The 72,089-nt window shown below is 40.5% G+C and overlaps 2 protein-coding genes across 4 annotated transcripts; one reads left to right on the top strand and one right to left on the bottom strand.

Moving 5' to 3' along the window:
* Positions 1–13,470: 13,470 nt before the first annotated feature.
* LOC127617976 (coiled-coil domain-containing protein 85A-like) lies at positions 13,471–63,588 on the bottom strand. Of its 3 annotated transcripts, none has more exons than XM_052090174.1 (4): positions 63,072–63,588; positions 61,512–62,478; positions 16,652–16,709; positions 13,471–15,372 (listed from the first exon to the last, which is right to left on the bottom strand). In XM_052090174.1, the coding sequence occupies exons 1-4, from the start codon at positions 63,309–63,311 to the stop codon at positions 15,357–15,359; spliced, it is 1,281 nt and encodes a 426-aa protein (XP_051946134.1). In that variant the 5' UTR covers positions 63,312–63,588; the 3' UTR covers positions 13,471–15,356. The 3 variants fall into 3 exon arrangements, 2 of the variants coding, with proteins under 2 accessions (XP_051946134.1, XP_051946135.1); XM_052090175.1 differs by having other exon boundaries at positions 61,521–62,478; XR_007967389.1 differs by lacking the exon at positions 13,471–15,372 and having other exon boundaries at positions 60,994–62,478.
* Positions 63,589–69,700: 6,112 nt separating this feature from the next.
* LOC127617980 (heme-binding protein 2-like) lies at positions 69,701–71,509 on the top strand. Its single transcript, XM_052090180.1, has 4 exons — positions 69,701–69,858; positions 69,957–70,083; positions 70,520–70,688; positions 70,798–71,509. Exons 1-4 carry the CDS (start codon positions 69,730–69,732, stop codon positions 70,970–70,972), a joined length of 600 nt encoding a protein of 199 aa, XP_051946140.1. The 5' UTR covers positions 69,701–69,729; the 3' UTR covers positions 70,973–71,509.
* Positions 71,510–72,089: the final 580 nt, after the last annotated feature.

The raw sequence follows: 72,089 nt of genomic DNA, 5'->3' as shown, positions 1-72,089 counted from the left end.
GGTTACTGTCATGACACAAATATGGTCATGTAACAGATAAACCTCTATTTAAAAGATTGGTGTATCTCACGAAATTATACACAGGTCATGCTTTATTCAAAAGGTGATTATCATTAGATTTTATATTATAATATATTCTTTTATTTAGAAAAAAAAAAAAAAAAGTTTGCCATTTCTTTCTTTTGATTTTGGTGTTAAATATGGCAGTGATATGTTCTTGATAGGTTTCATTAGATTCATTCACATGTAATCTTAAATAGAAGTGACATTTTTCATTCTTAGGAATTGCTTCCTATCATTTCTTGTCTGCATATGGCTTTAAATGTGTTTGTTTCCTCCTCTCACTCCCTACCCATCTTCTCTTCTCTCCTTTAATTGCACACTGACCATAACATTTTTCACCCCTTCTTTTGGTGTAACAGTAATTATTTAATCAATGTTTCAGGCTGGCTCTTCTCTCCACATGACTTTGGCTGCTGCATTAATGCATGAGCCTGCGATGACGCAAGTATTCACCTTCCCAATCTCCTCAAGTCGACAAACTCCTTTGCTCTCAGTATGGTCCAATCAGAAACAGAGTTTTTCTGTGCAGGAGATTATGTCATAAAGTTATTGACAGCAAGGATGAATGAGTTCTGTTGACTCCCCACCAGATTTCACATTCTTTTTGTCCTGTTGGCCTGGAGCCCATCCCTGTCCAGTGCTTCTCACTGCCCCAGCTGGGTGCCCTCTGCATTCGGGCACAGGATGGGAGAGGCAAGGCCCCAGCTGCTCCAGACTTCATCAATGCCATTCCAGTGGGCCTTCTGAATATAGTGCAAAGTGTTCACGCCTGCACACACATGCACACTCCCCTGTGGTGTAGCCTTATTCAGAATGTGCTCAGCTGTTTGCTAGGAGATGGTGTGTGTGTGCGTGTGTGCGCATGCATGCGTGTGTCTGTGGTTCAGTGTTGAAATGAAGGCTTGGTGTAAAGAGTCTCATCATTTTTATATTTAAACTTAAAGAATAGTTCACCCAAAAATGAAAACTCTTTAATTGTTCACTCACCCTCATGTCCTTCCAAACCTGTATATTGTTATTTATTTTTTTAATTGAGCACAATATAATTTTAAATAATCCTGACATGGATCTTTTACATACTGTCACAGTTCATAGTGATCATGGGCTGTCAAACTACTGAAAGGACAGGAGAGCATGATACAATAAAGTAGTCTATATGATTCCAAGTCTTTTGAAGTCATATACACTGTAAAAAAGTAAAAGTTGTGAAAACTCCAAATATCATGGCAACAGGCTGCAAGAGATTCTTGAATTTTCTCAAAGTCTATTTTCTCTTGGTAACGGTCTTCAGTAACATTGTTTTGTTAAGTCAATGTGAATTTGTTTGTTCACTGAATGCAAAAATTCTTCTTGAGAGAACTACTATTTTCTTGTTTACATTTACATTTATGCATTTGGCAGACGCTTTTATCCAAAGCGACTTACAGTGCACTTATTACAGGGACAATCCCCCTGGAGCAACCTGGAGTTAAGTGCCTTGCTCAAGGACACAATGGTGGTGGCTGTGGGGCTCAAACCAGCATCCTTCTGATTACCAGTTTGCCAGTTATGTGCATAGACCACTACACCACCACCACTCTGTTCAGCCAAATTGCTATGCAATAACATACATTTTGATACCAATTAATGTACTTTTACATATAGTTAATGGCAATCTTTGCCTCTGAAGGGAGTTATGTCTTGCAAGGTCATAGACATGTTGACATAGACACAAAATAGACCTCAACCCTTAACACACAAACATCAATAACGGTGACAATCAAACCTCATTAACATTGTTCAATATGATATTGTTCATTGAAACAAATCTGTTAGGCTATTTGGATCAACATTTGGGGAATATTGTTGGTCTAACGTGATTTTATGTTGGATCAAAGTAATTCACATTTCATAGTATCTGTGATAAAAAAATAAAAAAACATTAGCAGGATAAAATGCATTAGATTTTTTACAGTGTGATAGACTTGTGTGATTATAAGACCACAATTTCAGTCAGATAATAATGGTTGTCAACAAAATTATTCACTGATAATAATGAATGTCATTAACATCAAAACAACTGTATTGTTTCTCAAGTGTCTTGTATCCAAATGCCATGATGTTAAACCAATACCATTGCTGTTAGCCTATATTTCATCTGAGAGCTGCAGAAAAATTTTAAAATGTCAATGACATAAATTTCGGTATGTATCTCGTGATATCCTTTTTGGAGCCGTACAGCCTGTGGTCTCTATGAATTGTGACTGTATGAACAATATTTATATGTAAAGATTCTTTAATCTTTGAATACATTTTAAATGGGATCAGTGGTTATTGTTTAGGGTTCAATGTCCATTTACTATTGTGTGATATTCCTTTGTTTTGCTGTTGCAGCTAAAAGATTATTGTTTTGTTGTGTTGAGTCTGCCACAGCATAAACAGGCTTTTAATCCTAAACCTTCAGTGCTTTCAAGGCTCAGGTTTTTCTCATCTCTGTGACCTGCTGATAAATGGTGTGAAGATGTTCACTTCTTTAATGCTAACAGTTGATTCAAGTATTGTATGTGAACATGGTCGTTTTACATTCTGTGGAGTGATACAAGTTGTTACATCTCTCAGTGCTGTTATTATCATTTCATGGTAATTACAGGGACTTGTGCTTGCTGATTACTTTTGTCAAGCAGTTAATCTGAAAATGAGAAGGTAATGGGAGTTTAGCATAATATGCTGCATATCTGTGTTTGTTTGTTTAGAGCAGGGGTTGGCAACCTATGGCATGTGTGCCAGCATTAACATGTGGAGGGGTAATCACTGGCATGCCAGCAATGGCATGAGTAGTACACTATTTGATGCATTCCAATCTACCTCTTTCATCTTGTTTTCATGAGCTGAATGGGAGGCTAAGCAAAGAGTTAAAATGTGACGAGACAGCAGAATACCCAACAGACTTATGCAGCGCGTGCAAGCCATTTTCGCATCATGAGCAGGCAGCGCTTCTCTTTCGGTTACTCACACGAATTAACGCGACCTCTTTGCTTTGGTCAGGCTGCGCAGATGACATCCGCATCCTACATTCCGTGTTTCATTTGCTTCTTTTTGTTTTCAGAATGACACTTGATGTAATAAGGAAAACACCTCTAATAATCCTTGAGATTTCCAACCAAGTATACAGGCACCATCCTTAAACCATGGTCACACTCAAAATTACATAAAACGATTAAAAGAGAAAAAATAAACCCACATCATGGGGTTAAAAAATCTGAGTCTATTCAAAATATAAATAATAAAGTTTTAGGATTTTGCAGGTATGATTCACCGAAAAGGGCTAAATAGTTGCATGCGCAGCGCGAGTCTCGTCACATTTTAATAGTGTTTAGTCTCCCGTACAGCTGATGAAAACACGCTGCGAGATCATGAGGAAGGATTACATCAAGATGTAGACTGGAATACAGGAGCGAAAAACTTCTTATAAATAAAATAGCCTGCTCCTCTCTCGCTGTTGCTTGCGTGCTAGTGATTACCCCTCTACGTGATTTAGTCAGTGTTGTATGACATAATATAAGGAATATGTTAATTTTGTGATCAGTAATCAAATAAGAAAATTTGTGAAATTAACATTAACTCATTTTGTACAAAAGGTCAGGTTTTCTTTTATTAAACCAAAGGGGTCACATTTAATAATTGGTGAAATATTCGGAGAATAATATGTCTCAGTTCAGTCGGAGCGCTAATGGTATGCACAGTTCTTATGGCCATACAGCTGCAGGCCCCACTGGAGTGCCATTTTTATTTTCCTGATCAAAAGTGCCAATGCGGTTTAAAAGTGCAATTATTAAATGTGTCCCATATTTCTGTTGGCTGTTTAAAAGCTTAAAACTAGAAATGCCCAATTTGTGAATGAATGGTTCTTTTTGAATCAGTTCTTTACAGTTAATTGGCCAAACAGGCTTGCAAAATGGTCTGAATCAATTTGTGATTCAGTAGCTACAATTCATTCAGAGCACTCTCTCACTGAATCATTTGGAGTAGTATCTCACCCAGTAAAACAGTATTGGGATATGTGTTAATATAGCACTATATATAGGGTAAATTTACCTACAGTCAATTGAAACAAAAGGCTGTCTTTTTGAGAGGTAACTTCAGCTAGTGCTGTGTTATGTGAACGTGTTTTTGTGTCCGCTTGTGCTGTTTTTCAATCAATTTCAATCAAAATTCACTAGATGGATGTCTTTTGACAACTGCATCACGTTGCACTGTGTTTTTAGGATCTGAATGGGAGCACTGCTTTTTAGAAGAGAACTTCTTCAACTGATAAAAATGCATCTCGGGACACCTGTGTTCTGCTCTATTCGTTGTGTGTGCACGTCTGCTCTGATTTCTCATTGTTTAAACACTTGCTGGATGAATGTCTTTGGCATTTGCGGTGCATTTTGCTTTTTCTTCAGCATCTTGCGCAGGATCGGCACTGTTTAAACACCATATCAGGTTAAAAAGAACTTCACATTTTCCAAAACTCATGTTGAGACACCATCGCTCTCTTTCATTCTTTGCGATACGTCTAGATTGTTTTTAGCACAGTTGTCACAAAGATTCAATAATCTGAGCAAGCTCTGGCTGCATAGAGGGGACTGTCGCATTGTTTCATATTATTCCAGATTCTTCTGCATCAGGTGATGTTTCAGCAAATAAACGTTAAGGCAATGCTTTTTCCCCATGCTACTCCAGTGCACTAAGCGGCTGTGCCTTGTTAAATCTATGTATGTTTACTGTTTCAGTATTGTTACGAATGTTGCCTATATGCTTACATAAAATACAGCTATTCTAGGAGAAGATACTAAAAGAAATTAGATAGTAAGCGATTTCGGGTTCGGACTTAAAATCTGATGGTATCGTTTGGGCCGGGTAGGGTCCACACATCCTCAGATTCGGGTTTCATTTTAAGGCCCGTGCAGACCTCTAGGCAGATTTCTGTGCGTACCCTCATATTAAATCCTGCAGACACCCATGCTTCATGTAAAAAAGGTTGCTGACCCTTGGTCTAGAGGAACCAAAAAACAAACAAACAAAACAAAAAACTTATTGCAGTTTGGATATGGATAGTGTAAATATTAAAGAAGGGGGTGATTGGGGATAGAGGAATGATAAGTGAAATTCGTGAACATGGAAAGACCAACACAGAAAACAAGTTGCACATTGTGAATGGTTGCCAGAGCATTGCTATGTAGTTGCTAAGCTGTATGAGTCATTTTTAGCAAACTTCTATTCGATTGCTAGGGGGTTTTGGTTGGTTGCAAGGGCATTGCTAGGTGGTTGCTATGTTTTTCTGGTTGGTTCTTAGATGGTGTTTTACTTATTTATTTATTTTTTAGAATGGTATTTATATATCACCATTCAAGAACAGACGTTACAAAGTGCTTCACAATAAAATACTAAAAAACAAACAGGCATTAAATGCAGACAACCAGACAAAAACATGAAAAAAGACAAACAATATTTAAGCAAAAGCAAGTCTAAACAAGTGGGTCTTTAGCTGCTTTTCAAAAGTGTTCACAGATCTTAAGTCTAAGAGGAGAGAGTTCCAACGTTTAGGAGCAACAAATTCAAAAGCACAGTCTCTTTTTATCTTGAGCCCAGTGTGAGGAAAAACTAGCAAACCCTGATAAGAGGACCTCAGATTCCTAATGTTATGGTATAGCTGCAGTTGCTCTTTAATATAGGCAGGTGCCTGACCATGCAAGGTTCTAAACATAATCACAAGAATCTTAAACTGGATTCTAAATTGAATAGGAAGCCAGAGTAAAGAAATCAGGTTTGGTGTTACATGAAATCTTCTAGATGACTTGGTCAGAAGGTTAGAAGCAGCATTTTGGACCACTTGTAAGCGGTTCAATAATGTATTGCTAAGACAGCTGAAGAGGGAATTAATATAGTCAAGGAGGAGATACATGCATGTATAATCATCTCCATCTCAGATATTGACACTACTTGCTTGAGTTTAGTAATATTCCTGTTGGTAAAAACAGGAGCAAACCAATTAATATGCTGATCAAGACTGAAACATGGCCCATAGAGACAATTACATTACAGAGTATAGGTTTAACAGAAGAAGATAAAATCTAAGACTTTCCATCACTTTCAGGACAATGCCAGCATGGGCAAAAATTAGGACTTCTGTTTTGTCAGTATCTATTTAGCTGTAGTCTTTTTATAGGGGTGATAAATTACTTATCAATTGCCCTAGAGGAAGTACATTTAATGCAAATAGAATTAGGCCCAGATCAGAACCTTGTGGAACACCACAAGACAGAGATTCAGCTGATGAGGAATAAATATGAACAGTAACCAAGAAAGACCTGTTTGTTAAATACGAGGAGAACCACTCCAAGGCTGTTCCAGAAATACACATCCTCTGCCTGAGTCTCTCAACTAATATATCATGATCCACAGCATCAAAAGTGGCACAGAGATCTAGTAGTACCAATGCAGAACATTATCCTGCATCACCCTGCATTAATAGGTAATTCGAGACTATTAGAAGAGCAGTTTCTGTTGAATACAACTGACGAAAACCAGACTGAAACATATCCAAAACATTGTGTTCATCCAAGACAGCTGTAAGCTATTTAGCAACCACTTTTTCTAAGACCTTAGCTATAAAAGGTAACTGAGAAATAGGCCTATAATTATGTCACAAATGCTGTCAGTTAAGCTTGACTTTTTATTGAAAATTCCTTACTGTGTTTGTTGCAACCAGACTTTGGTCCCTAGATATAGTTTGGATCAAGCCTTCAATAAATGTGTTTAATTATTTATTTTTTTACAATTTTACTGTCCTCCACATAAATGGTAAATGGTCTGCACTTATATAGCACTTTTTTAACCTTATCGGTTTTCAAAACGATTGACCCTGTGCCTCAAATCACTGCAGTGTTTTAGTGTATACCAGCTCATCCGAGTCTGAATCCAGGCTGAGACCAGAGTAGGTTAAGCCTGAGAAAAGACTCATGCCTAATGCAATCTTAATGAATGCGTTACATGTATAGTGTAAGCAAGTAAATTAAATCTAGACTCATATATCAGATATAGTGCATATGTTATTTGCTTACACTTTAGTCGGTGAAACAATATTACCAGCCGCAAATAAAAATGAAATAAATCCACATCCTAGGTTAACATGAATAAAATGATATTACAATTATGACATGTCAGTTAACAATGTTTCAGCAAAGGAAATAAAATGTAAGGTGCAAGGTGCTTATGTGGTTTTGTATTTCAATATTATCTAGCTTCTATATATTATATTATTATTATTATTATATTGTATTCCATTCATTGTTAGACAAGGAAACAATTCTGCAACATAAAATACAGTCTTACTGTAGGATAACTAAAATGGACATAAAAACCTAACAATAATATATTAAATATTGCATAGAGTGTATGCAGTATACTGTATCTATATACACTCACCTAAAGGATTATTAGGAACACCATACTAATACTGTGTTTGACCCGCTTTCGCCTTCAAAACTGCCTTAATTCTACGTGGCATTGATTCAACAAGGTGCTGAAAGCATTCTTTAGAAATGTTGGCCCATATTGATAGGATATCATCTTGCAGTTGATGGAGATTTGTGGGATGCACATCCAGGGCACGAAGCTCCCGTTCCACCACATCCCAAAGATGCTCTATTGGGTTGAGATCTGGTGACTGTGGGGGCCATTTTAGTACAGTGAACTCATTGTCATGTTCAAGAAACCAATTTGAAATTATTCGAGCTTTGTGACATGGTGCATTATCCTGCTGGAAGTAGCCATCAGAGGATGGGTACATGGTGGCCATAAAGGGATGGACATGGTCAGAAACAATGCTCAGGTAGGCCGTGGCATTTAAACGATGTCCAATTGGCACTAAGGGGCCTAAAGTGTGCCAAGAAAACATCCCCCACACCATTACACCACCACCACCAGCCTGCACAGTGGTAACAAGGCATGATGGATCCATGTTCTCATTCTGTTTATGCCAAATTCTGACTCTACCATCTGAATGTCTCAACAGAAATCGAGACTCATCAGACCAGGCAACATTTTTCCAATCTTCAACTGTCCAATTTTGGTGAGCTCTTGCAAATTGTAGCCTCTTTTTCCTATTTGTAGTGGAGATGAGTGGTACCCGGTGGGGTCTTCTGCTGTTGTAGCCCATCCGCCTCAAGGTTGTGCATGTTGTGGCTTCACAAATGCTTTGCTGCATACCGCGGTTGTAACGAGTGGTTATTTCAGTCAAAGTTGCTATTCTATCAGCTTGAATCAGTCGGCCCATTCTCCTCTGACCTCTAGCATCAACAAGGCATTTTCAGCCCACAGGACTGCCGCATACTGGATGTTTTTCCTTTTCACACCATTCTTTGTACACCCTAGAAATGGTTGTGCGTGAAAATCCCAGTAACTGAGCAGATTGTGAAATACTCAGACCGGCCCGTCTGGCACCAACAACCATGCCACGCTCAAAATTGCTTAAATCACCTTTCTTTCCCATTCTGACATTCAGTTTGGAGTTCAGGAGATTGTCTTGACCAGGATCACACCCCTAAATGCATTGAAGCAACTGCCATGTGATTGGTTGATTAGATAATTGCATTAATGAGAAATTGAACAGGTGTTCCTAATAATCCTTTAGGTGAGTGTATTTACCTTTTCATTTGTTTACAATTTCTTCAATTACACTTCTACATTCCATAAATTTGAAGTCAAGTAAGCTCTATTACTCACTTACTAAGTGTATGTGATCGGTGTGAAAGGCTCTGTATTCACATTGCAAATAGAAGTTTGCAAAACTTCCAAAAAGTAGCCTTTTGTTTCCAATGATTGTAGATAAATATCCAGTTAATCCAGCAGAGTGTTCTTCAATATCTCAATACTGTTTAACTGAGAGAGAAACTGCTGCAAATGATTCAGATGTATAGCGTCCTGAATGATTATGGCATCACCAGTTCTGATTGTGCACAGCTGACAGAAATGCGGGAAACACATCAAGATCACTGATATTGTCAGTCAGAGAAATGTTTTCAGATTAGTCGGGGCACTCATGGTATACTTTTTGAAGGGACTTGACTGGTTTCAGGGAAAAGTCCCAATTCCACACTTGTTCGAGTCCGATTCAAGACTGAATCCATGACAAGAACAAGATGGTCTCAAGACCAAAGTTTAAGGTTTACTTAGGTTTAGGGTTCAGTGATGCTTATCTTACTAAGCACCACTATTGATGTGCTTATTGCTTTTAATTATGAAGGATGCCATTAAAGAAGATTTAATTTGAGATGTAGCAGAAAGATGTGAATTATCATAACTAGTGGCTCTGTGAGTCTGAGGGACAGGGAGATGTGTTGAGACAAGAAATCAATGGCACCCCCAAATCCCCATATCTCTCAAATAATATCTTATTCCAAACTCGCTCTCATATAAAAAAAGATGATTACTTTTATACTCAAGATGCGGTGCAGTATCTTTCTCTTCATTTGAAGGAGAGCCAACTTTGTGACTAATAATTGAATCATTCTGAAGTACAGTTTGACTTTGCCTGAGCCAACATGAAACTAAGAAAATCCTGTGAGCTTATTTACAGTTTGTGTGTCTGTCAGGGCTTGGGACCAATACAAAATACTGTAAGTCTTTTAAACATCCTGAAGAAAACAACACCAACAACACTCTATTCCTGTTTTACTAATAGTCTAAATAAGCTTATGGATCAAATACATTTCAGATCTACAAACATGTCTGTGAAAGGTGAGATGTAAAGCATTACATTGTAGCTTCTGTTTATTGCACCAAATCAGATCATGTTGTGATTTCTGAATTAATCTAATTTAAAATCACTCAATAAGTTGCAATCTCCTGAATTAGACCATAAAAAATATGTGTCTCCAGAAGCCCACAGAAAGCTCAGAAAATTTCCACTGAATACTAATGCTAGTCATTGACATTTATGCAATCCCAGCCCCCAAGAGTGAAAAAGTGTGTAGGGTCCATGTAGGCCAATACATAACTGTCATTTATAGGAGAATAAGCATTATAGGGACCTATATTGGCCACATGGAATATGCAAAGAGATAATGTCATGAACATTTGCAGTTTAATTGCAAGTAAGGGACATTCAAGACCCTTAAGAGAACATGGACTGTTGGCTTTGATATTGGAATAGTGACAGATCACACGTGTCACCATGGAGACCAGTCTCGGAGGACCCGTGAGAGTCTCCTCTTGTATGAGTCCCTCTCCTTTTCACACTCACAAGGGGGACAAACAAATTAAATGTTGACCAGTCTCTGAACCTAAAATATATACACATATACATTCATCAAAATAATTTTAAACCTAACCTTGATTAAAAATCATGTTATGCATCATCAATAGCTCATAACCATATCAGTCAGTAAAGTAATTTGCCAGTCAGTACATAATCAGTCAGTCAATTTAGCCCAGTACACAGTTCAAGAGTTATGCTCACTGTCTCTGCACAATAAAAGAAAAGAAAGGAATATGTTGAATGCACTGAGAAGCCTGAGATTCAGCATGAAGACATGATACATGAGGGCCACATGGTATTACACAGCATCTTCTGGGATTCAGACATCAATATCCTCTCAATCGCAGGCCATCCACACCTCCGGCAAGACACGCAAATCTCTTACCACTGCCATAATTGCTTTGATCTCTAAACCAATATGAGTCACTGAACTATGGGGAAAACAAGTACATGTCAAGTAGTTTCTGGTTCCCTTCAATTACTTTCACTAACAAAACAAAGCCTGTTTATGAAGCCTTTTCAATCCATTTATGACCTGCTGTTATGGTGTCTGCTCACTATAGTAAAACATATTGGAGATGACAAGACACGCCCACAGCACTATGAAAAGACCTGAAGTGAGAAAGTGAAATCACTTTTCCCTCTGTGAGCAGAGATTCTTCTTGTTTGTCATGTCACAATGATATTCTTAAAGGGATCATATAATGAGAAATAACATTTTCCGTAATTAGATTTTAAGATAAAAAAACCTCTAGAACTCAAAACTTCCTCCCCAGTCCATAAAGAACATTTATTGAAACTCAGCTGCAAAAATTACTTGTTCTAAACTTCCACAACTTTTTAACGTCAGACAGCTGATTACATCAAGACATGATGTATGCACTGTCACAGTTCTGTAATACAAAGAACAACAGATAGATGTTATTACTCCTAAACACTAGAAGAACTAATGATATGAGTAAAATATGGGAAAATCTGTCAAGCCTGGTACTGGTACAGTTCTGACTGTGTGTAGCACCTGCCGCTCTGCATATGCTGAAGAATCCCACAATGACAAACATGCGCCTAAAAATTAAACACGATCACACTGGAAATTGACCTGGTTTTTCCGAATTTTCACTTGCCCTGAAATCGACCCCGTTCTGCCAAATTACTGACAAGCACCATCACCCATCAAACATTTTTTCATCAATTTAAATATGTTTAAATTCCACTGCTGTTCAGCATCTGTCGGCGGCGCCCAGCAATGACTCCGGAGGCAGCTCAAATTTCTGCCATGCCACGGAGTACAACTTGCATATTTTCCATTAAATCTGACCCAAATCATTATCATAGGACATAGAATATTTACTCTAGAGTTGATCATTCTTGAAGAAAGGAAAAACCTTGGTCAATTTTGTGTGTACTTTCTACCACCTGAAACATATCGTCTTGTCCTGTGTTTGATACCTGTGCCATGTCCTAGCCTACAACGCCATGGTGCTTCTTGTCTGGTGTGTGACTGCCTTAAGGGTCAGAGAGAGGATGTAAAATGCTCATGAAAAACATTTTGATTAACATTATAAGTGGACCTTATGATATGACCCCTCTAAATATCACCTTTTTACAATTAAGTATAAACACAAATAAAATATACATATATAACCCTTATTAAATAACAGCCTAACTTCAACCTTCCTTATTGTATTTTCTTTATTTTGTGCCTCATTCTGCAACAACTACCTCTGACAGTGCTTGCTGAAGCCAGAAGTGCTGCATTTTTCCAGCTCAGCATTTCATAACTATTTATTTGTCTTTAAACAGCACTGCATTTTTAAGTCTTCGTTTTCCACCAGCTCATTCTGGGTTTGAGAGGGCCAGACCCACATCCACTGTGAAACATTATTGTATTGATTGGTGTAATTATGAAGAGGCTGTTTTTAATGAAAATGTGTGTACGTTTATGTGAGAGATGAAGTGAGAGATAGGAGTTGTAGAGTGAGAGAGAGGCAGAAGAGTATATATTGGGCCTCTGGTTCCACTTGGTCTGATGTTTGTGTTGATGGATTGGGTGGTTTTTGGTCAGGTAGGCATTTGGGCCACTCTCAGCAGGATCCCAACGTGTGCTGCAATGCAGTGAAAAGCATAGAGCAGACATTGGGACTCAAGAATGTGTGTGTGTGTATGGGTGGGTTTGGGTGGTTTACGAGGATATATTTTTACTGGTGTTTGTGTGTGTGGGGGGGGCATGTTTATGTGGTTTATGAGGAAATGTTTTAGGTTACAAACCGGTAATTACAAAGGTATTATGCTATAAATGTGGTTTATGAGAACATTTCTAGTGTCCCCATAATTTAAATAGCATAAAAAACATATTAAACGATGTTTTATTTAAAATGTAAAAATGCTGAAAGTTTTCTGTGAGGGTTAGGTTTCGGGGTCGGGTTAGGGGAAAGAATCTATAGTTTGTACGGTATAAAACTCATCATGTCTATGGAAAGTCCTCATAATGATAGGTAGACCAACATGTGTGTGTGTGTGTGTGTGTGTGTGTGTGTGTGTGTGTGTGTGTGTGTGTGTGTGTGTGTGTGTGTGTGTGTGTGTGTGTGTGTGTGTGTGCGCGCATGCGTCATGCTCCCTTGACGATAATACATCTTAATCAGAGCACACAGTGCTGCTCTTTGCCCCTTGCGTTCTGGCTGATATACCTGCCTACTTACTAAAAGCAGATCAGGGCACACATAACTTGCAGTACACACAAACACACACACACTCTCACATAGTCACAAACACATTACAGACACATTCTGTTTTTGGAGAGAAATGGGTGGTGAGGACAGTGCTTCAAACGTAATTTACTAAAGCATGTTTGAACATTTACATTTTGAATGAGTGCATTAAATTCATATAACACTATTCCATAATTTGGCACAATGTTTTGGGAAAAACTTAGAGAAGTTAATATAGTGTAAAGTTACTTGTTAGCTGCTTAATGCACTGAGACAGGATTCTGGAGTCACAATGAATGAAGTGGATATCGATAAAATATAGATATAACACAAACAAGTGTTTTGCATAAAGAAGACTTTATTGTCTTTAACATACATCTCTTAGTATAATATTTATAGATTCAATAATACCAGTACATCAAAAATAACAATAATAGTTATCATATATAAAAAACTAAGCCTTAAACTACTCTTTACTTTTTAAAAACATAAAAGTTTTATATATTAGTATTTGTTCTGTCTCATAATCTGTCAACAAAAATAAAAAAGATCACAGGTTAATGAGTTTATCAAGTAGCTTTTGCTGTATTTAATACTGACAGTATACAGAAGGATTGATGGTTTACAAGGTGTGTGATGTTAGCGGAGTTAGAAAAGTCTTTAATGTTCAGTGAGGGCTCAAATGTTAATATCAGATCCCATTAATTTAGATTAGTTCATTTAGATCCCATTAATTTAGCAACAACACAGGGAACAAATGTGGGTATATTTTGTACTGTCAGCCAGACGATTTTTAATCAAATACCTGCTAAAAAGAGAGGCATGATGGTCTATGTAGTCCAGTGGAACAGAAGGAAGTTAGTATGCAGAAAAGTTATTTTGCACCTCAATTATGGTCCAAAAACAGAGAATGTGCATTGAGGGCCTAAAAGCCTAAAGCATGCTGTTTCAATGGAAACCAGGCAGGTCTGGTCCCTAACAGAGCAATAAGGCTTCCCTTCCTTTTGGATCCACAGACAGACTGAACAAAATCCCATTTTACTGGTGAACCATAAAATGGGTTTGGCAATTTCACAAAGCATGGAAATGGTCAGGATTTGCAATGTTTATATATAGCTTTGTGGCTGCTTGATTTCAAAAATACAAGATACAAGAAAAGTGTCTGGCTACACAAGTCTTGCACGCAGCAGTAGCTTTCTGTGTGATTCTTTCACATCACACAACACAAGTGTCTATAAAAACATCAGTTGTGGGATAATGAGAGACAGGAGATAGTGTTTTGGAGCACCTCTTGTTTCAATGCAGATTTTTCAGCAACTATAGACATCTTACATTGTCGTATTGTTGACAACACAGACAATTATATGTCCTCACATAGCCCTTAAAGGGATAGTTCACCCAAGATAAAATTTCTGTCAACATTTACTCACCATCATGTTGTTCCAAACCTGTATGGCTTTTTTATGTGGAACACAAAAGGAAATATCTACAGAAGGATTTTTAGCATACTGAAAGTGAATGGGGACCAGGGACAGCTGTGGTTACTACTCACTTTCATTTTGTGGAAAAGAGCAGCTTAGATATTCTACTAGATAACTCCACACAAGAAAGAATGTTATACAGGGTTGGAACAACATAAGAGTGAGTAAATGATGACATTAACATTTTGGGGTAAACCATTCCTTTAATGAAAGCCAGGCAGTGATCGAAATGTCATTCTCATAGACATTGACACTAAAATTCAGAATGTCTAATTAAACTTGCAAGCCATTGACACTTATTGCTCCTACCTTAACACAGCTTAAAAAATGTTGCCCTTAGTCTCAGATGCATAATACCAGTCTGATAATAGCTGTCTGCCTATGTGTGCAAAGGTTTTGTCAGATTGATTGCATCTGTTTTTTGGCAACTGTAAACAAAATGGGTAATCTCTCAGTAAAGCCTCTCAGTCCCATTTTAAACTTTTTTGTTTCGTCTGCTTTCGTTCAAAGGAGGTAGGTCTATTTTGTTGGCAAAAGAGAGATCATTAACTCTCCTATCTGAGTAATCCTTGTGACAATAATGTTATTTCCATCGGTTTGACTCCAAAGGAATCTCTTTCCAGGCATTTGTTGTGCAGGGCTGTTAGTTGTATTAGTAGATCAGGAACCACCATGGTTGGGGCAATGGTAGATGCTGGCTGCTACTTAATTTTTTTTCTTTCATCCTCTCCTTCCATCTCTCTGTCAGTGCAGGTGACTTGAAAGCAAAGGGATCCTCTCTCATGGCCTGGGTCTCAACGCCGGATCCAGTGAAGGCAATGGTCAGGAGGCATCAAAACTATGGGGTGAAATGAACAGTTGATCAGAATAGAAAATACCTATATGTCAAAAGTGTAGAGGTTCAGCCAAATATGAATTTGAATATATATTTTATTATTATTTATTTTTTTAACTTAAAAATGATTTACTAACCCTCATATAATTTCAAACATGCATAACTTAAATCAGGGGTTCTCAACGAGAGGGGGTCCCATTAGGGTCCCAGTAAACTTCCAATGTGGCTTCAAGATGCACATTATAATTTGTTATCAGTTTTCAGTCTTTATAGCTTGTTATCTTATTTTAAATAATTTTAAATCATCTTGAAGCCACATTGGAAGTTTGCCGGAGCCCCCTAATGGGCCTCATACAATAAAAGTAGAAGGGGACCAAAAAGGGCATTAATGCACCATAAAAAGCATCAAACTCCTCACAGAAAGGTCTGGAATCATACAATTAATTGTGTTTATTATTCCCTTGGATAATATTGTCTTCAAATATTTTCTTGGACAGTGGTGGGGGGGAGGGCCTTAAATAAGGAGTTACGTTTTTCTCATACAAAGCTATCATACGACTTCAGGAGACTTGGAATACAGTGCCGAAATCGTATCAGCTACTTTCATTTATGCTTTTATGGTGCATTTATTGAAATTATGGTGCAACTTGAAAGCTCCTGGTCCAATCTACTTTTATTGTATGGAAAAGAGTTGCTCTGATTTTCTGCTAAGCATCTCTTTTAGTGTTACAAGAAAGATAGAAAGTCATAAAGATTTGGAACAACATGGTGCATATATTATGAAAACATTTTCCCTTTAAACATATTCACATTTGTACTGAACCTGTATATTCAAGCTCTCAAAGAAGGGTGTACATGCATAGATGTGTCCATGTGTTTATGTATGAGAGCAAAAATTGGTGTGCAGTCAGCAAATTCAAGATTTAAAACTGTTCTCTTTACGGCAGGTTGAATTGTTTGTCCATTAAATTTGCTTCACCATTAAATATTAACTTCTCTCCTTGATACTACTAGATGGAACACTGAGGGAGCAGTCAGCATTCATTTAACCCTACATACCTTCTACAGCACAGCCAATAATATTACCACATACTTACATTAAAGCAAAATCCCTCTTTCATATAGGTCTATACAGTACACTGTCTCAAGCATACACATTTCTCCCTTTCTAAACTCTACTGAGAGCTAATTATATTTGCATCCCTGTTAAACACATGTAACATGTGCAAACCATCTGCTTTACACTGAGTATTTCAGTAAAACAGTCCAAATGTGCTTTTACCTGTCCCAAAGCTTGACACTTCTACAGGAGTTTGTGCAACAACCAGCCGATATCAGAGCTGCAAAAGACAAAGAACAAATTAGCCATACATTTCAGATGGTTCATTAAGCATTGATGTTTAAATGATAATGTTGCTAACAAAATCACAGCTCCTATAATAACAAAAAACAACCATGAGTTTCACAGACCAATGTGGGCTGACTCACTGACTTAGAAATAATGGTAATTATTCACTTGTTTATAGACCAGCTAATTAACACAAGGGACTGTTTTATACTGCCTATGCAGTGCAAATGCTGTGAGGCAGCCTATAATTTTCAATAATGGCATGTCTTTTAAATCCTTCTGTGTGCTAAAACAGGCATCACTTGGACATTTTTGTAAAAAAGGGAAAACACAATCTAGTTCTTCAATATAGCAAAAAGGTGAGCAGAAGTGCAGCAGCTCTGCACAATAAACCTGGCTGTATACCCGGCTATAGGGCTTGACCCAGTATACAGGTGAAATAATATGACACCTGACCAAGCTGTGTGTGCAGGGAGGCGAGCAGAGACTCTGACCTAGGGATGGGCGGATCGATCTTAATAGTATCAATACTTCAGATGATGTTGTATTGAAAATATTGTTTTCAATCTAATAACAAGATTCTGCAGCACCGTTGAGTGAATTGTGTTTATTATTATTTATTATTATTATTATTATTATTATTTATGTCTTTTTTTTTTACAGGGGTTCTCTCTAAACGTGCACAGAGATGCACTGGTTAGCACTGGCAAGACGGACAGTTCGACTGAGCTGATCCACCAATCAGAATGTTAATTTCAGACGCGATTGGATATTTGCCAACCAATCATATTTTCCGTTTCAGAAAGGGGCGGGACATTTCCAGCGTCTGACACACAAGCATCCCTGGAAAAACTATAATTTGCACTGCATATATATTTCCCTGCTAAACGTAAATATATGTATATACATTTAAATGTAACTTATGCAATTAAACTTTGTGAAAATACTGCATGTATTTTCACAATACTGATTGCACTCCCTGATAGTTTTTGATGCTCTTTTTTGGTGCCTTTTTCTCGTGATATCAAATCATTTATATTTCTAAGTAGCAAAACAATTTCAGTCTACACAGAAAAGCATATAATATTACATAAATAAATAAAAACATAAATTTTTATGTAGGCTATATATGGTAATACAAGATAAAGTGTTAACGTGAACATTACTACACTCATATTAATGCTTAACAGTTTATTGCGTAATATGAATTCGTTTATTTGTTAGAATAATAATCAAGTATTAACAATTTTCATAGTAGCGTAATAAAAGTAACAATAATGACACCTATTAATTTAAATACATATTTAACATGAAGTTACTATACCATTGAACTCATTGATTTACTACAGTAATATTGTAGTAGTAACCATGGTTAATTTTGTGGTAACTATGTTTTATCAAAATACCATGGTTAACCTATACTGTATTACTGTAGTGAAATGGTTAATTTTTGTAAGGGTAAACAAAACAGAAGTCTAAACATTTTCTGTTTTGGCAACAAAAAATAATAATAATAATAATAATAATAATGACAAGAAATATTATTTTAAATTACCCATTTTATCCAGTTAATATTGGACTTGAAAATATTGGTATCGGATCGAACAGAAAATAAGTGGTCTCATCCATCCCTACTCTAACAGTCTGTCTAACCATTTAGGCTATTTATCAGTGTTCTGCATGGTGGTAGCGACACCAGCATCATTTTAAATTTACATTTATGCATCTGGCACATGATTGTATCCAAAATGATTTACAGTACATTCAAGGTATACATATTTTATCAGTACATGTGTTCCCTGGACAAATCCAAAAAAGTTGATGTTGCTAGGACCATGCTCTACCAGTTGAGCTACAGGAACAGATTATGGGTTCAATTCCTACGGAACACATATAGTAATAAAACGTATAGACTGAACACAAGGTGCTTTGGATAAAAGTATCTGTCAAATATATAAATGTAAAATACAAAAGTAAACCATTTAAGGTAGGGATGCACAATATATGTGGGCCACTAACTAGGAGAATCTAATATTATTATCATGCCAATGGTGGAATTATTGCCAAAAGTTTAGTTGATTATTTGTTACAGTTTATTTACTTGTTTCATTCATTCCTTTTCAGGCTGTCCCAGCTGTCATTGAACATGTGCACAAACAGCATGTGTGACCAGGAAAGATAGTGTTTACATTTACATTAAGTAATTTAGTTGACACTTTAATCCAATGTGGAACATAACAAGCAAATGTGGTTGAAGAGAAGTTAGCATGTCACAATTATTTGTCAGGATTATTTCAACGTGACAAAAGCATTACATGTATGTTACTTATGGGCTTTGCTTATTACTTCATGAAATGTAAACAGAATTTAGAAAATGGCAATTTGTTACTTAAAATAATCCTCACAGTGCAACATGAGACTTTAACTTAAGTGCCAAAAATAAAACTGCTAAAGTAATGTGCTTGTCTTATTTGAGTTGAGATTAAATAAAAATGAAAACTGAAAAAAAAAAACTAAAAACTAAAAACTAAAACTAAGCTAAAATACATTTTCTTAATTCCAAAATAAACTAAAATAAAATAAAAACTTATCTCAAATTCATTTCAGTTACAGTTTAGTTTTAGTTTATATCAAATTGAAATAAAAACAAAATGAAGAATCCAAAACTACAAAAACACTTGTGTTAGCAAGGGTTAGCATGATCACGTGTCTGGCAAATTGTTATATTGTTCAAACAGTGCTATCTATAAGCTCACATGCACACTCCATTGGAAAAAAGAGGAAGAAAAAATGGTAACACTTTATATTAATGGTCCATCAAAAATAGGTAAATATGGAGGAATTAATGCAGGACAAATGAGTCGTACGATGTTAACACTTTAGTTACAACTATTAACTAATATGGAAACATGATTAACCAATCAGTAAGTAATAGTGAACTGATGACTGAGGTAGTTCATTGTTGGTAATCAATAATTACTGAATATGATCTGCCTCATTGAGAACTATTAACTAACTATGGCTAATTTATTAATTACTAATCAAAACATTAACATTTGTCTGAAATGTGAATGATTATGTTTTTATTATGAACAAGATCATGCATGGGTACTTTGTGGGAATTAATTTATGAATGTAAAGGGTCGCTAAATCAAGGCTACAGTGTTTTACTTGGGGGGTCTATGGTTACACCCATGATCATAGTCAATAGTAGTAACTAAAGGGTTAATGTAGTACTACTCATTTATCCTGCATTAAATCCTGCATAGTTACCTATTAATGATGGACCATTATAATGTTGCATTATAAAGTGTTACCGGAAACTATGAGAAAGAGAGACAGTGACAGAGAGTGAGAGAGAAAAAAGCTTGCACTGATCCTTGTTACGTACAATGGATTCAGCAGGAGGTGTGACCCTGATTGTCTGTTGATGAAAAGGACCTTCTGTCTGAGTCATGTGTCACTTCTGCACTCACTCTATTGTGGTAGCACTCACACACAGACACACATACAAAGCAGATACATACCTTAAAAAAACATTAAATGTTTACCTTATTCAATCTAATTTTTACTTCATATTCACATACAACATTCAGACATGGAAATAGATTAAGAGCTACTTCAGAGCCAAACCAAGAAGCAATTTGTTTCTCTATTGATTTGTTTTGCTTAAGGGTTATTATAGTAATTCTTCACTGAAGCCCATGAGACTTGCGTCCAGGGAGTGAATGCACACACAACATGCACTGTTTTATCTAGCATCTCTCGCTCAGGCACAAAGAACCTATTCTGTAGGTAACTAAACACAACACCTAGTCTAAACATATAATCCCAACATCTACAAGCCAAACACATGGGAAAATCAAAGAATGGGTGTTTGGTAGTAGCCTTTATTTTTCATTTGCTCTTGAATGTCAAATACTTCCCAAGACAATTATGGCTACAGTGGTGTTTATTTTGTTTAAACAGACCAGATGTTGTAGAGCACTCAAAGTTGCTGAATATGTCCTTGCATGAATCCTTGAGATTTTTGTATTTATTTTGTTTTGTTTTTGTTTTTTGTTTTGTTTTTTTACTAAAGAAAGGTTTTCCAGTCATTTATTGCCATCATAGAAAATTGAATAAAAGGATGACATGACAGCTACAGGAAACACAATTGAATGCAGATGGGTTGTTATGTATTGTTTTTAATATTTTATTTTAATAAATATGTTTTTCCAGGCCAGTTATACACGCCTACTTGTATTTCATATTGCTTTGCTTGGTAGACTAAACCATAAATGCTAATTCATTTAGCAGAGCCTGGACAGTGAGAATCAATATTGTATAATAAAATTAAGGAGCCATGATCATCTAAAAAATTTGACTTTATATTCAATAAAATGTTATGCCTTTGTATAAAAATATAGAAGAAAATGGTTATATTCAGTACAGTTTTAGAAGACTAAAATAAGCATGTGTTTGAGAACAGACTGTGAAAGTGAATTATTTTACTTCTGAACAATTTTATGTGTACCTAAACTGTGTACTGCTGGAGTCTCTCTCTGCTCAGAACTCTCATTTGATCCCATCTGTGTAAAGTAATAACATTATAATAGTGCATTTGTGAGGAAGGGAGCAGAACAGCGGCTATAGGAGATGGATGAATGGAGATGCTTAAATGTCTGACCTGCTTGTGTATGTGTTGCATTTGTCAATATCTCTAATAAAACAGCACTAATTTCAAACTGCCTCTGCTCTTTGCCAGGGACAGAGCTAGGGGGTGACCATGGCCACCATGGACCGAATCCTGGCCACCCCATTGGCCACCCCACTCGCATCTGCCGTTTTGGAAATTTTTTGTCTTGGTCACAATTTAGTTGGTCTTTCTACACCAACAAGCACCACATCTTTCTCCAGTCTCTTTGCTGTAATCAGTGAGTACAGGGCTCCTCTGCTGCCCTTCACAAGGTCAGCTCCTGAGTTTCTGATTAAACAAACACATCACCCATCTCTCAAACTCTCTCATAATCTGTGCCAGTCTCCACTATGTTGCCTTTAAAATGTGAACAGAATGAATACTTTTGAGAGGCAGTAAAGCAGAGCTTAAACAAATCAATACCTAACGAAACACCATTGCTCCAATTTTGGACTGACTCTAGACTGACGTTTACACGTTTTCATATATTTTCATGTTGACAGGATTGTTTTGTAAGCAGACAGCCAAAGTTAATTTTTGAAATGTATGCAGCAGCAGGAGCTTTCTTTACAGGATCAGATTAGTTTTCCTGGACACAAGTGTCATGATAAGGTGCTGTCTGTTACCAAAGAAACACCTATACCTTTCAGATCAATACTGTAAGTGGAGCAAGAAAGCCCAAAATGATTAACCCTTGTGCATCAATTAAAAAAAGTTACACATAGGTTCATTATGGACAAAAATGTCCATGTCCAAAAACTGTCATAAAAATATTATAGATTTATATTTTTTTCCACTTTCACTGACATAATTTTTTTAACCAGCATCAGCTCTAATCATAATGACCAAACATTCATTCATTTTTAGAATTTTAACCCTTTAAACGCTGGTTTGTTTACATAATGCCACTGTTGTTTTTTTAGGAAAAAATGAAAAATAATAATTATTTTCAATTTAATAGATGCTAAGCAGAATTTTTTTTCTTATGCAGTATCAGATTTAACAAAAAGCTACCACTCAGGTCCATAATGGACAAAAATGGCCATGTCAAAAAAGTGTCATAAAAATATTATAGAATAATATTTTTTTCTACTATCACTGACTTATATTTTAACCAGCATCAGTTCTAATCATAATTACCAAACATTCATTTATTTTCAGAATTTTAACACTTTAACAACAACATTCATTTTGATGCTTATGCAGTATCAGATTTTAAAAAAAGCTACCACTCAGGTCCATAATGGACAAAATGGCCATGTCAAAAAGTGTCATAAAAATATTATAGAATAATATTTTTTCTACTTTCACTGACTTATATTTTAACCAGCATCAGTTCTAATCATAATTACCAAACATTTATTTATTTTCAGAATTTTAACACTTTAAACGCGGTTTGTTTACATAATGCCACTGTTGTTTTTTATAAAAATATAATAATTATAATTATTTTCAATTTAATAAATGCTGAACAGAATTTTTTTATTTTTATTATTAGAGCCTCAGACACATACAAACCACACTCTGAAATCCATACCAACACACTCACAAAATTATATATTCATAATGTATCTAATTGGCTCTATAATATGCATAAGCCAAAAACAGCAGAAAACAACAACAAAAGCGATGATATGCCAAACCTGAAAAAATGGCACGATCTGATAAAAAATATTTAAAATGTAAATTTTGAAGCCTTGCCAACATAATGAAAGTATGTTAAACAAGATTGCATAATTTTATAGTTAAATGGCACTGGGATTAAAAATCGCAGTTTTAATGGGTTTCAATGTGCCATTTTTGTCCAAAACGACGCTAAGAGGGAGTATTTTGTGTAACTAGTGCAAAAAATATATTTTTTTAAAGAAAATAGGGTGAAATATTAAAATTTCAATAAAAATTCACAACTGTGGAAAATTTTATGCTGTTAGCATTAACACAGACAAAGTTATCAAAAAAACAAAACTGAAAAAGCCAAAAATGTCCACAAGGATGCACAAGGGTTAAGTATCCTCATGAACCAATATGCATAAGGGAACAATATTATAACAAGAATTAGACTTAGGCCTTGTTCAGACTGCCACAAAAAAATCAGATTTTTTTTGCATATCCAGATCGTATCCAGATGAGTTTTGATAGTGTGGACAGCAAGAAACACATGAAATCTGATTTTTCAGAATCTGATTCAAACCACATCGGGAGGGGTTTCAAATGTGATTGAATTCTGATTTTTTCAGATGTGTCTCAGATTTCAATTAGTCTTTTGCATCACTCTTAATGCAACACACAACGATGATGTCAAAAATCGGTGACTGCAGCAAAGAACATCATAATATTTACCAGTCTCCTCCGTCACTGAGTTTTTCTTTTGCAACGGTGCAGTTCTGCACCACAACTTATTTGGAGAACGAGATGACGCACCTCCATTTTTTCCACATCTGTTTTGAAAGCATCGTCACATGGGTACGCCTCTGTCATTACCAAAGCAACCCATGCAGATAGGTTGGTTATGTCTGAATGCGCAGATCTGATTTGATCACTTGCAATTAATAGTGCGGACAGTCTGCCTGAAAAGATCTGATTTGAGAAAAAAATCGGATTTGCCCGCAGTCTTAACATGGCCTTAGTGTTATTTAAAGTGTTTGTTTTTTTTTAAGCAAAGTAAGAGGAAATATGTGTTATTGTAATATTCATTATCTATTATGTTGTGTTTTAAAAGGGTTTTCCACTATGGGAAATAATGGGGTTACTGCTTAGTGTGGAAATGGGCTGATGAATGGTTAAGAGGCATATTGACGTACTGTAGTAAAGAGCCTTTCCTGGCCATTTTCAATACAAATGACTAGTCTCTTTTTCTTTGTGACATCCACCAATTCCCTTCTCTACAATATGTTTCACATGGTCCACTGAACCTTTGGCCTGTTTGTTAGTAGTTGAATAGAGAGATAAAAAACAGAACTGTAAAAAACATTACTGTCTCTAAGGACATCAAAGAATACACACAAAATGACAAGATATCACCACAGTTGTCACTACCAATCATAAAAGCACATGTTTTATAGAGATCGCACAGCAATATAAAGGAGAGAGAAGCACAGAAAATAGGACCACATCTGAATTTGTCAACATACACTCTCCTGACCTTTGTCTCTCTTCATCATGTGCGGTACTTTTATAAAGCATGGAATCACAAAAATCACCTAAGGTGACTTCAACTTTCACAATGCATTTATCAATATGGGCTGTTGCTTGAAATCATGGGGCCTAAGACAAAATGTTATGGGTCAGGGCAGGGGGTTACAATTTGGCTGGTTTGCATGGTCAGTTAGTCCCTGCTGGTAGATGTCATAACTAAACCATTTTGCAGGCAAAAAACATCTTTGTCCATTGACAACCATTCAATAGGTAATTTACATTTATTCATTTGGCAGATGCTTTTATCCAAAGTGACTTACAAAGAAGGAACACATAAGCAAACCATCTTAAGGAGACAGTGGTACAAAAAAGTGCCATATTACATTGTTTCACTAGCATCAGAATAGTAATATTCAAAAAAGATTTAAGTGCAACAAGATTTATTTATTTATTTATTTTTTAGTGACTGTTTTTTTGAAGACAGAAAGTGAGTCATCTTCACGGATGGAGTTGGGAAGGTCATTCCACCAATGTGGTACAATGAAGCCGAAGGTCCAGGAAAGTGTTTTGGTGCCTCTATGTGTTGGTACAACAATGTAATGTTCCTTAGCCGACCGCAGGCTTCTAGTGAGTGTGTAGCTCTGCAGAAATTATTTTAGGTATACTGGAGCAGACCCAGTGACTGTTCTGTATGCCAGCATCAGAGCCTTGAATTTGATACGTGCGTCAACCGGCAGCCAGTGAAAAGAGACAAGGAGTGGTGTAACGTGCTCCCTTTGTCACTGTGGTGTCGTTGGGCTAGAAAGACAAGTAGAGCAGCGAGTCATCAGCTTAGCAGTGGTAAGAGAAACCATGTGCTTGAATGATGGGTCCCAGTGATGTTGTGTATACTAGCCATGTATTCACAAAATAAACATTTTGCGAGCAACATGTACATTGCAAATAAGTCATTATGTTTTAGTAGATGGTTTAACAATGCTTGATGTTTCGAGGCTCAGGTAAATTGCTTAAAAATATTGTCTCTGAGCAAAGATGGTTGTGTGTAGGTCACATAATACCCAGGGTGCATAAACCAGCCAAGCAACTGCCAATGAGATGAATGGGAATGCTAACAGATAAGATTTTCCAGGTATTATAGACCACCTTAGTCAAGGCTAAGAACTAAATTGTTTTAGTAGGACTAGGCTATACAATAGTGGAGAGTATATGAAGAGGGCTATACTTAGTGGGCTCCCCTCATGGGCAAAAGGGCATTCTAAGGAGTTCAATATCAGGTTCAAAGAGTGCATAAATATGAATGTGTTAGATGTTCTTAAACAAAATATAATAGGAGGGGACTGGCTTCAAAGTGAAAAGCTAATGAGAGGAGAAGGAATAGCCTGCTGGCCTACTTAACTGTTCTGGGAGGAAAACCAGATCGCTATCTTAAGGGCACTGTGCTCCTTGCCCTTACGAGGAATGAATGAGAATGATCTGCCGTTCTCCTTCAGTCATTCCATACTCCCCACTGGACATTGTGAACTCCTAATGAGCTCCTTTGCAAATAATTCTGAAATCCAGCCCTCTCTGACCTCACTGATTACCTAAAGGAAAAAGGGGATAAGGGGTCTCTGTGACTCTTTTTTAATATCCTGATGTCCTATGACTTTACAATACATACAATGTTAATGCTGTCATGACGGTTCTGTGGAGCATGAAACCATGGGAAGCCATCAGGGAAATCAGATCAGTTAAGAGATTAAACCTCAATTTGATAAATGGGGAGATCAAATACTTTACACAGTGCTCCTTCCCACCGGGTGAGTTATACAATAATCACTATTCAGAGAGAAGACAGTCTGTCTCTGAACCACACAGGAACAAGCTCTCCTAACAAACACATGAGAGAGTGTCTTCATAGAATCTTTACTCAAAACTGTCTTACATTGCAAAAATAAATAAATAAATTACTTTCTTAAAGCTGCACTATGTAACTTGTGCTCTCAAGCGACATCTGTGGTTGAAGCTTAAAACTGCAAGCAATTTGCAGACGAATACATTACGTCAGTCATGTTTCGGCACTGCTCTTCTGGCGGATGAATCTCGCAATTTTAGCTTTCCTGGACATCGACTGTATATGATCATGACTAGAGCCAGAGTCATAACATGATATTTTCATGTTAATATTTTGTTCTATGTTTAAATATTTTAAATTGAAATATTTCTTGCTTTGATGAAGAAAAACAACACTCTTATTAAACATATTTAAATACATTGTACACTTAAAACGCTTTTCTGACTCTTCACTCAAAGCACTTTTATATAGAGAACAAGGGACTCTCCTCATCCACCACCAGTAGATCTTAATATGTGATTGCATGGATGTTTGGGACTGGCTGTGTGAAATGGACCTGGTGTGTGCTTCATTTTTATTTATACTTAAACACTGAAAGGAAGATTATATTCAAGTGTTTTATCTACTATTAATATATGAATTGTACTACAATTTTCAATTTAGGAGGTTAAACTTGTGATATGGCTCTATACGAGTTCAATAGAACACTTTATTATTTTTATACTATATTGTCCATGGGCGCCTGCAGGATTTGATCTCAGGGTACGCACAGACATCTGCTCAGTGCAACCTTATATCTAGGGGTGTCCAGGCATGCTCCCCCGTGATAATGTTTTGGCAAAAAGAACACCAAAGCATTCAATTCTGGTGACTTTGAAAGAAGCATTTTTCTTTTCTTTTGTTGAGTATGAGTAGCGTTCATGTAATAATTGGCTAAAATTTGGCTGTTTGTTCTCTGTATTCGTAAATATCCCGATACTGTTTTACTGTGTGAGAAACCGCTCCAAATGATTCAGTGAGAGTGCAGTCCGAACTTATTGTACTGAATCACAAATCAATTCAGAGAGATTTGCAAGCCTGTTTGGCCAATTCACTGAAAATAATCAACTCAAAAGAATTGTTCATTTGCAAACAGGTCATTGCTATTTATTTTAAACAGTCAACAGAAATACTGAACACATTTCTTGATTGGTGAAATATTCTGAGAGCAAATGTTTCTCAGGTCAATCGGAATGCTTATGGTACGAACAGTGCGTCCGTCCGTATAACTGCAGGCGCCACTGATATTGTCCAGCCTCAGTTACTACAATAGCACGTCTATGCAATCCACACAAAAACACTGTAAACTAAAAACATAAAATGAGTATTCAATAATGATGGGGATAAAATATACTTTATTAAACGTAAAAATAATAGGCTTAAATGTGCAATATAATAATAACAAGAAGTCCATTTCAGACATTAAACATGTCACAGTAACTTCACCGGACAACATAAATTCATCGCGATCGGTTAACACATGAGTATTGTTCGATTCATAAAAGCATGACAAACAATATAAGCTTCAACAACCCTAGCAGAAAACATATCCAAGAATTATAGCAGGTAAACAACTTCACCAAACGGATAAGAGATAAACATCCATCTACAATGGATTTTCATTAGACAACTACAGCTTTCATAACTTGATGTTCCACTATATGTTTTTAGAGTTTGGACATGAACTTTATTACCACCTTCTAGTGGAATCTGCAAACTGCAAATGTAGGAACTGAATTTAGAATTTGCACTGACAACAGACCTGCTTTTGAAAATAGCAAATTGTGCTTTGCTTCCAAGGTCCACTTGCGCTGGCACAAAAAATGTACTTAGAATTAGCGCCCTCACAAAAATGGGATAAGATGTGGTGCAGTGTGTAGCCAAGTGGAGAAATGTAATAAATTGGATGTTTCCCCTTTAAGAACCAGAGTTTTGCGACACCTGCTTTCTGGCACTCCTCGTGTTGTACATGTGTGCTGGTTAGAGACGTGAGAACATATGTTGTACAAGAGAGCTCCTAATTTTGTTCAACGGTTGAGAATTATTTGGGTAATATAAAATTCTACTCAAAATATTGTTAAATTGCATTAAATATGTGTTCACAAGAGTCATAATTTAAAATTGAGTGTTATGGATAATTTTTGATGAATGTATATGGATAGCAAATATGGAGTTTGATCACGTTTTGTGCACCTGTGAGGACTGGGTATGTAATTTAGAATGAATCATATCTTTATAAATTATTCTAAGCCCAATGTTTTCCAGTTTAGTGAAGAAGTGCAATACGTGTTCTATGCAATGAGTGGTATGTTTTAAACTGTTATACATGCCTTTAACCTGTTGATACGCACACCCTTTTTGAGCACAAACCATGAAAATGACATAACTGAATTTAAATGGTTGTATTTACTGGACCCTTTGGAGTATGGACACAGATGTAGTATCTTTTGAAAGAAGACACTTTGGGCTTTATTTCCAAAGTTTCTGAATTAATATATGTTGCTAGTTTTTAAAGTTAGAGAAGCTGAAGTTTATAGTAATGGAAATATTTTGTGCATGTTATTATAATCTAAAAAAACAATAATAAAAGTACCAAGACAACCCAGAAATACAATGATCTCAAAGCCACAAGTCTAAAGAAGTTATGTTTCAAATTTGAAGATTATCTAACAAAAAATTAGGTTCCTGCAAGCTTATTTCTCTGTAATATAGCTGGAAGCACACAGAGTAAAATTAAGGCTCCACCTTTCAAGATGACACAAAATCTGACTGCACTGCTTGGCTATTATGAATAAAACTATGCTGCATTTTTAAAAATAGACTTTGGAGACAGGCTTGTTTTATTTATGAGACTCTAATATATTAGATAATACACAGTTTTACAACATGAATGCTGCTCAGATTGCATAGTTTGTTGAAGAACGACGACGAAGGGTAATTCTTTCAGGTGAGATCTCATGTAAACAATGAAGAATATATCAGTATTTCTCATATTTTTCACTTTTATGGACAAATAGTGCAATTGGATGTTTATCATTGACAGCTTGTCATGGACAATTGACCCAAATGTGGTGATTTGGATACATCTGGCGACTGCGTTTTCATAACAAAGGTTTGAAGTCCCGTTTTGATATTGCGTGTTTTAATTTGTACTCCTGGCACAAATAACTAAACTGCTGTTTCTGGAGCATTGCTATCGTGAAACAGAGATCAGATATCAATGTCGAACCCTTAGACCTTTGAAAAGATGTATATTTTGTTAACATTAATTACATTTATAGATGGTAAATTATATATTAAATGTAAGCAGAGTGATGTCACCACCACGTACAGGTAAATTGTGTATCAACAGGTTAAAGCCTGGTAAAAATGCTGAGTGATTTAAGCATGTGATAAATGCATAAAATGCTTTATGTGATTTAAGCAAGTACTTAAATGCATGAAATGATGTGAATGATATAAGCATATTTTAAGGTGATGTATGCTGAAGCATATGGGTAGGCTAATGCCCTGTTTGTATATTAATTTTACATTAGCCTCAACTGTATTTCAACAGAAACTTGGAATGAGAAAAAGTATTAAAGCAGTGCAGACTGTAGCAGAGTTAAATTACACTAATTTCGTCTCACACAGGGCTGTTCAGTATCGATACTTCCATCCATCCATCTCTTCTTGTGGTTCTGAAGATTGTAATTTTCTGATCTGATGAAATATTTATGAGCATAAATTGAAAAAGGGGTCATTTATTGTGGCTGTATTTTCCAAACTCAATCAGCACATTATGAATTCCAAAATGTGTGACAGGTCATGCATTCAGATCATTTATAAAGAGGGCAATAGCAATGTTTATGCTGAAGGGAGTCCATAAATACCCACAGTTAGCTGCTTGCATGCTGGCCTCATCCCACACAGAGCACTGCTTCGGTTTGAGGTTTCTCCCTCAGTTTTACCTCTCTCATCTGCATGTAAATTTCATTCATTTTAATGGCCTTACCAATTACCTGGCTCTGTTGCCCAATTTCACTCTGTCTAAAGCCTATTTTGCTATCTATATGTGTCTGGTATGGGGAGATCAGGGGTATAAAAAGTATTCAGAAATTATACTTAGGTGAAAGTATGGATACTGAGTAAAAGTCCATGTATCTAGCCAAAAACATACTTCAGTGAAATTAAAAAAAGTATTCACATTAAATTGTATTTAAGTATTTAAAAAAAAAAATAATCTTGCTAGAATGAAAACAAGAGAGGAGACTGTGTGAGCGAGAATGTTGTAAATTCACTTTTGTAGGGTAATTTGGTAAGATAAATGTACACAGCATGAATTAAAGTGCCTGTGTACATTCACCATTAATATGTAATGGAATTTAAGTGTGTTAGGAATGAAATCAAACTGTCCACATGTCTACGCCATTATGTAAGGAAATTAGCGACTTGCATATCTCCAACAATAATTTGTAGGAATTTGTATAATGGAATTAGCTGCGTTCGACCACCATTATAAGAAGGATAAAGGACAAATGGTCAGATTAGAAATCTGAATAAAGATTCTCCACCATTTAACATGTAATACAACAGGCTCGTTGTTTACGATCACAATTAATATGTAAGGAATTTGCTTAATAAGCGAATTATGATTCATTATCTTATTGAAAGAATTACGGTATACGTCTAATCACTCTGCCACGCTGAATTAAAATTATGCATCTGTTAATTCTTTAGAGTAATACTATTTTCATGGCTATTGAAAATAATATCACAAATATATTTAGATATGGTTCGAGCTTCGAAGCGCAGGTCTTTAAAAAAATCAAGTGACAAGATTATTTATCAAAATATACCGCAGTCAAATTATCTTTGAATACAAACAAGACTTTATTGCTAATCTAAACACATAGACAAACACGACAAACAGTTTGGTGAGTAAATTGTAACAGAAGGTGAATGAAATGATCAGTACAGAGAAATTTAACTTTATGAGTCTATAGACAATGGCTTGAGAGCCATCGATAATTAATTTCTTTACTTCTTCTGTAGTATTTAAATAAACCACCAGCACTGTCTAGGAAAAGTTTGGAGACATACTTGCGTGTCGTTGTGTTTCCTTGAATTGCTTTGATTCTTTGGCTGTGTCAGTAAAAAGTTATGGTTGTTCTGTCGATGTTTTGGACCTCTGTTAAGATCATGGATAGTTTGTTGCTGGGATGATGAGGTGGGGCTTTGAAGCAAGGCCTTCCGCAAGGGAGACTCACAACACCCGGTCACGTGTGTGAGTCATAGAGCAGAGAGGGATCTCTTTTCGGAACTTTGCGTTCAAAGCTTCCTTGACTCTATATTGTGTGGAAACAGAGGGGGGCACCAGAGCGAGGGCTAAGAGCCACAAGGGCAAGAGTGCAGATGATGAAGAGAGCTGAAGAGGGGGTTTGTCTGAGGCGGGGATGCTTTGTACTGTTGTGATTGGCTGCACACCAAAGGTGTCCTGAGCCAATCATAAGTGACTTTTCAGATGCCATGTGAACATATTTCTGTCCCTACTTCTGAAAGCCATAAATGTATGGATTTAAAAGACATGACATCTGTTAACATCAACATACTCTACATAAATGGGCAAGCATTTACATATGAACCATGACATATTTTCCCTTTATGGTTACTTCGCTAAACATTAACATTTGAATATATATTGTTATACATTGTAAAATTGAGCATCATGTGTGCATTAATGCATTCTATGATTCTAACCACTGTCAGGCATAATGTAACAAATCTTAGCATAATAAAATTAGGTTATGTGTGTTGAGAGGTGTAGAATGAGACAATGGAGTCTTTCTATAGTGTAATAGTTCATAATATATGTATATGCATTGGAAAAAGCCCAAGAAAAGTTAATTTGTGCCAAAGTTCCTCGATTTAGGAAGAGTTCGAAGGGATCCTTCCAAAGACAGTGAGACAGTTTTCAAGCTCTCTTGTCTCGTACAGAGTTTTAGCATGTGACACAGGAAATAAGATCCATCTGAGAACTCGTGGGAGAGTCTCATTCAGATGGTCCGGATGTCATCAAGTTCAGGGCATTCCTGATTTATGACATGGAGAGTCTTGGTGTGTCCACAGAACTCGTCTTTGTTCTCAAGATGTAAGCTATTCTCCTTGGAGCCAGCAGAGCAGTCTTCAATTTATGATGTTGAGGAACTTTAGTAAGACTGCTGGCCTCTGAGCATGGAAATTAACAATTCTTCTGCCCATAAAATCCTACAAGCACCACAAAATTATGTGGTTGAGTCAAAGATTTTGTTTTTCATGTCACATTTGCTTTTTATGTAATGATCGGTTAGGTTTAGGTATAAGGTTTCAGGTAGGGAGTTATATTTTGTTGATTTAAATGTTGATAGAACATTAACTTTAAAAGCCTCATCTGTTTGGGAGAACATTTCACATGCTTTTAGCGCCACACAGTGGAAATTTCACTTCGGAACTGCCCTGATATGTGTAATAAACCACATAATTTTATTTTGCAACTATGTTGCCACATGGGAGAAGGCAAGCACAAATTGCGATGTCAGAGCACCTAGCCCCTTGAGACATAGAGAAAGAGTAAAAAAATAAATCAAAATAGGCCTTGAATAAAGTTAGCAATGTTGTTGGTTTTGTGAATTATTTATTTTTTGAGGTTGCATACACACCTTGCTGTTAAGCAGATGGATGAATTCAATACAATTCATAATACTATTTATTAGATAATATATTCTATTAGGTGTATTATCATTATTATTATTATCTTTATCATTGCTGGTTTTATAGTTGTTATTATTATAATTAATAGTTCTCTTACGAGAGGTTCTCTCGTATTGCGTAAGCTAGCTTACGCTACGGGAAAGATTCATCTTTTCTGAGATATTGAAGCCAAAAAATTATCCTTAATTTTTGTATCCATTGTCAACGCAGTGCGGCAGCTGCAGACCTTGAGCGGGCTAGCTAGCGAGCTCATAGGTTGCTCTGCGGCAACTGCTGCAGCCTATAGACGAGCTTGGGCTGAACTCGCGATCCAATAAGAGGCGCCCACGCTCACTGCATCAAAGCCCGCCAAAATGGGCGTGACTTGAGTGCATATAAGCGTAGTTCGTGAGGCTGGAACCCTGATTTTCATCTCTTCAGCGAAGCTCTTCGCATCGCTGACCTGGAAGCCGCGCGCCGTTCGAGGGGCATCAAGCAAGCGTGGACAGCGCTAGAAGAAGCCGGCCGTCTCAGCCACCTTCAGCCATCCTGCGAAGCTACGCCATCCGACGACGTATCCTTTTATTCAGCAAGCTAGTTCTCACGAACTATTCACAAAAGAGTACGAGCGTCTTTTTCAAGATGCCTCGCTCCACTTGCGCCTCATGCCGCGCCCTTCTCAGCACAGGAGACTGCCACATCATCTGCGCTCTCTGCCTGGGACTGGGGCACGCAGAGCTCGCCCTCACTGAGGACGGATGCGATTTCTGCGAGGAGCTACCGATGTCGAACCCGCGGGCTCGACTCGGCGCTCAAAGCAGAAACCGCCAGCGCCTTTACCTTCAGCCACGCAGGAAGAAGTGCCGCTCACAAAGGCTGCCGGAAACTGTGGTTGAAGCGACTGCCTCGCCGGAGCATCTCCCTCGAGCATCGCTTCACCCTCCCCGCCCCCAGGACGCCGCAGTTGCCGCCGAGCGGCCGCACTGCTGCCATCTCGGATGACGAGGCGGAGGATAAGGGCTGCTGTTCCATCATGGCTTCGACAGCGAGGAGTGGTCAGGCTCCCAAGCCTCCTCCTCGCCCAGGAATCCAGCAGGACCCGTGCCGGAGTCGAGGGGAGTTAACACGCCTCCTCACACAGGCCGTCGACCGCCTCGGGCTCGAGTGGTCACCGCCCCTGAGCAGGCACCCAACAGACTCGACGGCTGCTTTCTTCAAAGCCATCGCCGCTCTACACCCGCGGCCGGCCGCTCCCTTCCTGCCGGAATTACACACGGAGCTTGCAAAGTCGTGGAACGCTCCTTTTTCAGCCAGGTCCCGTTCCCACATCTCCACCTCTCTGCGTCGGTGGACGGCGCCACTGAGAGAGGCTACTCCTCCATCCCCCGGTCGAGGACTTCGGTAGCAGCACACCTTTGTCCGCCCTCCGTGAGATGGCGTTCCAAGCCTGTGCTCCCGTCTAAGGCCTGCAGAGCTGACTTCCTCCTATGTTGGCGCGCCTATTCCGCCGCCGGCCAAACCGCATCTGCTCTGCACTCAATGGCCGCTTTACAGATCCTACAAGCAGACCTTCTTCGGAGTGGGATGAGAAAGGCAGGCATCCAGAGGCTGTTACTGATCTACTGGCGCGACAGACCTCGCCCTTCAGCTACCAAAGCTGCAGCCCAAGCTCTAGGGAAGTGCATGGCCTCACTGACTGTGACCGAGAGACACTTGTGGCTAACACTAGCCGACATGGGAGAAGCAGAGCGCTCCACGTTCCTCAACGCACCGCTCTCTCCGACCGGTCTCTTCGGCTCCGCGGTGAGTGGCATTGTTGACCGCTTCTCAGAAGTCCAGAAAGCCACCCAAGCCATGAACCTCTTCCTGCCGCGTCTCGCTAGCTCCTCTACAGGCCGCTCACGTGATCAGCCTCCTGCACGAGCCTCTTCACAGCGCCCAGTTCAACAAACTCAGACTTCTCAGCGTCGACAGGGCGGCCGCCCTCGAACGCGCTCAGACAGCCGCCACAGACCGCCGCCCCCCCGCGGGCCTCGATCTAAGGTAACGCTGAAACCCGAGCAGCCGAAGTCTTCCTAACTGTGTTGAACAAATGACGGCTCAGTCCCGCCGCGGCCGGACCACCGTCAAAGCTTTGCCCCTGTCAGTCCCCTTCTCTCAGGCTACTGCAGTGGTGAATTTAGCAGCCAACAAGCCGGTGACACTGCCCGCTTGCTCTGCACTGAAACGCCGCTTTCACGGCGACCCAAATAAATCTTGTAAAGAGCAAACATGTCTTATGTGTAGAAAATGTGCCCACAACCCAGTGTTCACCCCTACACACAAGCATAACACATCCCGTGCCCCTATCAGAGCATGCTCTCATAAAGCGGTTACGAACCGCTCGAGCGTCAGAGTCAATGAAGGCGCCCACAAATGCATGCGCACGCCCATTCTCTGGCAGCTCTGTCACACGACCAGCCCTATGTGTAGAAAATGTGCCCACAATCCAGTGTTCACCTCTACACACAAGCACTGCATGTCTCGTGTCCCCACCAGAGCACGCTCACATAAAGCGGTTACGAACCGCTCGAGCGCTAGAGTCAATAAATGCGCCCACGAATACGTGAGCGCGCCCATTCTCTGCCCGCTCTGTTACACGGCCAGCAAACATTCCTCTGTGTGTAAGTCCCGTGCCCATGACTATGCTTGCGCATCACGTAACAGATGTGACTCTTTCCCCATTCATTCCAATCGGAAGTCACTCACAAAACAGCCTGTTCATGCTGTCTGCGAGCAATCATGCATAAACACACTAAACGCGCTCACACATTTTGTTCAGCTCTGTGTGCGGCAATCAGAGCGAATTGGCCATTCACCCTCTAGCGCTACGCTTCAAAGCGTGGGAAGCTATTCCAGGGATATCCAAGTGGGTGTTAAGCACAATACAACAGGGCTATTTGCTACAGTTCGATCGCCGCCCTCCTCGCTTCAGAGCGCGCTCGAAACCACTGTGAACACGGAAGCAGCGTGCATGCTTCGTTCAGAAATAGCAAGCCTTCTGTGCAAAAGGGCCATAGAGAAAGTGCCACCCTCTCTGAGCGAGTCGGGCTTTACAGCCGTTATTTTCTTGTTCCCAAGAAAGACGGCGGCCTCAGACCCATATTAGATCTCAGGGTTTTGATCAAGGTGCTTGTAAAAGACCGCTCAAAATGCTTACAATCAGGAAACTCCTCACGCATGTGCGCCAGGGGACTGGTTTATTTCTCTCGATCTGAAAGATGCATACTTTCAGATTCAGATAAATCCCCGTCACAGGCCATTCTTGAGATTCGCCTCGACGGCCAGGTTTATCAATACACCGTCCTTCCGCTCGGCCTGTCCTTAGCACCCGTACTTTCACGAAGTGCATGGATGCGGCGCCGCACCCTGCGGAGTCAGGGTTTGCGAATTTTGAACTATTTGGACGACTGGCTGATTATGGCACAGTCACATATGGAGCTTCTGTCTCACAGAGCAGTTCTCCTCAGCCATCTGAACAGTTTGGGTCTTGCAGTCAATTGGACCAAGAGCTCACTACAGCCCAGTCAGACAATTTCCTTCCTTGGAATAGAACTAGACTCCGTGGCAATGACGGCTCGCTTATCTACACAGCGCACGCGCCGTGTTCAGCGACTAGCCGCATCTTTTCAGATGAACAGCCTCAGGCCTCTGAAGAAATTCCAGAGAGTGCTAGGCTACATGGCCTCAGCCGCAGCAGTACTTCAGCTGGGTTTACTGCACATGCGCCCGCTTCAGCATTGGCTAAACACCTGCGCGTCTCGCCGGGCTTGGGCCACAGCCCGCCAGCCCATCAAGGTGACTCAGACCTGTATTTCAGCTCTGCAGCCCTGGACAGTGGCCGAATGGTATCAGCGGGGAGTGACAATGGGAGCTGTATCTCGCCGAAAAGTCATCTCGACAGAAGCGTCCAACACGGGTTGGGGCGCGGTCTGCGAGGGCTCTCCGGTTTTCGGCCTATGGTCAGTTCAGGAAAAGCTCCTTCACATAAATTGTCTGGAAATGATAGCGGTGGAGTACGCGCTCATGCGCTTTTTCCCGGTCATTCAGGGTCACCACGTCCTGGTCCGTTCGGCAACAGATCTGTGGTACCCTACCTAAACCGTCAGGGCGGTGTCAGATCCAGGAACCTATTCCATCTGACGAAACGCATACTGAGTTGGTCCCTGTGCCACCTGCACTCGCTGAGGGCGACGCACGTGCCAGGCCACCTGAACGACGGCCCGGACAGACTGTCCAGAGACAATATTCCCCAAGGGGAATGGTCCCTGCACGCTCAAACAGTCCAGACGTTATGGCACCTATTCGGCAGAGCAGAGATAGACCTCTTTGCGTCCAAAGAGAACTCTCACTGCCCAATATTTTTCTCGAAAAGTGAGGACGCGCTGGCCCAGGACTGGCCCAGACGCCCGCTTACGCCTTCCCTCCCATCTCGCTATTGCCACAGGTAATGCAGAGGATCAGGAAACGCGTCACTCGGTGCTCCTCATAGCCCGCGTTGGGAGAATCAGACATGGTTCCCGGAGCTTACGCAGCTGTCACTGACAGCGCGTGGCCCATCCCAGTGAGAGCAGATCTCCTCTCTGAAGTTCGCGGCACAATCTGGCATCCCCACCCAGAGCTGGGCTGCATGCGTGGGTGATCAACGACTACCCATCGCTCTGCCAGAAGGAGTAATAAACACCATCATACACGCTAGAGCCCCTTCCATGAGAAGACTCTATGCGTCAAAATAGTCTGTGTTCTCAAAATGGTGCACCGACAGAGACCTGGACCCGCGGACATGTGGGGTGTCGTCGCTGCTCGTATTTCTACAAGAGCTGCTGGATAAGGGCAGATCCCCATCCACGCTCAAAGTGTATGTGGCGGCCGTTGCGGCGTTCAGCTGAACCCCTGCACGGCCAGTCATGGGGTAAAAACGAGCTGGTCATCCGGCTTCCTCAGGGAGCTAGAAGGATGAACCCCGCGCCCCCATCGGTTCCTATCTGGGATCTTTCTATAGTTCTCGAAACTATGAAAGCCCCCCTTTTGAACCACTTCAATCCGTGGATTTGAAATACCTTTCACTCAAAACCGCTTTTCTGACTGCCCTGTCATCAGTCAAACGTGTGGGAGACCTTCACGCGCTGTCTGTCAGCGCTGCGTGTCTTGAGTTTGGACCAAGTGACTCCAAGGTCATTTTAAAGCCGAGACACGGCTATGTTCCCAAGGTGATCGGTACTCCTTTCAGAGCACAGGTCATTTCCCTATCGGCGCTGCCAGCACCGATAGCTGAACACGACACCAATCTCCTTTGCCCGGTCAGAGCACTGAGATTGTATACTGCGCGCCGCCCGCTTTCAGACGCTCTGAGCAGCTTTTGCTTCGCTCGAGGGCGCACCAAAGGTCTCGCCGCCTCGAAACAGACACTATCTAGATGGATAGTGGACGCTATTGCTGCTGCATACGCGTCAAAAGACCTGCCATGCCCGTTGGGCATTAGGGCTCACTCCACTAGAGGCATGGCATCCTCGTGGGCATGGTCCAGCGGGATTTCCATTCACGACATATGTGTGGCAGCGGGATGGACTTCCCTCCACCTTTGTCATATTTACAATATGGAAGTGCCCGCTCTGCAGGCAAAACTACTAGCGGTTTAATACGCTACAGCTCCCCTGGTGAGCTGCACTGATGGGACACATTCCACACAGACCGGCACCGCCGCTCTGTCGTTCCCTTCCCACTATGTGCTTATGTATTACACAATCAATGACCCGCATTCTTGCCGGCCAAATATTATTTCCCCACTCATAAGGGCTCCCCGGTCCCCCTTAATTCCCTGGGGCTCGTACGGTGGATGCTTGGCGCGACGGCGTTGACAATGGGTTCCCGTAGCGTAAGCTAGCTTACGCAATACGAGAGAACCTCTCGTAAAAGAACGTATCGGTTACCTAACGTAACCTCGGTTCTCTCTAGATGAGGGAACGAGTATTGCGTAGCCGGCCGTGCTTCGCGCCACGGCGACTTTTCGCTTCAGTCAATGAAAACCAGGGTTCCAGCCTACGAACTTCGCTTATATGCACTCAAGTCACGCCCATTTTGGCGGGCTTTGATGCAGTGAGCTGCGGACGCCTCTCATTCGATCGCGAGTTCGCCCAAGCTCGTCTATAGGCTGCAGCAGTTGCCGCAGAGCAACCTATGAGCTCGCTAGCTAGCCCGCTCAAGGTCTGCAGCTGCCGCACTGCGTTGACAATGGATACAAAAATTAAGGATAATTTTTTGGCTTCAATATCTCAGAAAAGATGAATCTTTCCCGTAGCGTAAGCTAGCTTACGCAATACTCGTTCCCTCATCTAGAGAGAACCGAGGTTACGTTAGGTAACCGATACGTTATCTTACAACAACAATAATAATTTAGCAAATAAGGAGTAGAAATAAATTACATGTACACATTTAATTACAAAAGGCTTTTGTTTTTATATATATATTTGCAACATTAATGATAATTTTTGACTTCATAACTGTCCAATCTGTAGAAGTAGCCATCAGTGTTTCTCAATTCATGCTCATAGTTTTGAATGAATACTTCACATTCAATCGGGTGGTCCATTACGGTCTAGTCGCACACATATTTAAATAAAATTGTAAGGAGTAAAAAGTAAAAATAATTATTTGTAAATGGACAAATATTCTGTTTAAATTGCACTTGAGTAAAGTAAAAAAAAAATGATACTTAAGAATAAGGGAGAGATGGCAAACGAGGGTCTGTCTTCACAAAAAAACAGCTTTGAAAAGCTAAATTGTTTAAGCTAACAACAGTTGCTTTCAGAGAATATATCTAGAATTTTATTTTAATTTTAATACAAGTTTATTTTCTTTATTGAAATCATCGATTTTTGTTCTTCTTGTATTAGTAAGCATACATCTGAAAAGATTTGGAGAGGTTTATGCTGAAAAAAAATGTGAATGGCGTAAGGTAAATAAACTTTGTTTTAAACTTTGCAACTGTTATTACCCTTTTTATTACAATTTTGCTTTTAAATTAAATTTATCTTGTTTTAATTATGTTTTTGACTGGAAAACCAGATAAAAATACTGAGAAAATACTAAGAAAATTTATATATATATATATATATATATATATATATTAGCATTATGGACATGGCACTGTGTCTCTGAGCTGAGTGTTTCTGTGCTAGCCTGTCTCCTTTACTTTGTGGGGACCAAATGTCCCCATAAGGATAGTAAAACCCGAAATTTTTGACCTTGTGGGGACATTTTGTCGGTCCCCATAAGGAAAACAGCTTATAAATCATACTAAATTATGTTTTTTGAAAATGTAAAAATGCAGAAAGTTTTCTTTGAGGGTTAGGTTTAGGGGTAGGGCTAGGTTTAGGGAATAGAATATAAAGTTTGTACAGTATAAAAACCATTATGTCTATGGAAAGTCCCCATAAAACAAAAATAGCTGTAAATAGCTGTCCACTCAATATAGTTGAATCACAGAAGAATGACTTCATCTGAGTGGGTTTTCTAAAGAATGGAAAAATTTTGCCTTGCCACACTGCAGTGTGCCAGAAGGAAACATACACATGTATTACGAATGATGATTATGTAATATGACTTACAAGCTGAGGTTGACTACTGCCTGTACATCACATTGAGCATAGAGTCAATACCTTAAGACTGAAAGACTTTCAAATGTTATATATATTTAAAGAGATAGTTCAGGGAATGAATGAATGGTGACTGAGGCAAACGTTCTGCCTCACGCCTGCTTTTGTGTTCCATTGAATAAAGAAAGTCATAGTACTTTGGAACAAAATGAGGGTGAGTATATGATGACAAAATTTTCCTTTTGGGGTAAACTATCCCTTAAAGTTCAAACCTGACATTGGAATCAGTTCTGGAAAATATTCCTCAAATTTCTTCATGAGTCATTACAATTTTTATATTCATCATATTTGTTAAGATCATCTGGTTGTGTTAATTAGAAGAAATAGTAGACATGTTTTTGGTGGCATTTTATCAATCTGATTTGTGGGACAGTTATTAAACATGTCAACCATTTTGTTCAAGGGTGTGCGTTTTGCCTTCTTTAAGAGCTTTAACACTAACTTCTGTCTTCTCTCAGCATACCATTGAAACTGAAAGAAGCACACTGCTCTTTGAAGCTGATACGTGAGTGTCCTACAGCCTTTTTCTGCCAATACTTAGAAATGTGACCCAGCTGTGAGAGCCAAGAGAAAAAGTGCAATGCTTTCACCATTAAAAAAAGAGCTTTTCCTCTCTCCTTGTCCTTCTCTCTCTTTCAATCCTTCTCTCACTTTTCCATTATATAGTACAGCAATATATGCCTGCCCAAACCACAATTCACAAAACTTCTAGTCGGCACCAAACATAAACATGCGCACTTAAAAAAAGACACATGGTTTACTGTGAAAAAACACAGTTTACTTCCCAAATTGACAGAGGATGACTTCCCTAAAATATAGTGTATGTATCTTAAATGTATGTTTACTTAAAATCATTTTGTGAAATTGACCTTGGCAATTGACCTTTTTCAAAGTAGCAGCATATTTGACTTTTGACAGAAATTAAAATGTGGCTGACAGGGATTACAGTCTCTTTAACGGACTGTGCAGTTGTTTAATTGGTGTTGACCATTAAGTTGATGAAAATGAAAATAAATAAATAATTAAATATCTTTCCAAAAAAGTTTTTAGTAGACAAATATCCAGAGAACATGAGTTGTAAAAATGTTATTGTGGTGGTCGGGGTGTGATTAAGCGCTGGCTTGTGAATGAAGAGCGAGATCAGGAGATGAGAACGGTAAGGATCATCACCTGGCAATGATTGTCTCAAACAGCTGTTTGTCATTGCAGTGAGAGTTTAACCATGCCCCCACCACCACATAGATGTAGGTAGAACCTTGTACAGCTTTACAGTATATAGTGCATGCAACTGAAGAGAATGCAAGTTCATCCATCACATCCTTGTATTCATTCCAATCAAAAACTGAATAAGGTCGTTAAGTTATTAAAAGTGCCCATGAAATCAAATTGGAGTTTAGTAAATGTCTATTAATTAACTTTTCTATATCTTAGTATACTCCTAAAAGTTGTCCAAATTAACTTTTAGCAGATGAATGGTGAATGGTGAATGGTTCTTCTGGTGAAGCTAATTAGCCATCCTGGCTAAATTAGTAAAAGGAATAGTTAACCAAAAATGTACATTCTGTCATGATTTACTCAACCTAATGTCTGTCCAAGCCCTTGACTCTCCCTTCACTATCCAAAATAAACATGATAAAAAAATTTGTTTGAAGTTATCGATAACCATATTTTTTATTTTAGTGCTAAATTAATTATTTGATTTGAAAGTGATTATATAATTTAATTCTGTTCATCGCACAAAATTATTGTATGGCTTTAGAAGACATGGAATCCACTGAATACAGGTGAAACTCGAAAAATTAGAATATCAAAAGTTCATTAATTTCAGTAATTCAACTTAAAAGGTGAAACTAATATATTATATAGACTCATTACAAGCAAAGTAAGATATTTCAAGCCTTTATTTGATATAATTTTGATGATTATGGCTTACAGCTTATGAAAACCCCAAATTCAGAATCTTAGGAAATTAGAATATTACATGAAATCAATAAAAAAAAAGGATTTTAAATACAGAAATGTCGGCCCTCTGAAAAGTATAATCATGCATATGTACTCAGTACTTGGTTTGGGCCGCTTTTGCATTAATTACTGCCTCAATGCGGCGTGGCATGGATGCTATCAGCCTGTGGCACTGCTGAGGTGTTATGGAAGACCAAGATGCTTCAATAGCAGCCTTCAGCTCTTCTGCATTGTTTGGTCTCATGTCTCTCATCTTTCTCTTGGCAATGCCCCATAGATTCTCTATGGGGTTCAGGTCAGGCGAGTTTGCTGGCCAGTCAAGCACAGTAATACCATGGTCATTGAACCAGGTTTTGGTACTTTTGGCAGTGTGGGCAGGTGCCAAGTCCTGCTGGAAAATGAAGTCAGCATCTCCATAAAGCTTGTCTGCTGAAGGAAGCATGAAGTGCTTTAAAATGTCCGGTAGACGGCTGCGTTGACTCTGGACTTAATAAAGCACAGTGGACCAACACCAGCCGATGACATGGCTCCCCAAACCAACACAGACTGTGGAAACTTCACACTGGACTTCAAGCATCTTGGATTGTGTGCCTCTCCATTCTTCCTCCAGACTCTGGGACCTTGGTTTCCAAATGAGATGCAAAATTTGCTCTCATCAGAAAAGAGGACTTTGGACCAATGAGCAACAGACCAGTTCTTTTTTTCTTTAGCCCAGGTAAGACGTTTGACATTTGAAGCCCATGTCCAAGACCCGTCTGTGTGTGGTGGCTCTTGATGCAGTAACTCCAGCCTCAGTCCACTCCTTGTGAAGCTCCCCCACACATTTGAATGGCCTTTTCCTGACAATCCTCTCCAGGCTACGATCATCCCTGCTGCTTGTGCACCTTTTTCTTCAACACTTTTCCCTTCCACTTAACTTTCTATTAATGTGCTTTGATATAGCACTTTAAGAACATCCAACTTCTTTTGCAATTACCTTTTGAGGCTTTCCCTCCTTGTGGAGGGTGTCAATGATGGTTTTCTGCACAACTGTCAGGTCAGCAGTCTTCCCCATGATTGTGAATTCAACTGAACCAGACTGAGAGACCATTTAAAGGCTCAGGAACCCTTTGCAGGTGTTTTGGATTAATTAGCTGATTAGAGTGTGACACTTTGAGCCTACAATACTGAACCTTTTCACAATATTCAAATTTTCTGAGATTCTGAATTTGGGGTTTTCATAAGCTGTAAGCCATAATCATCAAAATTATATCAAATAAAGGCTTGAAATATCTTACTTTGCTTGTAATGAGTCTATATAATATATTAGTTTCACCTTTTAAGTTGAATTACTGAAATTAATGAACTTTTGCACGATATTCTAATTTTTCGAGTTTCACCTGTAGATTACTTTTACGGTGTTTTCTTTTTTTTTTTCTTTTTTTTTGACAGACCAGATCACTGTTCACTGTCATTGTCGAATGAGCCCTGTATAAACTTTTTGAAAATTCACCTTTTGGGTTCCACGGAAGTAAATAAACAATGGCATGATTTTCATTTTTGGGTGAACTACTTTATTCCTTTAAGCAGCTTGGTGGGGATGCCAGGACACCAGGATCCCAGGTTGAGGATGAGCATCCAAAATACAACACATACTTAATCCTGTAATGACCTGTAATGCTAATTCATAAGAAAAAATAACTGCAGTCAGGTGAACTCAAAGAGCACAGTCACATGGCAATGAAAAATAAATGAATGACACAAAACTATTCCCCTGACAAATGAACAGGGCTGGGGAGTAACAGAATACATGTAACAGGATTACATATTTAAAATACAAAAGATAATGTTAGGTGTGAGGCTCAAAAATAGTGGTCATTTGATCATTTTATTGGAAATTCTGTTTGGAACAACCCTACAGCTTGGCTACCATTATTAATCTTCCATCAAAAAAGCCCTGTGAAGGCATAATTTAATCCAAAATTCCCTAAACTACATTACATTGACATTAAATAAGGTACGAGTCTGTTTTTGAATGTTTGTGATTTCAAACTTCAGCTGTCAGAATTTACACACAAGCCCTTCTCTCTTTTTATTTGTTCTCTTTCTTACTGTAAGACCTGTACATTTTTTAACTTCAAACTTTAAAACTATTTTAGAGTTTCAGACAAAATATCAATATCTCATTTTTTCCAACCACCTATTTTTGTACGGCAAAAATGCAGTCATTGCAATTAATGGTATAATAAACATTTTTGTTCAACAGCCATTTTATACAAAGAAAAAGTTTAACCATGTAAAGCCTAACATATGAATTCAAGTTTTAGAAAATTATATTTCAAAATAGAGTCCATCAAAATGCTATTTTGGAAATGATATTACAAGGTTTTGTACTTCCAGAAGATCATGAAAACTTTTACCAGGAGACAGTAGACATCTCATCCACGTAGTGATGATGATGTAGAGGCTTTAGAAAGTCATGTAAGACTGGCTCAAAAAAATGTAATTCGATACAGGATGGCAAAAGGGTCCAGTAAGAGGGCTGGGGGACCTCATAGTCACAGGGCCCTGTGGAGGGGGCCTTGAATAAGCTGTGGGGGCCCACATATTTAAGCATATAAAAACATTTGTTTTCAAACCTACACACAAACACCAGCCACTAATATACTTCTCTGTCAATGCCAAAGGTCAACAGAGTATGATAAAGAAGTGTATGAACACATTCACACTAACTGGACATTGATTTCTGCTCGAAAGGGAGCCCATTTTCTCAGCATTTCAAATGTAAGTATATTACCAGAGGATAATTTCTCAGAATCCATTTTAAGAGCTTTATAACACAACTGACCATCAACTTAACAGCCTCTCCCTTGCACCTGTTTTTTTTTCTATTTTTTCTACTTCTTTAGAACAGAATAATGGGGGGTTGAATCAGGCCCCTCAGTCTGTGAGTAGGCTGTGAGCTCTTGGAGGTGTATGACCATAGATTAGGTAAAAGCCCAGTGGGTGCCCTGACCACTTCACACTCTCGTGTTCCCTCTCTCTCTATGTTAGCAATCAATGGTTTCTACCTTATGCCTGAGGACAGGAGGGTTGATGGACAGGGTTTCTGAGTAAAGAGCAGGCTGGCTGCAGCCCTCTCAGCATGACTTGCATACGCTCTCTATGCTTCTAGGCAGTACAGGGGCTAGAATTGGTAGAGATGGCAACCAGGTATAATTTGGAACAAAAGGCTTTTGTTGGCACACTTGAATATCTTCCAAGGAATAGGAGAGATCAAGGGCCATAATTGAAATTAATAATGTATATAATTTTCACTCACCTTTAATGAATTAAACTATTACGGCAAGATATTGGCTGCAGTAGCAAAGAAATTTGATTATTCATATTCAGCAAATACAATGACTATCTTTTACAGAGGCCTCTGTCACTGTCAGGATATCAAAACTTTTACAAAACAGAATACATCAACATACATTCAATCATTGAGTGGTTGTAGCATATTTTTCTTATAGATCTCAATGTAAGGAGTGCATAGAATACATTGGTGAACACATACACAGAGGGACTGAAAAAAAGGGAAAAGTTGCCATAGCAGCCAGTCTGAAGGACACTTTGGAGATCTCATTCTTTCTCCTCCTCTGCACCTGAATAAGTTTATCCTGTTATGAAAAGCAAAAAAAGGAATATACGTTTCCTCTAACACTGGCTATGCTTACCCTTGTCACCAAACACAGTTTTACAAACTGAAAATGTATAGAGAAAAGAACTACAATTAAATGTACTACACATGTGATTGTTATTCCTAACTGCAATAGAGAAACTGTAAATAATTATGGACGAAATTACACTCAACAGAAATTGGTCAGGTTAGACACCATATGTAATTTGCCGTCAACAAAATGAACATGTAAGGGATAGAAGTAGAATCTGTTCAATGGGTTTTACTGAAGTGTACCTTGGTGCCGTTTCTTCAGCCAACAAAACATAAAAAGCATCCCTCCAAAGATTTCCACTGGACCAACATTTGTGGGTGAGCTATCCATTTAAAACAGTCAAATCTATTTATCAGTCTGTATTCGTATCTCAAGCAGCCTTTTTTTTCTCCATCAAATTAAATATGGCATCTACACTGACTAAAGCCTGGTTTATACTCGACACAGCCGCTTGATCGCAAGCTTGCATGGCAAAAATTACGTCATCGCATCATTGGCGGAAATGTGCGCTGGTGTCGCAAGTCCTCGTTTTGGTGCGCACTCCAATTTTTGCAACTAGGGCAAACAGTGTGCGTAGCTCAGCATTCAAAATATTTATGCTTTCTAATGTAAATGCATTACAATGTTAATTGTATACTCATACAATTTAGGAACGGTCCATTAAATCCCTTTAATGTTGTAGAGACAGACTTAAGCATTGTTCCCCTTCTGTCGCTCTCTCCACGTTGTGTCAGAGAAGCGACACTAGGGGTCTCTCTTGAGCGCCGATATTCACCTCTGCACTATGAAAAAAGGCCAATGAAAGTTGGCAACCAGTATTTGCATGTCCCGCCCCCGGACATACGGGTATTTAAGCGGCGCAAATACGGGAGTTCATTCAGAAAATTTCTTCGGAGCCGATGGTCGTGTTTGCAGACTGCTGCGTTTTACACACCGAGTTCCTGCTATCCTCTGCTGCATGCTGTTGGATTCTACGGCGCACAACAGCGGCTTTCTCCTGTTTGCACGGCTGTGCACTTCCTGCCCCTGAGCGCATCGACAGTTGCAGATAAGAAAGATCTCTCACGAGTTCCTTCATTCATAAAAGAGTGATTTTATTTAAAAGAGTAATTTCCTCTAAAAGAGCAAAAAACACAGCGGCGTTGAACGTCCTTTTAAGGACGCGTCTTTATAAAGATGCCTTTCCGCCCCTGTGTTGTTCCTGGATGCGGTAGAGTACTCTCCGCTTCCGACGGCCACAGGCGTTGTCTCATGTGTCTGGGCAGTGATCACACTGAGGCTGCATTTGTGGATGGTTCATGTTCTCATTGCGAGAACATGACCATGACAACGTTGCGGTCGCGGCTTGCTTACAACCGTAAGCAAGCCACTCCAGCCACCCCCCGCATCGCTCCTTCTTCCCACGGGATTGAGGACGATGCGGCTGGCGATGGAGGCGATTCGGGGATGGCAGTGGGTGCAGCTCCGCTGGGTACACCCCCTCGGACCACCCGCGCCCCGGCACGCCTGTTGACTCCCATCCCCGCTCGAGGTGGCGGCGACTCGCCTCACAGCCAGTCTGCCTACTCTCTTGCGATGGAAGCAGATGAGTTCGCCGCAACATCGGAGGGCGTGGGCTCTGATGCTGAGGGCTCCTCTGGGCTGCCGCCTTCGGGCTTGCACACCCAGGAGGAGGCCGACGCACAGATGTCCGATATGCTTTCCCGGGCAGCCAACAGCGTGGGCCTGGATTGGAACCCTCCATCCTCCCCACAGCCATCACGGCTGGACGATTGGTTCTTGGGCGTGGGCGCGCTCACAGCCTCGCCCCGCTTCCTTTCTTCCGGAGGTGCATGATGAGCTGACGTCTTCGTGGAGAGCACCCCTCTCCACTCGCCGCACCGCCTGCTCAACCGCCCTCGCCACCCTCGGCGGGCGAGCGCCACGGGTACACGGAGATCCCCCATGTGGATAGAGCTGTTGCGCTCCACTTATGTCCCGGAAGCACTACCACCTGGCGGGGCCGCCCTGTACTCCCTTCCCGGTCCTGTAGAGCAACATCCTCGCTCACCGCGAAGGCCTACAGTGCTACCGGACGCGCCGCTTCTGCCCTGCATGCCATGGCTCTCCTGCAGGTCCACCAAGCCAAGGCACTTCGCAACATGCACGGGGGTGGCCCTGATCCCGACACGCTGCAGGAACTGCACTCAGCGACCGACCTCGCCCTGAGAGCGATGAAGGTCACAGCGCAGGCACTCGGGCAGGCGATGGCCACTCTGGTGGTCCAGGAATGTCAGCAATGGCTGGACTTGGTTGAGATGCGTGAAGCTGACAAGACGCGCTTCCTCAACGTCCCTGTCTCCCAGTTCGGCCTCTTCGGCGACACCGTTGAGGACTTTGCCCAGCAGTTCTCCCTGGTGAAGAAGCAGACTGAGGCCATTTCGCACATCATGCCGCGCCGCAAGCTTGCCGCCACGGCCCAGGCCCCACCTGCTCGCCGAGGGCGTCCTCCCGCGGCCAGAAGACCTTCTGCTCCGCCCCAACCTGGGCCCAGCTCTCAGCCCCAGCGTCGAGCAAACCGCAGGAAGCGTACGCCCCCTGCCTCACGGACCCCTTCGAGGACCCGGAAGGCTACCAAGCGTCCCTGAGACAGCGGACCCAGAGGACGAGAAGTTAGCTCCGGAGGTGGTAAGACTGCTCCATCCCCAGTGGAGGGCCGGGAGGAGAATCTTATGTTTTTTCATTTGGTACCCAAATTCTCAATAAAAGAGCTATTTCCTTTACCTCTGGGTCACATGGCCCGCAAATGCCGTTCTCACGGCACTGTGCTTTCAGGCCTCAACAGTCTCGGCGCCCAGGATGCGGTGCTCCCGCTCTCAGCCCCACGACTGTTCCCCGGCCAGCCGGTTCAGACGAGTCCAGAGGACGCCAGCATCAGACCTCCTCCTCAGTCACGAACCCGCCCCCTGCCGGGTGCGCGGAACAAGGTAAGTGCTTTGAGTTTATGCTCAGCACCAGAGCCTCGGGACGCCACAGCGCCTCCGACGCCGCGTTACCTGTTCCGCGACCGCTGCGAGCCCGCCGGTACGTCCAAAATACTCGTCTCCTTGGTGCCCCTAGCACGGAGCTTAGAGGCATGGCTTTCACTGACCAGCTCGTCACGGTGGCTGCACTGGACCATCCGACTCGGTTACGCAATTCAGTTTGCCATGTCTCCGCCCCCCTTCGTGGGCGTCCGTTCCTCCGCAGCGCACGGCGAACATGCCCACTCCCTGCGCGAGGAAATCGCCTCCCTTCTAATCAAGGACGCGATAGAGCCTGTCCCTCCGACCAAAATGAAGAAGGGTTTCTACAGCCCTTACTTCGTTGTACCCAAGAAAGGCGGCGGCATACGACCGATCTTGGACCTGCGAGTTTTCAATCGGATCTTGTCCAAACTCCTGTTCAAAATGCTTACCCAGAAACAAATTTTATCTGGTGTCCGGCATCTAGATTGGTTCGCAGCGGTAGACCTGAAGGACGCGTACTTCCACGTCTTAATTCGCCCTCGACATCGACCCTTTCTGCGGTTCGCGTCCAACGGCCAGGTGTATCAGTACAAGGTCCTCCCCTTCGGCCTGTCTCTGTCCCCTCGCGTCTTCAAGAAGGTCGTAGGCGGCTCTTGCCCCGCTACGAGGAGCGGGCATAAGCATTCTCAATTACCTCGACGATTGGCTCATTTTGGCCTCCTCGCAGGAATTACTATGCGCACACAGAGACCAGGTGCTCGAGCTCCTCGGCAGTTTAGGGTTTCAGGTCAACTGGGAAAAGAGCAAGCTCACCCCGGTCCAGAGCATCTCTTTTCTCGGTTTGGAGTTAGACTCAGTCTCAATGACAGCACGTCTCTCCAACGAGCGTGCTCAGTCAGTGCTGGAATGCCTCGCTTCTTTCGAACCAGGCACCGTGGTCCCTTTGAAACGTTTCCAACGGCTCCTGGGGCATATGGCATCCTCCGCGGCGGCCGTGCCACTGGGGTTGATGCATATGAGACCACTTCAGCATTGGCTCCAAACTCGAGTCCCGAGACGAGCATGGCGCCACGGCACGCACGGCGTGGAAGTTACCCCTGCCTTCAACCTTCAAACCCTGGACAGACCTCTGCTTTCTACGGGCAGGAGTACCCTTGCAGCAGGTGTCCCGTCGCGTTCTGGTTACAACCGACGCCTCCAAATTGGGTTGGGGGCGCCGTGTGCAACGGGCGCGCAGCCGCAGGCCAGTGGAACCGAGGCCCGCTGCGCTGGCACATCAACTGCCTAGAGCTGCTGGCCGTTTCTCTTGCCCTAAAGAAATTTCTTCCATTGATTTGTGGCAAGCACGTCCTAGTCAGGACAGACAGCACCACGGTGGTGGCCTACATAAACCGCCAAGGTGGAGTACGCTCCCTCCACATGTCACAGCTCGCCCGTCGTCTCCTCCTTTGGAGTCAGCAGCGACTGGAGTCACTGCGTGCCACTCATCCCCGGCAACCTCAATGTGATAGCGGACGCGCTGTCAAGACAAAACTTGCCCGGCGGAGAGTGGAGGCTCCACCCCCAATCGGTCCAGCTGATTTGGAACAGGTTCGGCAAGGCCTAGGTAAACCTGTTTGCCTCCCAGGAAACCTCCCACTGTCCGCTCTGGTATGCCCTCACAGAGGCTCCCCTTGGGACAGATGCTCTGGCGCACAGCTGGCCCGTGGGGCTGCGCAAGTACGCTTTTCCCCCAGTGAGCCTTCTTGCACAGGTGCTATGCAAGGTCAGGGAGGACAAGGAGCAAGTCACTCTGGTGGCCCCCTACTGGCCCAACCGGATGTGGTTTTCGAATCTCACGCTCCTCATGACAGCCCCTCCCTGGCGAATTCCCCTAAGGAAGGACCTTCTTCCTCAGGGACGGGGCACGCTCTGGCATCCGCATCCAGACCTCTGGAATCTCCACGTCTGGTCCCTGGACGGGACGCGGAGGATCTAGCCGGCCTACCTTCGGCCGTGATAGACACTATTAACCAAGCCAGAGCCCCTTCGACCAGGCATCTTTACGCCCTGAAGTGGCGTCTGTTCGCGGACTGGTGTTCTTCCCGAGCCGAAGACCCGCAGAAGTGCGCAGTTAGGTAAGTGCTTGTGTTTCTTCAGGAGAGGCTGGAGAGGAGGCTGTCCCCCTCCACCCTCAAGGTGTATGTTGCCAACCACGACACGGTAGACGGCAAGTCTCTTGGTAAGCACGACTTAATCGTCAGGTTCCTAAAAGGTGCCCGGAGGATGACTCCCTCCCGGCCTAACCTGTTTCCCTCCTGGGATCTCTCGGACGTCCTTATGGGACTCCGGAGACCCCCCTTCGAGCCGCTTGACTCAGTTGGACTCAGGGCCCTCTCTCTCAAGACCGCCCTGCTGATCGCGCTCGCTTCCATCAAGAGGGTCGGGGACCTGTATGCGTTCTCTGTTAGGGACGCTTGCCTGGAGTTCGGTCCGGCGGACACTTTCGTGATCCTAAGACCGCGACCGGGCTACGTGCCCAAGGTTCCTACCACACCCTTCAGGGATCAGGTGGTGAACCTGCAAGCGCTGCCCTGGGAGGAGGTAGACCCAGCCCTTTCACTGCTGTGTCCAGTACGTTCCTTACGTATTTACCTGGACCGCACACAGAGCGCCAGATGCTCTGAGCAGCTCTTCGTCTGCTTTGGGGGACAGCAGAAAGGGAATGCTGTCTCCAAGCAGAGACTCGCCCACTGGGTTGTCGACGCCATTTCCCTGGCTTATCACACCCAGGCCGTGCCCCCCCTTTGCGGGTCCGAGCCCACTCCACCAGGAGTGTTGCGTCCTCGTGGGCACTGGCTAGGGGCATTGCCCTAGCAGACATCTGTAGAGCAGTGGGCTGGGCAACACCTAACACTTTTGCGAGATTCTACAATCTCCGAGTTGAGTCAGTATCGTCCCGTGTTCTCTCAGGTACCGAGCCCGTAGAACTCGGTGGCACGTCCACGATCTGACCGGGTGAATCGCTTGCACCCAGCGCCCTTCCCCCTAACCAGGGGAAAAAGTGCGCCTTCTTTCCCAGGAGATCCCAGGTTTGGGACACTGGTTGACTCCTCCCTAGCCCTCGTGGGTCGCAGTTCTGCGGAGGAACTCACTGACCCAAAACACTTCGGGTATCACTAGCTACCCTGTACTGGTATAGTGGCCCCACAGGTAAGGCCTCCTGTTCGGACTCCCCATGTGTGTAAAACCACGGTTCTGTCCCCTCACGAGAGTTGACTCCATGTTTTCCTTAGGCAGTTACAGCTGCCTCGGGTACCGTGCTGTATGCTTCCCCCCTCTGCGAGGCTGGATGTACCACCGCACTACTGTTCCGCATAAGACCTAAGTATAGGCCATGCGATGTATTTGCCACTCAAAATTTGCCTCCCCTCCCGGGTAGGTGTGGCCTCCGCAGGGTCTTCTCCGCCCTAATAAGGGCTAAGACCCCCTTCCCTCAATGCGTGTAAGGGCCCCGGCCGTAGTTGCTCTATGCGAGAAACATAGAGAGAAAAGACGCCCAGCCAGGCTGGCCCGTTCCCATGTTGGCGGCCGTCACCTTGTTCCCCCCTCCAGGGTAACGATAAGGAATCCTGATGGCTTAAATGGGGCATTGGGGAAGGGTACGTGCAGCCTGATACAGTTGGTCGTTCTGCACGTAGGAATACCTGCTCACTCCTGTATCAGCGGATCACGTACATGGCTCAGCGCATGGCTCTTTTTAAGTGGACCCCTAGTGTCGCTTCTCTGACACAACGTCTCGTTCCCTCCATCGGGGAACGGAGGTTACATACGTAACCTAGACGTTCTTCACATTTAAATTATTTTGTAGTTTATGTGGAAACTTTTATAAAAATATCTTCAAAAAAGCAACCAAAAATATAGAAATTGTATATAAGAAATAATCTAGAAGGATTTTTAAGTGTTTTAAGGAATACATACAATAATTTCTCAGGAGCCTTTTATTGTGTTCAGAGTAAAAACTACTAGACTGAAGTTTGAAAATTTTATTATGCAAAAAAAACAGGTTAATGAAAATTTAGTCAATTGGCCTTATTGATGACATGAGCAGGACACATTTTTTTGGTTTAAATTGTTATTAAATAAAAAATGTCCTGTTCAGTTTAATAGGACAATTTACATATTTACACAATGTTTCATAAATAAGGCACTCATTGCACTGCATGTTTTAGTTTGCATTTCTACAAGAGTATATATGGGTGCAAGCATTTTAATGCATATTTTATAAACATATTGAAGTTTGATAGTAGCGGTGTCTGCTATAACTTCACTGTTGCATTGACTAGCATTGCTCTTTGGTTTTAATTGATTGTGTATATTTTGTGAAAATGTTATATATTGTTTTATATTGTATAATTGTATAGGCGTATAAGATCAATAAATATGCATTAAGCATGTTATGTTATATATTGCACCATATCTATATGCTTGAGGTCAATAAATATCCTATAAGCATTTTAAGGTATAAATACAAGTATTTGTCATGTGCCATGAATTGGATATTGAATTAAAACAAAACCAGACTGAATTTTATACAAATGTTTATTTACAAATGTAAATAAATACGAAATGCTTAAAAGCACAAACAATTGACAGAGATCAATGAAAATAATGATCCACCATCCAAATCATGCAAATGCAAGCAGGACGCCACTGTTGTTGTTTTTCTGGCCAACTACTTCTCACTGCTCTTCCTGCTGATTCAGAATAAATTTTTTCTCAACTGCCCCTTGTCGTTTCATAGAATATTGCAACGGCGAGCGTGTCAATTATAAATGCCTCTAGAATTTGAGGGAGGTGCGGCGCAGCTTGTGGAGTGTCGCGCTCCGGTGCCAGGCAAAAATATAAACAAGGCTTAAGGTCCATACTAGAGTTGTTAGGGTAAGACATACAGGCAAGGAGCGGACACGTAATCCATTCTCTATGTCTTAAATTCAAAGTTTATCCTTCCGACACAGTAGCAAAAATCCAGAATCAATTGCTCACTCGTGCACTAATGAGGGATCAATAAACATCTTAGCTCTCCACTTCTCAGAATGTCTACACCTATTTATCCCTAGAACTCTTCTCATCAGCTTCATTTTCTACACTGCATAAAGCACACTAAAATTATTGCCAAATGCTGCATGAAAACGAATAAATTATGGAATTACCAACCACACACGCCAATCACATGGGGGGCTAAATTGCTGTCTGTTTAGGACACAGCTTAGCAGGATTAAAATTTTTCCTTAAAACATAAAACAAGCAGACAGTCATTAATTATAGCATAGCATTCAAGATCAGTCATTAGCCAAGTCACAAAGAGCTGAGTAGATTTAATTTAGTATGGGGCTTCTGAGAAATGTGTGCTAACTGTTACACAACCCCAGATCCCCAGCAAGAGAGCAAAAAAAAACAGCCGTCTGATGCCAGCCCCAATCACCAGACCTTTTATCTCTTGAGAAATGAAAGAATGAGAAATGAAATTCCACTTAAACGTCAAAGCAAGCAATTATAAATGTATTCCCCATTTCAACTCAGAGTAGCTCAGATTCCTAATTAAATTACTGCAAAGGGCCAAAACTATGTACTGCCACATCAGACTGAAACTACAACGAAAGCCCACAAAGCGTGAACAGCCAGAATTTCTTGTTCAGTGTCACATTATCAATGTAAATGCAGCCGAGCTACAGTACTATTCATTATTTAAACAACCCATAGACAGTCAGTCTGATTGACAGACAGTATGATTTGCCATCGGTCTCTGAGGAGCACTCAGATAGAGTTCCCCTACGAAGCAGATTTACAGGACAGCTATAGGTTATAGAGCTAAATTTAGGAAGAGGTTTTTCAAGGTCAAATGTAGTGTCCTCTGTGGGAGAGTTGATCATACGGTTGGCTCTCCCTATTGCATAGGAAGCTGTGAAAAGTGGACAGAGAGTGTATATTGACCAGGGCTATTGTGGTGATGCTGCATCAGGTAGAATGAAAGCATAAAGAGGATTACGGTCTTGTAACTGAATACTTGTACTCTATGATAAAACACTACATGTAACTACAGTACATCTGCTAAAATTGTATTTTCATAATGCACTGCAATCAGGGCCGGATTGGGATTCATATTCATCCCGGGATGTCATGTCCAAGTCAGCCCACACCCAAAAGGGGGGTTAGAGGTGAAGATGATGACAATAGATCACAGCAAAAATATGCAATATATGCAATTACTTAAAAATTATTTAAGCTCTCCATGTCATTATACCACATACGGCATTCACTAAGATTTAAGAGATTAAGACTTCATTGTATGTGTTGTAAAAATAAGTGAATGTTAAAGGGTTATTTTATCATTTCCTCACCCTCATGCCATCCCAGATATGACTTTCTTCTGCAGAACATGAAGGAAGACGTTTAGAAGAATATCTCAGCTCTGTTGGTCCATTCAATGCAAGTAAATGAGAAGCGGTGAGAAACAGATCAATAATTAAGTAATTGTTTACTATAAATCTCCACTTTCACTTTCATAAGCACTCTTCCCTCTTTAGAGTTCTTCTTCTGTTTTTGGTGATTTACATGAGCATATCGCCCCCTACTGGACAGGGAGGAGAATTTATAGTAAAAAAGAACTTAAATATTGATCTGTTCTCAGTGGTTTAATCTATCTTCTGAAGATATGGATTAAACCACTGGAGTTGTATGGATTACTTTTATGCTGCATTTATGTGATTTTTGTACCTTCTGAGTTCTGATCACCATTCACTTGCATTGAAAGGACCAACCTAACTGAGCAATTCTTCTAAAAAGCATAATTTCTGTTCAGCAGAAGAAAGAAAGTCATACACATCTGGGGTGGCATGAGGGTGAGTAAATGATGAGAGAAATTTCATTTTTGGGTGAACTGTTTATTTTAAAGATTATCTAGGCACATAATAACACTGTAGAACTGTAACTGTTCATAACTCTTTCAAGATGTACAGGCTCACACTTTAAATGGTCAGTGCTTTGTATTTTAGATAATTAAAATATCAACAGATCTAGTGAAACAATGAAGACTGAGTGATTATTTTTACATGCCATTCAAATATGTGCCATTTTACAACGATACGAGTGACATAAAAGTCTAAAAATAACTCATTTGTACTTTTCTTTTACATGTAATTTAATGTTCAGGGCAAAGGCAAAACGGTTACTGTCTCTTTAAGAGGGTTTTATCGCATGACACAACATTTAAGACTTTCTGTGCAGTTTGTTTCGTTGAGTTTAATCTTTTAAAGTCCCATTATTTTCGTACCGTGTCGTGCTGTTGCATTTGTATTCGTTTACTTTAAGTATTCTGTTATTTTGTGACAAAAAAAAAAAATTAAACTAATTTGCTATTATAATTCTGGACTTCTAGGAATAGGATTTCAGAGATTAATTGATTGAGATTGTGAGACTGCAGTCAGTATTAAACTTGTGATGATCTTGTACCTGAAGCACATTCATCCATTCAGCTATTAGTAGCGTATCTGTTCTCGGTGGATCTTCCGTGATCCTTCTGCACTGTGATGAAGCGGCGCAACATCGGCAACATCAGTTTCGTCTCTCATATGCTACTCTCTCATTTGTTTGGGTGTGAGATGATAAAATACAGACTGTGTCCGCTATAATACGGAACGCAATTCTGATCCTTTAAATACCGGATTTTACGGACTGCTTGCAATTGTTATGTGACATATGATGAAAGTTTGTCAATCAACATGCAGACCTTACCGGCCTAAATTTTGACCGGCCCAGCGGGAATTCTCCCGATCTTCCCGATTGCCACTCCGGCCCTGACTGCAATTACAGTGCAACAAATTGCAACTAATTACACAGAAATGAAGTATGAGTAGAAAGCGCACAGAAAACAAACTGAACTTTCATAACATTTCCTCAACTCAAAACATCTGAACAAAAGGTAATGTTTGTAATCTAAGTATATTTATAAAAAAGGCAATCATGGCTTCTAGATAACACACATACAATACAGTAAACATACATAAAATATATCTGGGTAACATACATGTGCTTTCAGGGATTCTTATCAGACATTATTTACTGTATCAATTAACTGTCAAATTGTATGCTGCTGCATTGCTTTCACATATCAAAAACAATGTTAAAGCTTAATTGAAAGCATGTCTGGCATAACTTTGCTTAACAAAAAAATAATTACTCAAATTATTATGCATGTTAACATGATTTTAGTATGATAAAATCAGGGATTTACCATCGTTACAGCATATACCATATTACAGGGTTTACTGATACTAAGTCATCATCAAAACAAAGTTGTAATATTGGATATAACTTTCTCAGATAAGGTTAGTAAGCAACTTTATAGACCTAAATCATGATAGCACAAATAATTTTTACATTTTGTGGCTATACTTTTAAAAAGGTGCATATTTATACTGTACTTTTAAAAAGGTGTGAATGTTTATGGACTGGTTCCATTCGCTTCCATTGAGATAATAAGGAGAGGACACTATATATGTGTGTGTGTGTGTGTGTGTGTGTGTGTGTGTGTGTGTGTGTGTGTGTGTGTGTGTGTGTGTGTGTGTGTGTGTGTGTGTGTGTGTGTGTGTGTGTGTGTGTGTGTGTGTTTTAATAGGAAAGGGGCCCAGAGCAATATACAGTATATATATATATATATATTTGTTTTTTTTTTGTTTTTTTTTACAAATATTAGAAGTGAAACTCAATGTCATGACCTTATTAAGTTGTTCAATTTAGGCATGTTTAAAAGTAAATAACTTATAAAAGTCTTTAACAGCTCACTTAAAAACGTTCTTACTTGTTCTCTTTGAACTCTTAAATCAGATTCCTTGCAGCTGTTACGTTACTGATATACTGTAGCTTTTTTATGTCAAATAAAAATTGAATCCAAAACAAATTACAATGTGCCCAGAGGGAAATAACATTCTGTGATTTCTGCTTCTCACAACTCTTTACAGAATGATAAACTAGGTTTTGCATATAAGGTGTTGAACATTTCTTTGGGAAATGTGAAAAAAGAGTGGCAGAGTTTTATGTATCTCTGGCAGGGCCAGAGAAAGGTATTCTGAGCTCCTGACTGTATATTGCTCTGGACCCCTTTCCTATTAAAGAATTGTGTTTAAAATTTGTTGTAGGCACTTATGGACCTGTGGGCCACTAGAATTATTACTAAATTTCACCTCACTAGCAAAGGCACTGAGCTCTGGGTTTGTACAGAAATAAATTGGTTGGACCAGAGATCAAACAGTCAGTTTTAAGCAGTCTTCACATTTATCAACCACATACAAATAACTGAATATTCCTCTTTTAGGACCTTGCCCACTCTGAACTTATGTATAAGGCTGTCGAAAATGGACTAAAGAGGGGCTGGATCAGAAAAATCACAGGGCAACAGGACACATCCCAGGAAGGGAGGAGAAAAAGATAAATCTGACTGTATAACCTTCTTAAGGGATAATCCAGGCTGGCTGGCCATGACCAAAAGGGTAAACTGTAATTCCCTACTCAGAATAAGAACATGTGGTTTTGGTAAAGAACAGAGTTGCGTGAGAAAAGGGCAGTCTAAAAACCTTTTCTGTTTGATTAACCAATAAATATTCTAAAAATATATATGTATTTCTGGATAATTAACTGAAATGCAAGTTCCATAAAATCTTGTAGAAATTTGAAAACAGATAGAGAACTGAAAATCCATGAACTAGAATATCAGTGGAGAGGAGAGAGAGCTTTGGTCTAGAGAGTTCATGTAAAAACACAAATGGAAATTGCAGAATGTGGGTCTCAAGCACAGCAAACGATTCCAAGAGAAAGAGAGAGAGTACAATAGCTTATTCTGTATTCGTTTGCTGGTGATGTCAAAAGACGTGAAGGAGCAGCAAGACTGATCTCAGTACAGGCTGTCTTGTACCAAGCTTGCACACAAGGCCTTTGTGCACTCAGAGAGGAAAGTATACATTTTAGTTGATTCTTCTAGACAGCAGTGAAATTAAATGGAAAACAATGGAGAACTTTTCCAGAAGTCTCCTGCTTCTCAGATGTTTCTCCTGACAAAAAGACCCCAATAATCACACATGCATCTCCTACTGAATTTCAGGAGATCTCAACAATGTATTAGTCTGCAATCAAAGATACAGATTGCATTATGGACTGAAAACATTTCTCATTAAATTTGTCCAAGATCAAACCTTGATCTAGGCTTTGCTATATACAGTATATTACAGTAAACAGTTGTTTCATTTGTGTCCATTTTGAATTCTCCAAAGCATTTTAGGAGAACCATCTATTATCATCTAACAATATATGTGCTTAGAATAATATGGGTGAATACATTTAAATTTCATCCAAGAAAAGGCAAACTCAACTTCTAACTGAACTCTGTCCACCAGGAAAGACACTTTAACAACTCCAACAAACCAGTCTATTTCAGAATTTCACTTACAACAGAAAAAACAAAAAAAAGTAAATTCAGGTGTTAATTAGCATCTGTTATTTTTCTATTAAACGCAGCATAAGGTAAACAGCACACAACTTCAGAATGTACAGGTATCCCAGGGCCCCGACAAGCCATACAGCTCAGCAATTTTCCCCTCAAAGAAATCATTAGCAGCCTATTGCTGGAGAAAACATTATGCATCAGGAGAATAGCCTGATTTTCTTCCTCTTTGTTCTGCACATGTTGTTATTCTCATAGTTTGTCATCCAATATTGTTCAATGTATCCTTTTTGATCAGTATTTTCAACTCTCAAAGCTATTAACAATCTATTCAAATCAAACTGCTATTCTACTGTAAATTCATACAATAAAGTGGCATGGCGTTTTCTTTGAAAGAATCTCATTAAAGTAAATTGCAATTTTTCGGAGAGGATATACTAGCACAGGTTAGCATGAGGCAACATTAGATCCTTTTCATTCTTACGTTGTTAAATTTCTTAGACTAAAATATATGGTTAGAATGGTTTCCAGAGAATCATACTTCACAATTGGCACACAAAACATAAAACTTCAACACAAAGACAAATCCTACAGAATATACAGGCAAGATCAAAGTGATACTATAATATTGTACATAGTGGCAAGACACTGTTGTGGTCTGTGACAGCATCTTGTGGTGTGTGTGTGTGTGTGTGTGTGTGTGTGTGTGTGTGTGTGTGTGTACATGCGTTATTGCTTCTGTTGGGGTATTTATGATAATTGTACTAAGCGTATGCAGGTGTGAGTATGAGGTTAATTTTTGAGTGCTGCGTAATGTACAAATAATTGTATGAGATTATGGGTGGGTGTTTGTGTAATTCAAGAGCATTTATGTGTTGCAGCATTCAGCTGAAGCACATGATATACAATAGACACTCACAGTGCTATCTGCATACATTACAAGCAGATCACTGTGAACTCTAATGGAAAGGGGGTTTTGAGAACATAAGAAAAGGGATAACAAATAAATAGGAGTCTCAACACTGCTCTTATTCCAGCTCTGCTGACTCATACTTTGCCACTCAACTCACCTGGGTGCATATGGCAAATACAATGGTGTCCACTCCTGGTCCTGCTGGGCAGCACTGTCTTCTGGCTTTCGATGGGCCTCTGAGCATTTTGGTCTTTGATTGATTACAGTGTTCCCTTATCTGGGTTCCAGAACATAAAACAATGGCTTAGGAGGCACAAGTTCAAAGGCATGATTGACAGGAAATTGCTAAAGCCTGCAAAATCATGGCCCAAGAGGACCAAGACTGGACACCACCAACCTTTACCAGAGATAAGATGTTCTGCTCTAGTCAGACACTAAAGCCCCTGCTCTATCTTCTCAATGCTTCTCCTGAACTGAGCAAAGAAAAACTAAACTAAATGCACATCATGGCTGGCTGAATTGGCTGGGAATGGGGATTTTCTGGAAATAATGCCCTCCATGATGAAGGATGACCCTCCATGATGAAGGATGACCATCCCCTCTGCATGTGGTGTATTCAAATGGATCTCCATGTATGTCACTGTGGGTGCTACAGCAGGCTCCAGTCGGACCCACCATTCATACCGTTATAGATGCTCCGGTGATGTGGTGACATCTCCTCTCTGCTAGGCCTCTTCTGTGCCACCTCCCAGCCCGGACTGCCAATCTTGACGTGCTCATGACTGGCACTGTACTGATGCCTTAACATTTCAGGGCTCCCAGATATAATGCGGCCCTTCTGTAGGTGCTCTGGTGTCCCTGATAGAATTTGTTTGGGCTCTGGACTCCCACACACACTACTCATGCTCCCCCTGTGCTTCTGGAAAAGGTCAGGGCTGCCAGCTGGCTGAGAGGACACCAGCAAGTGTTTTGAGAACTGCTCTGGACTTCCTCTGGACAGACTCTTGAACAGTTTCTCTGGACTGAGCCCCCGCAGACACTTATGCTCTGGACTGGAAAAGGACCTGCAGCGAGATCGACACACCTGGGGAAAGGTATGTGCAGCATACTCTGGGCTGGTGCTGTGTCTGCGGCCTGCATGCTCTTGACCTGGTGCCTCCTCCCCTGAGCCTGGCTTAAGTAGGTTGTCAGGACTGCCTCCAGCTGGGCCACCCAACAGCTGCTGTTTATTTGGGAGATGGTCAGGGCTGTCAGTGCTGCCCATGCTGGAGGTACTGCTCCCATCACCCACATCCCTCAGTTGTCCAGGCCCAGGTCCGCTGGCATGAGACAGGCTGCTCTGGCTATCAATTGAATTCCTGGTACCTGATGGCCCACCAGTGGATAAGCCCTTCTCCTCATCCAGCATGATGCACACCTCTCTCAGTTCTAGGTTCTCCCTCACCACTTCCACCTGCCTCTGTTCCAGCTCTTTCAGCTTCTGCAGGTACAACGTCACTTCCTTACGCATGATCCCTGCACTGTAATGGCCCAAGCGTTGCCACTCCCTCGACACCTTCTTCCCTTTTTGCCGATCATCATCCAGAAAGCAGCAGAGATCTCTTAGCTCCTGGTTGTCCTCCTGGAGCTTCTGATTCACTTCCTGGAACAATAAAATCTATGACTCAACACTGATGTGTAAGCAAGGCTAGAGAGACAGATGAAAGTGAAGTTAAGCTAATGCTGGCAACAATGCAGTGCAGTGGAGGACAGAGTGCACAGAGTACACACTCAGCTATTTGAGTATTTTGTGCTGCTTCTGAGCAGCAGCCTTTCAGACAAAACATACCATTTATTTTATACTGAACACGTCTCCGTATTAATGAAGTGAATTATAATTAAATTAAGTTTCAATATTTTTTGAGGAATTCCTGTAAACCTTCCAATAATGCACATCATGAATTTGGAAAGGTACAATGGCATCTCATACATGTTATCTCCCTTTCACCCCTGTGGTTAATTAAGATAATAAAAAAGTGAATTATTATTATTAATATTTGTAGCTATTTAAAAGACACATGACTCGAACTTCTTGAGAAATCTGTGAAAATTACAACTAGCTAGTTAGACATTAAATTGCAATGTGTTTTGTTTCGTTTTTCTTAAAAGGCCAAACATTTTCGGATATCAAGTAATTAACCACTAAATGGCATTGCAAATAATGCACCCTGAAACGGTTAAACAGGCTCGTTTTACCTTTAGACCGCGTATCTCGTTCAGGTGCTGCTGAAGCCTGCGGTTCACCTCTCGGATGAGATTGCTGTGGTCCACTATAACTCTCATCTTCTCGGCTTCGGCTCTGCGCAGCCAGCGCACCAGCTCCTCCTTGCTCCATTTCCTTAGCTCCTCATCCGGTAGTTTGGAGAGGTCCTCTGGCGGACCTTCTGCGCTCTTGGACATGTTTGACTGCAGCTGAGGCTGGATGGGCTTTTCCATTCCCCTGAGTAACTTATGAAACAAACCGCAGACAAGTCGTTAAAATCCTTCGTTGGCACTTTTCCGAAATCCTCCTTGTTATGCTCGAATGCTTGAGACTAGCGTTCTGACCATGCTGTCTCCTTTGAAGACAGAGATGCATCCGTTGAGTATGCACTAGGTGGAACCTCTGTCTCTATGGAAGAGACTGTGCTTATTTTCGTCTGTCCGTAAGCATGCTGTCCACCTCAGTGCGGTGCTGAAATTGTGGCCGCTTCAGTGCGCAGGAAACGCGACAGCAGGCTTTCAATTTGGTCGACTAGCTGAGTCGTAATCTCTCTCTCTCTCTCTTTCTCTCTCCCTCCTCCCTCGCGCTCTCTCTCTCCCTCCTCCCTCGCGCTCTCTCTCCCTCCTCCCTCGCGCTCTCTCTCTGTTTCGTGACACGCCCCTTCTCCAGGAGACAGGTGACTTTCTGTTTTTGGGCGCCACCTGGCGCAACAATACGGAGCTCAATTTAAGTCCACAACAAGTTTACCATTTCAGGTCAAAATGGTTAATACCTGCAACTTTACACATTTCTACTAGCTATTAACTAGTTTTAAAAATAAACTAGTTCAATTCAATGCACACTGGCTTTCTGATTTGGCTGGTCTGTGTTCTTAAACACAGACAACCTTAAAGCACTCTGGGATGAATGGTTTACATTTACATTTATGCATTTGGCCGATGCTTTTATCCAAATTGACTTACAATTCACTTATTACAGGGACAATCCGCCCAGAGCAACCTGGAGTTAAGTGCCTTGCTCAAGGACACAATGGTGGTGGCTGTGGGGATCGAACCAGCAACCTTCTGATTAACAGTTATGTGCTTTAGCCCACTATGCCACCACCACTCACTTTAGAATGACAATGACAACAATGATATATAATAGGTCTGTGAAACTAGTATCACAGCACAGAGAAGTCAGTTTACAGAACATAACCCTGTTTTGAGGGAAAATGAGTTGCCACAGGTATTGCGATATTGTATAATATGTGGGTAAGTAGACAGGCTGTCATCTCCAGTTGTTCAGATAAATTCTTTCTAAAACAGAGGAATCTGTTTAGGGACAATGGTACCTTGTGGTTCCTCCTTAGGTTTGATTTATTAACATTTGAACCAGCAAATATAAATTAAATGTATTCAAATTTAATCGATTTTAATTCAATATATTTGTACAGTGCTTTTCACATAACATGTTTATGGAGAATAGTGCAATACAACCCCCCTTGATCATGCTCCCTTAAAGGTGACACAGATGAGAAAATCCTCCATAACATGTTTAGATAGCAAGGGGAAGAATACCAAGACTCAGTTGGGGGAGCTACACTTCTCTGGCTGGCACAAGTTTAAACAAATTTGGACAAGTAACAGGAGTTCATCCAAGGGACACTGGTTGTGGCTGACACTGGATGAGACTCCATGATGCAGATAAGAAGGGTGAGGGGTTGATGAATAGTCAGGGCTAGATCTGCAGACCTCAACCCTTGTAACACAGATCCACTGACATGAAGTTAAAAATTATGGTGACAGGAAAACAGGACCTGTTTTATACAAAGCAGAATATTAAATATCACCTGTAAAGTCCTCTTATTTAATTTATGTTATGAAGAACATCCTTGTGAGAAAATATGGTGAACACAACTTTTAAATAAGTAATTTCTCTGAATTGTCTACATGTTTTCATTTGGACTGCATATTAAGAATGTTAAGATTTATTTCCCCCTTTATTTTCTGTAAAGGTGCATTGGAAAAGTATGTAGGCTTTTCTAAAAAGAGCTATACCAATAAAACTGAAATATGAATTATAATAATAATAATAATGGTGAAAGTTTTATGACCATCTTTGTTCAGATAGATGAGTGTAAATCCATTTTGTTTAATAACTTTCATTTGTGCACATTTTGATAACCTATTTCTTTGAAAAGGTTTCCAGGAGAACGAGAGTTAGTCATATTTCCTGAGCCACAGTTAATTTTTAAAAACATAATGGAAGATGGTTTGACTACATTATACTGATTAATTTATGAAGGGATACAAGGTCTTATGTATCACACTCTCAGTGTAGGCTACTTTAGTGTGCAGAGCTATTTCCATTTGATGATTACATTTTTATTTTATGAGTAGTGCTGGAGGTGGTCTGCATCAGTTTAAAAATAATTATAGTTTTGATTCGGTTGAGCTCCTGCTCAGCCTACCAGATTTATTTTGCATTAAAGAGACTAAATATTTATAAGGAAAGAGTTCCACTTATTTCAATCATTTATATAACCCTGGAGATTCCAATTGACACCAGACATTAAGCAAGCCATTTAGTCCATTTTAAAATGACTAATTAGTAATTTGCTGATACTTTGGGTCAAAGCAATTTACAGGACACTTATTACAGAGTAAATCTCCACCAGGGATAAAGTCCCTTGCTCAAGGCCACAATAGGCAAACGCTGATGGGTTTAAAGGTTCAGTAGCTACAGATTAAGCTCAAACAACAGTATTTGTGGCATAATGTTCATTACCACAAAAATCTATTTGACTTGTCCTTTGGTTACATTTGGTAATTACAATGGAAGTGAATAGGGCCAGCTCCAAATGTTAAATCCATACGCTTCAAAAGTATAGCCACACAAGATTAACATTATTCGTATTAGCTTGATTTTAATTTGGTAAAATCACTAACTAATCTTATATGCGTAAAGTTACGTCTAATTTTACATCCTTGTTTTCATGATGACATAACGCAGTTAAACACCTGAATACACTAAAATTGTAAATAATGGTTATGAGATCACCTGTTGCCACAACCAATCAGAGATGCTTACAGCTTTCTGAAGGTCAGCTATCTCAGTGGAATATAGACTTCCAAGCGGGGTATTCATTGAATATTGGTAGCCGGTGCCCAAATATCATTCACTATAGAAACAGTGATATCCTCTGCTATTTTAAACAGTATGTATCCAATGTGGAAGCACTGTTCTATGTAAACTAGGGATGGGTGGATCGATCATAAAAGTATCGATACTTTAGATGATGTTGTATTGAAAATATCGATCCTCACACAAAAATATTCTAAATAATTTATTCGTTTTTTTAACTAGGGGTATTATTATTTGGTTATCACAAACAATAATCATAAGCTTCAAAGTGAAATAAAATGGATTAGGCTATATTAGCAAATACTTGTGCTGGATGGGAACTGTTTCTTCATCCGCTCATTTTAACATTCATAAATGCTGAAAGACACACGCAGACAAGCGCTTGTGCCGTCACAAGACTCATTCAAACATGAGGGATCAGCGCCTTGTAGAGGTAATGATAGAAAATCAGAGAAACAGCTTCTGATGTGTAGTTTAGGGCATATATACGTTGTATGCCATCCTATCTGTTTTAGGGTTTTGTGTATGCCCACATTAAATAACTGACAACACGTGTGGCCACCAGAACAATGAGCATTTGACCTGGAAATTTTTCAATCTAATAACGCGATGCTGCAGCACCATTGAGTGAATTGTGTTTTATTATTATTATAATTTTTTTTTTTTTACAGAGATTCTCTCTAAACATGTGCGGAGGTGCACTGGTTAGCACTGGCAAGACAGACAGTTCAACTGAGCTGATCCACCAATCAGAACATTCATTTCAGACGCAATTGGATGATTGCCAACCAATCATATCTTCCGTTTCAGTAAGGGGCGGGACATTTCCAGCGTCTAACACACAAGCATCCCTGGAAAAACATCTCAGGTTACTTAAGTGTAACCCTTGTTCCCTGATAAAAGCAGAACGAGATGCTGCTCTGAAAAGCACTTTGGGAACAGATTTAGGTGTGACCAGCTGTGAATATGTGTGCAACACGTCAATGAACATTGACTGGAATTTATAGCCTCTGCCGGTGTAATCATTGGATGCACCTGTGGCAGGGCTATAAATAGATGCATCACAGGTGCATCGTCAGGTATTTTGTCTGAAGAGCAGTCCTGGGGCATCCCAGTGCGGCAATGAAGCGCAGCATCTCGTTCCGCATTTATCCTTGCATGTGTCCCTGAAGCGTCGAGGTGTTGCAGGATGTAATGCAGTCCCAAGTTGACTGCATCATCTACTGACCTGTTAGCCCTGTAGGCAAACTGCAGGGGGTCCAGCAAGGGGCCTGTAATGTCCTTCAGGTGGGCCAAAACCAGTCTTTTAAAGGATTTCATGACTACAGATATCAGGGCGACAGGCCTGTAGTCATTTAGTCCAGAGATGGAGGGTTTTTTGGAGACCGGGATGATTGTGGAGCGTTTGAAGCAGGCTGGAACTTCACACAGCTCCAGTGAACTGTTAAAGATCTGTGTGAAGATCGGGGCCAGCTGGTCTGCACAGATTTTCAAGCAGGATGGTGACACACCGTCAGGGCCAGGAGCCTTCCTGATATTCTGCCTTTGGAAGAGGTGGATCACATCCTCTTCACAGATCTTGAGTGCATATGAGGGGTCAGAGAGGGGGGGTGACAGCGTGTCAGAGGGGGAAGGTAGTTGTTTTAAGATGGTTGTGGAGTGGGGGAGAGGTGTGACTGTGGGCTTTTCAAACCTACAATAAAAGCCATTCAGCTCGTCTGACAGTTGTTGAGTACCAGCAATGTTGAGGGATGGTCTCCTGTAGTTAGTGAGTGTCTGCAGGCCTCTCCACACTGTTGCAGGATCGTTGGCTGCAAAGCTGTTATTTAGCTTTCCGGCGTAGCTCCTCTTTGCAGCTTTGATCTCTTTAGTCAGTGTGTTCCTGGCCTGGTTATGCAGGACTCTGTCCCCACTTCTGAAGGCCTCGGCTTTGGTCTGACGAAGCTGACTGAGTTTCGCTGTGAACCAGGAATTTTAGTCTGCACACACATGTCCTCACAAAAACTGATGCAAGATGTCACATAGTTCGTCCAGGTCAGTGGCTGCAGCCTCAAAAACACTCCAGTCAGTACAGTCAAAGCAGGCCTGTAACTCCAGCTTTGACTCGTTGGTCCATCTTTTCACAGTCTCTACAACTATAAAAAAAATGGCACCGCAGACGGCCGCCTCTGGATTACGCTCTGTAGTGCTTTTTGTGTTTTTGTTTTTTAATGCTGTTTTCTGCCATCCCTCTCTGGAAACAATTACCAGAGAAGAGCTCTTAAATATTGGACTTTCAACTGCTCATACTATTCCACCGCGCTTTATCAAACCCAGAACTTTCCCGGAGTTATTATACACAGATGTCACAGTGTTTAAAAAATCATGCAGCCCTCACTTAGAGACATTATATAAGCTGTAAACCTTTTTATTCACCGTGGGAGTTTTCCTCGTTTTTTCTGGTCGCTTTTTACATTCCACCTCAGGCCTGTGTTAGTGAGGCGTTACTGTACCTGGCTGACCAGATAACTAACGTGGAGAAAAAACATCCACACTCCCTGCTCATTGTTCTTGGGGACTTCAACAGAGCAAACCTCGGCCATGAACTCCCAAAGTACAGAGAGCATATTAAGTGTCCCACCAGAGACTCTAACACACTGGACCACTGCTACACTACACTAAAGGACGCCTATCGCTCTGCTCCCTGTGCAGCCCTGGGACTCTCTGATCACTGTCTGGTTCAAAACGTCTTGAGATATATATTTTTTCTTTTTTTACATGTATCAGTGTTTTAAACACCACAGACAACCTTATTTGTCAATGACCCTTCTGTCTTGTGGCTAAATGCTTGAAACTGTGTATGTTAACGTTTATCCGCTTTTCCCTGTGGGTCTTACTGGGTAAGCGAATGTGGGTGGAACATCCGCTGGAAGTCGTTCTACAGCATTCTCTAGCTCTGGCTGCAGTCATTTTAAGACCGCGTTTACAGCTCATAATACGTTTCGGATGATCTGATCACAAATGTCAGCGCACCAGTTCTATCGAGAAATGGGCCAAAATTCCAGCAACTTATTGTGAGAAGCTTGGGGAAGGCTACCCAAAGCGTTTGACCCAAGTTAAACAATGTATTGGCAATGCTGCCAAATATTAACTAATTGTATGTAAACTTCTGACTCACTGGGAATGTGATGAAAGTAATAAAAGCTGAAATAAATAATTCTCTCTACTATTATTCTGACATTTCACATTCTTAAAATAAATTAGTGATTCTAACTGACCTAAGATGAGGGGGTTGGGGGCATTATATCACGAAATTGTGTCACAAATGCTGTCGATTAAGCTTAACTTGTACTGAACCTGTAACATTCCTTTAAACGACCTTTCAGCAGCCTAGACCATTATCTTATACACGCATCAGTAACGAAGTTTCCCAGGTTGCTCTCAGAGGACACGAGAGGGAGTGTTCGGTTAAAGGGGCGTGTCACGGATGACTTGAGAACTCTGTACACAAACAGACTGCGGCAGCATCTGTCAGCTTGCAGTGCAATGGCGAGGACTGTAGCTCCGTTTCTCCTGGTTGTGCTTATTTTTTTCCCATGTGCAGGATGTTGGGAAGCGCCATGGTTTTGTCATGGTCGGGAATGCCCCATGTACACTGTCGTACATGAATATGAGGTAGTCTCAACTTCTGTTTTATAAAACTATTTTAAATCTTGTGATTTCTTTACATGATATATTTAATGAACTTTTATTGTGATAAATCGATTTAAAAGGGATTTGAGGAGCGCATCTACGACACAAGTCATTGGATTACAACTGATATCGCGAGCACTGACAGAGACGATATTAGCGAGGGATTTTGGAAACTCTATTATTTCAATCAAGGGGAAAACAAAGAGCGTAAGTAAGCTACTCTAAATGCAATTTGTATTCTCATTGTCATGTTGGTAATAGGGAAACCGTGCAGTCAAATTTTCGGTTTCTCATTTAACTCATAAGGGATAGTTTACCCAAAACTTTTTTCCAAACACCTTCGTCCGTGGAACACAAAAGGTGAGATGTTTGGCAGCATGTTGGTTTCAGTCACCATTTACATCTTTTGCATATTTTTTTTTTCTATAGGCTACAATAAAAGTGAATGGTCACTGCAGCTGTCATTCTGCTTAACATCTCCCCTTTTTTATTTCACAGAATAAAGTAAGTCATATGGGGTTGGGACAACATAAGGAAGAATAATCTATTTTATATAAAATATAGGCTATATATAATATTAACTACTGAGTAAGTTATATTATTTTAAGTTTAAGCTCATAATGTGTGTAATTTTGCTATTTAGAGAGGGAAATTCCTATGACGAGGCCTGTAGTGGTGTCAGTGAAGGAAGCGGATTCTATAGGGGAGAGACAGGTGTCCATTTCAGTCTTTCAGTCTGACACAAACATTCCTGATCCCAATGATGAGACCATCAGAAAAACAGTCATTCCTGGCAGTACTGTCTATGTCAGGTGAGTTATTTCAAAGATGAAGTGAAAAAAAAAGGTTTATTAATAATCTTGATCTCCTCACTCAAGCATTTCTCAGTCTATCAAGTTACCTCTTTTCTGCTGTTACCAGGTCTTTTGGTGGGATAGCATCAGATGCTGATGCCTTAGACAATGCTCAGAGACTTAAAGCGGACCTCAAAGCTGCAGGAAAGCAGTTTGATGAAAACAAGTTTGATGCAGCTGGTTACGATGCACCATGGGACTTGATCAACAGACACAATGAAGTTTGGATCCACGCACTCTGAGGAATGGGAAGATAGCAACTACATTCTGTTCCTCATTCTCCATATACTGCGTGGCCTATTTTGCAATATGCACTATTAAATGTTTACTTGCATAATTGATGAAGACATTTTTATATATATTTCATGTTTCAGTTGTAATCATAATAGTCATGCATTTTATATGCATAAATTGTGGACGCTCTTTGTAGCTGACATGTTGCTTAACGGCATTAACTGGTTTTAAAAATGCGGTGCCACAATAACATAAAACTAATCTACAGTTGGTTCAGATTACACTGAAAAATGTATTAAAACTTTCAATATTGAATAACAATATTAATAGCTTTAAAACATTTGGCTTCTTCAGAATAAGTTGTATATATTATGTAATTTAAGACATTCTGTTATCCTTGTTTTTCTTTTAATTCACTCATGTATTAATTCTTCCATAGATAGAGAGAGGTATCAAATGCAATGTAAAGAATGCATTTAAAAACGTTTAAATTTAAAGAGGTATTAAATAAGATAAATGTCCTGACCTAATTTTTTTGTTGTTGTTGGTGTTTTTTTTTTTTTTTTATCAAATCTGCTACTTCCCCAAAAGTTCCCAAAATTACAAGAGAAACAGGTTTAGGAATGTCCAGAATGAGAATAATGCGACTTGTTGACATGCAGTTAATCAGACAACTCCACCCAATATAACCTGTCTAACCAGTGATCCAGAACTTCCTTTAGGCTATTTGCCATTTGATTAAAATGATGGTATGTTTCAGTGATACACACACAGAAGAAATATTTCGTTTAAATCTGTAAAAGGAGTGCTAACATTTTTGTAAACATGGGAAAACTTTCCAGTTTACATAATAACCTCAACATGCAAAAAGCAAGTGGCTTCTAAGAACAGTTTTGTCATTTGCGTCCTGGTGCATGACTTTCTTTCTTCTGTATGACTTTCTTCTTTAGAAGAGTATTTCAACTCTGTATGTCCATAATGCAAGTTAATGGGTGCCAACATTTTGAAGCTCCAAAATACACAAAAGGGTAACATAAAAGTACTCCAGATGACTTTAGTGGTTAAATCAATAGGTTCTGAAATGATATGATAGTGAGTGAGATAAATATCAATAAGTCATTTTTC

The sequence above is a fragment of the Xyrauchen texanus genome, chromosome 24 (genome assembly GCF_025860055.1).
Source record: "Xyrauchen texanus isolate HMW12.3.18 chromosome 24, RBS_HiC_50CHRs, whole genome shotgun sequence".
In the NCBI taxonomy this organism is placed as follows: Eukaryota; Metazoa; Chordata; class Actinopteri; order Cypriniformes; family Catostomidae; genus Xyrauchen; species Xyrauchen texanus.
This window is presented reverse-complemented; position numbering and strand designations above follow the sequence as displayed.

Coding starts and splice junctions, on each gene's coding strand:
- LOC127617976 (XM_052090174.1), bottom strand. CDS start 63,311: ATGGAAAAGCCCATCCAGCCTCAGCTGCAGTCAAACATGTCCAAGAGC. Junction 62,479..63,071: donor ACGAGATACGCGGTCTAAAG/GTAAAACGAGCC, acceptor TTATTGTTCCAG/GAAGTGAATCAGAAGCTCCA. Junction 16,710..61,511: donor CATCTATAACGGTATGAATG/GTGGGTCCGACT, acceptor TGTCTTTTGCAG/CTCTGATATCGGCTGGTTGT.
- LOC127617980 (XM_052090180.1), top strand. CDS start 69,730: ATGGCGAGGACTGTAGCTCCGTTTCTCCTGGTTGTGCTTATTTTTTTC. Junction 69,859..69,956: donor CTGTCGTACATGAATATGAG/GTAGTCTCAACT, acceptor TCGATTTAAAAG/GGATTTGAGGAGCGCATCTA. Junction 70,689..70,797: donor GGCAGTACTGTCTATGTCAG/GTGAGTTATTTC, acceptor TGCTGTTACCAG/GTCTTTTGGTGGGATAGCAT.